The sequence below is a fragment of the Amblyraja radiata genome, chromosome 39 (genome assembly GCF_010909765.2).
Source record: "Amblyraja radiata isolate CabotCenter1 chromosome 39, sAmbRad1.1.pri, whole genome shotgun sequence".
Lineage (NCBI taxonomy): Eukaryota > Metazoa > Chordata > Chondrichthyes > Rajiformes > Rajidae > Amblyraja > Amblyraja radiata.
Window position 1 is genome coordinate 8,148,897 of NC_045994.1, and position 60,771 is coordinate 8,209,667.

At 48.4% G+C, this 60,771-nt stretch overlaps 2 protein-coding genes across 4 annotated transcripts; one reads left to right on the plus strand and one right to left on the minus strand.

The window, feature by feature from the left end:
• Window positions 1-3,189: 3,189 nt before the first annotated feature.
• On the minus strand, window positions 3,190-16,761 carry LOC116967314 (matrix metalloproteinase-21-like). The gene is made up of 7 exons (XM_033013815.1): window positions 16,618-16,761; window positions 14,118-14,781; window positions 13,190-13,329; window positions 12,114-12,255; window positions 9,813-10,070; window positions 8,089-8,261; window positions 3,190-3,486 (listed from the first exon to the last, which is right to left on the minus strand). The coding sequence occupies exons 1-7, from the start codon at window positions 16,759-16,761 to the stop codon at window positions 3,190-3,192; spliced, it is 1,818 nt and encodes a 605-aa protein (XP_032869706.1).
• Window positions 16,762-24,951: 8,190 nt separating this feature from the next.
• On the plus strand, window positions 24,952-58,579 carry ddhd2 (DDHD domain containing 2). Of its 3 annotated transcripts, none has more exons than XM_033013638.1 (17): window positions 24,952-25,510; window positions 30,814-31,138; window positions 31,894-32,104; window positions 33,666-33,856; window positions 37,078-37,167; window positions 38,401-38,611; window positions 38,730-38,871; window positions 42,058-42,266; window positions 43,411-43,517; window positions 44,943-45,035; window positions 48,249-48,344; window positions 50,576-50,743; window positions 51,184-51,339; window positions 53,428-53,530; window positions 55,236-55,400; window positions 57,196-57,394; window positions 57,936-58,579. In XM_033013638.1, the coding sequence occupies exons 2-17, from the start codon at window positions 30,842-30,844 to the stop codon at window positions 58,015-58,017; spliced, it is 2,520 nt and encodes an 839-aa protein (XP_032869529.1). In that variant the 5' UTR covers window positions 24,952-25,510; window positions 30,814-30,841; the 3' UTR covers window positions 58,018-58,579. The 3 variants fall into 3 exon arrangements, with proteins under 3 accessions (XP_032869529.1, XP_032869528.1, XP_032869530.1); XM_033013637.1 differs by having other exon boundaries at window positions 24,952-25,309; XM_033013639.1 differs by having other exon boundaries at window positions 24,952-25,257.
• Window positions 58,580-60,771: the final 2,192 nt, after the last annotated feature.

A 60,771-nucleotide genomic window follows, 5' to 3' on the forward strand; every position in this document is an offset into this window, starting at 1 on the left:
GAGGCTGTGCCCTCTGGTCCGAGACTCTCCCACGAGTGGAAACATCCTCTCCACATCCATTCTATCCAGGACTTTTGCTATTCGGTAAGTTTCAAAGAGGTGCCCCCTCATCCTTCCAAACTCCAGCGCGTACAGGCCCAGAGTTCTCACCTGCTGAGGACTGATGTGAGTTTTTGGAAAAGTTAGATCGATTCTGTTCATGTGTGGTACTTAATATTCTCCCAGGAAACTGGCTATAGCTTAACAGCAGGGATTATCCCAGGAGGATACTTTCCAATTTAGCAGCAAAGAGACTAAGGCTTCAAATCGGCATTAATTTAGGAATCCCCAGGCAGATTTAACAGCCTGAGCTGAATTTAGAATGTGGCAGATTGATTGATTCATAGTTTGAGTAAAGAAAATGGCTGACATTTCTCTGGCACCTTTAGCATCCCGTTCAGTCCAATTAACCTAACAACCCCGTGGGGGGTAAACGGAGCACCCGGAGGAAACCCAGGCAATCACAGGGAGAACTCATTAACAACACACACACACACACACAACACCGGAGGTCAGGATTCAACCTGGGTCACTGATGCTGTTTGTTATGCTTGCTGCTTGCCGCTGGCCAGATTTTCATCGCCCCTCTACTTCACCGTCCTTGTGCATGTGACAATAAACCCAACGTAACTTAAGGGCGGCACGGCGGTAGAGTTCCCGCCTTACATCGCTTGCAGCGCCGGAGACCCGGGTTCGATCCCGGCCACAGGTGCTGTCTGTACGGAGTTTGCACGCTCTCCCCGTGACCGCGTGGGTTTTCTCCGAGATATTCAGTTTCCTCCCGCACTCCACAAACGTACAGGTTTGTAAGTTAATTGGCTTGGTACAATAGGCTGTGGGCCGAGGAGCTTTTTCATTCAGGCTCGTGACCCAACTCACGGAATTACCCGAATTGTTAACATATTGTGTAAAAATATCATATAAATCATACGTGACACTCGTCAAGAACAAAACATGCACATTTTGTTTAAATACGAGAAAAACTTCCAATTATCCCAGTATTAATTGTCCAATCAATGCATGTTTGACATTGAGGTCGGACGCAAATTGACCAATTCCGCACTTTGTTTTATGGTCGCTAGGCAGCGAGGACCCTGGGATCATGCCTGCCTCCTCAATACATCAATAGCAATAACAAGGTTTCCAAGGAATAAAGGTAATGCTAACCTTGCTGGTAATTTTGTTTTTCAATTGATTTATCTCTATAGAGTTATGATGTGAACTGTTAAATAAAAATGATAAATAACAAATGCACAGCTAGGTTTAGGGTTAGGGTTAGGGTCAGGGTCAGGGTCAGGGTCAGGGTCAGGGTCAGGGTCGGTCGGGCTTGTCGGTAGGCCGATGGATGCTGTGGAGTATCGGTCGGGCTTGTCGGTAGGCCGATGGATGCTGTGGAGTATCGGTTGGGCTGTCAGTCCGCTGGTGGATGGCGAGAGTGGTCGGGCGGCCAGTGAGTGCTGCTAGGGGTCGGTCGGGTTGTCGGTAGGCCGTTGTTGCAACGAGCGTGCGGGCGGACTGATGGAGCCGGCGCTATGTACGTGCTGAAGGCGGGTGTGCAAGGCAGTGCTGCTCCCCACCACCATCACCACGATGATCCAGAAGGGCATGCTGGCCGAGGTCGACTAACTGAGCGGCCACACATACAGAGCCCGCTGCCCGTCCCAAAGCAGCTCCGGCACCAGCTCCAGCCATGGGCAGCTCTGGAAGGGGGGCGAGTTAGGAGTTAGGAATTTTCCTCTCAGTGGAAGATGCCTTAGCCTTCCCCCAGCCTGACACTGCCTCAGTCTGGCAGTTAGTGGGATTCAGTAAACGGGGGAACCCAGAAGGACTGCCCGCACCCATTAATTAGACTGGTTCAGGAGCTGGACCTCTGCGGCAGTCTCATTCAAAAAACACACACAATTATATTAATTATATTATTTTTATATAATATAATTATACATAATTATATATGATTACAGTCATATTCACAAGTCATATATATATATATAGATGGTATAATAATATATGGTTTAAATAGACTGCAATAGACTAAACTATGGAGAGAAGGCAGGTACAGGATACTGAGTTGGATGATCAGCCATGATCATATTGAATGGCGGTGCAGGCTCGAAGGGCCGAATGGCCTACTCCTGCACCTATTTTCTATGTTTCTATGTTCTATGTTTCTATGCAACACGGAAATAGACTCCCCATGGTATAATGTGGGCATTGGACACTAGATGGCGCTTACTTTTTCGATCTCACTTTCTAATTTTTTTAATTAATTGATGTGCAACCTTTGGCACTGACGAGTTATGACTTCCTTCTCAATTATATTTCATCTAAATCTGTGCAAAATTTCATGTAGTTCCGAGACGTGGTTCACGGAAGTTGATTTGAGACACATTGTTGATGCTCGGCCCACAGCCTATATGTGGAAATTGTCCCTAGTGTGTGTAGAATAGCATTAATGTGCGGGGATCGATGGTTGGTGTGGACTCATTAGACTGAAGGATCTGTTTCCGCGCTGTATCTCTAAACTAATGGTTCACACATTATATATATTTATTACTTGGACAGGGGCCACATGAGTGGCACGGGTGGGGGACAGTTTTGTGGAATTTGAAAAAATGTATAAACTGTATTGAACAATTTGTATAGCCTCCGAAAATGTCGGATTAATTTTTCGCACGGTTCATGTATTGTATATATTTATTACTTGAATAAAGTCTATTTTGAAATTTTAAAAAGTTATTTCTAAACTAAACTAAATGGTAAATACCGAGACAGCAATTGTGTGAGGCGGGGAAGAGGTGGGGGATGGGAACACATAGGTTTTTTCAAAGTCGTTTGGATTCCTCCCACATTCCGAAGACGTATGTAGACTAATTGGCTCAGTGCATGTGTAAATTGTCCCTAGTGTGTGTAGGATGGTGTTAATGTGTGGGAATCACTGGTCCGCTACAACTCAGTGGGCCGGTGGGCCTGTTTCCACGCTGTATCTCTAAACTAAACTAAACTAAACTAAACTAAACTAAACGAGATCAAGGCGGTCTCCTCCTCCCATCTCCTGACGCCGTCCGATGCAAGAATTAGATTTCCCTCCATCCCTCTCTCTTCATGCCTTCCCTCTCCAGCGCTCTCCCCGCGCAGGCTACGCTTCCGGCCTCACGTGTTGGTGGGCGGGCGGACGTTGCAGATGTCCACCCACTGCTCGCTGACCCTGCGTCTTGGCCACAACCCATTGTACGGCAGGCCGGGGCTGGCCCCTCGCTCACGCCGGCCCACCACCCTCCAGAAATAGAGCCCCTTGAAGAAGAAAACAGCCCTGTAGGTGTAGGAGTAGTACACAGCATCCAGGTTACCCAAGGGATGGTCTCCTGGGTCCAGCGGTGGGTAGACGTCTATGATCCTTTTAGGGAATCCAGCGACCCTCTGGTTAGTGTTGACATTAAACGCCGTGACCTGTTGGGACCAGAATGTAAAGGACGTTCGTTTAGGAAGGAGATGAGGAGAAATGTCTTTAGTCATGGGATGGTGATTCTGTGGAATTCTTTGCCATAGGCTGTGGAGGCCAAGTCAATGGATATTTTTAAGACAGGGATAGATAGATTCTTGATTAGTATGGGTGTCAGAGGTTATGGGGAGAAGGCAGCAGTATGGGGTTAGGAGAGAGAGATAGATCAGCGTAGACTTGATGGGCTGCATGGCCTCAGTCTACTATTCCTGATAACCTTATGACTTTATGAGATATGAGAACATTTATAATGGGTGACTTCAATCTACATATAGATTGGGTGAATCAAATTGGCAGGGGTGCTGAGGAAGAGGATTTTTTGGAATGTATGCGGGATAGTTATCTAAATCAACATGTAGAGGAACCAACGAGAGAGCAGGCTATTTTAGACTGGGTATTGAGTAATGAGGAAGGGTTAGTTAGCAGTCTTGTTGTACGTGCCCCCTTGGGCAAGAGTGACCATAATATGGTTGAGTTCTTCATTAGGATGGAGAGTGACATTGTTAATTCAGAAACAATGGTTCTGAACTTAAAGAAAGGTAACTTTGAGGGTATGAGACGTGAATTGGCCAAGATTGACTGGCAATTAATTCTAAAAGGGTTGACGGTGGATATGCAATGGAAGACATTTAAAGACTGCATGGATGAACTACAAAAATTGTTCATCCCAGTTTGGCAAAAGAATAAATCAGGGAAGGTAGTGCATCCGTGGATAACAAGGGAAATCAGGGATAGTATCAAAGCGAAGGATGATGCGTACAAATTAGCCAGAAAAAGCAGCATACCGGAGGACTGGGAGAAATTCAGAGACCAGCAGAGGAGGACAAAGGGCTTAATTAGGAAAGGAAAAATAGATTATGAAAGAAAACTGGCAGGGAACATAAAAACTGACTGCAAAAGTTTTATAGATATGTGAAAAGAAAGAGATTAGTTAAAACAAATGTAGGTCCCTTGCAGTCAGAAACGGGTGAGTTGATCATGGGGAACAAGGATATGGCGGACCAATTGAATAACTACTTTGGTTCCGTCTTCACTAAGGAAGACATAAATAATCTGCCGGAAATAGCAGGGGACCGCGGGTCAAAGGAGTTGGAGGAATTGAGTGAAATCCAGGTTAGCCGGGAAGTGGTGTTGGGTAAATTAAATGGATTAAAGGCCGATAAATCCCCAGGGCCAGATAGGCTGCATCCCAGAGTACTTAAGGAAGTAGCTCCAGAAATAGTGGATGCATTAGTAATAATCTTTCAAAACTCTTTAGATTCTGGAGTAGTTCCTGAGGATTGGCGGGTAGCAAACGTAACCCCACTTTTTAAGAAGGGAGGGAGAGAGAAAACGGGGAATTACAGACCAGTTAGTCTAACATCGGTAGTGGGGAAACTGCTAGAGTCAGTTATTAAAGATGGGATAGCAGCACATTTGGAAAGTGGTGAAATCATTGGACAAAGTCAGCATGGATTTACAAAAGGTAAATCATGTCTGACGAATCTTATAGAATTTTTCGAGGATGTAACTAGTAGCGTGGATAGGGGAGAACCAGTGGATGTGGTGTATCTGGACTTCCAGAAGGCTTTCGACAAGGTCCCACATAAGAGATTAGTTTACAAACTTAAAGCACACGGCATTGGGGGTTCAGTATTGATGTGGATAGAGAACTGGCTGGCAAACAGGAAGCAAAGAGTAGGAGTAAACGGGTCCTTTTCACAAGGGCAGGCAGTGACTAGTGGGGTACCGCAAGGCTCAGTGCTGGGACCCCAGCTATTTACAATATATATTAATGATCTGGATGAGGGAATTGAAGGCAATATCTCCAAGTTTGCGGATGACACTAAGCTGGGGGGCAGTGTTAGCTGTGAGGAGGATGCTAGGAGACTGCAAGGTGACTTGGATAGGCTGGGTGAGTGGGCAAATGTTTGGCAGATGCAGTATAATGTGGATAAATGTGAGGTTATCCATTTTGGTGGCAAAAACAGGAAAGCAGACTATTATCTAAATGGTGGCCGACTAGGAAAAGGGGAGATGCAGCGAGACCTGGGTGTCATGGTACACCAGTCATTGAAAGTGGGCATGCAGGTGCAGCAGGCAGTGAAGAAAGCGAATGGTATGTTAGCTTTCATAGCAAAAGGATTTGAGTATAGGAGCAGGGAGGTTCTACTGCAGTTGTACAGGGTCTTGGTGAGACCACACCTGGAGTATTGTGTACAGTTTTGGTCTCCAAATCTGAGGAAGGACATTATTGCCATAGAGGGAGTGCAGAGAAGGTTCACCAGACTGATTCCTGGGATGTCAGGACTGTCTTATGAAGAAAGACTGGATAGACTTGGTTTATACTCTCTAGAATTTAGGAGATTGAGAGGGGATCTTATAGAAACTTACAAAATTCTTAAGGGGTTGGACAGGCTAGATGCAGGAAGATTGCTCCCGATGTTGGGGAAGTCCAGGACCAGGGGTCACAGCTTAAGGATAAGGGGGAAATCCTTTAAAACCGAGAAGAGAAGAACTTTTTTCACACAGAGAGTGGTGAATCTCTGGAACTCTCTGCCACAGAGGGTAGTCGAGGCCAGTTCATTGGCTATATTTAAGAGGGAGTTAGATGTGGCCCTTGTGGCTAAGGGGATCAGAGGGTATGGAGAGAAGGCAGGTACGGGATACTGAGTTGGATGATTAGCCATGATCATATTGAATGGCGGTGCAGGCTCGAAGGGCCGAATGGCCTACTCCTGCACCTAATTTCTATGTTTCTATGTTTCTATTTGCCTTGAGGAAATGTTTAAACACAGATAGAGCTCCCGCCTCACAACGCCAGAGACCCGGGTTCGATCCTGACCTCGTGTGCTGTCTGTGCGGAGTTTGCATGTTTTCCCTATGACCGCATGGGTTTTCTCTGGGTGCTCCAGTTTCCTCCAACTTCCATTAGATGTGTGGGTTTGTAAGTTAATAGGTCTCTGTAAATTGCCCCTAGAGTGTGGGGAGTGGATGCGAAAGTGGAACAACGTGGAACTAGTGTGAACGGGTGATCACTGGTCGGCCTTTAATCTACTTCATATCTGCTCTTTCAGAAACATTAAATTTCTAAAATGTGCATTGAAAATTGTTTTTTGCTTCGTTTTTTTAGTTTAGTTTAGAGATGCAACGTGGAAATTTACTCGGCTTGAACTCGCTAGAATTTAGAAGATTATGGGGAGATCTTATAGAAACTTACAAAATTCTTAAGGGGTTGGACAGGCTAGATGCAGGAAGATTATTCCTGATGTTGGGGAAGTCCAGAACAAGGGGTCACAGTTTAAGGATAAGGGGGAAATCTTTTAGGACCGAGATGAGGAAAACATTTTTCACACAGAGAGTGGTGAATCTGTGGAATTCTCTGCCACAGAAGGTAGTTGAGGCCAGTTCATTGGCTATATTTAAGAGGGAGTTAGATGTGGCCTTTGTGGCTAAAGGGATCAGGGGGTATGGAGAGAAGGCAGGGACGGGATACTGAGTTGGATGATCAGCCATGATCATATTGAATGGCGGTGCAAGCTTGAAGGGCCGAATGGCCTACTCCTGCACCTATTTTCTATGTTTCTATCCCATGCGTTAGGAACAATTTACAATTTTCTATGTTTCTATGTCTTTCAGTCCACGCTGACCAGCGATCCCGTACATTCGCACTATCCCAAACATTAGGGACAATTTACAATTTTCAATTTTTTCCGAAGCCATTTAACCTACAAATCCTGGATTGGGTTTCGGGGTCGTAACATCACCCATTCCTTCTCTCCATAGACGCTGCCTGTCCCACTGAGTAACTCCAGCATTTTGTGTCTATCTTCGGTGTAAGCCAGCATCTGCAGTTCCTTCCTGCGCAAACTACAAAGCTGCACGTCTTTGGAGCGCGAGAGGGAACCGGAGCACCCGGAGAAAACCCACGTGGTCCCAGGGAGAACGTGCAAACTCCGTACAGGCAGCACCCGTGGTCAGGATGGAACCCAGGTCTCTGGCGCTGTAAGGCAGCAACTCTACTGCTGAGCCACTGTTCCTCTGTGATTGACTGACTAAATCTCAGCAGGCGAGACCTGCTTGGATCATATTACACATCATTAAGCTATGTTGCTTACTTTGAATGTCAGTGTTGGTTCTTGCATTTGTCACATGAACTGTGCACTAAATGGATCATCGTTAATGTACCTCTAGTAATTAACATACAAACCCAATGCTGGAGTACAAGTAGGTTCTGAAATGACAGCGGGCTGCAGGCGTTTAAAGGTATTCTTGATTAGTACGGGTGTCAGGAGTTATGGGGAGAAGGCAGGAGAATTGGGGTTAGAAGGGAGAGGTAGATCAGCCACGGTTGAATGGTGGAGTAGACTTGATGGGCCGAATGGCCTAATGCAGTTCCTATCACTTATGACCTTATGACCTCTTAAAGGAAATATGTGTAGTCAGCGGTTTCAGTGTGATTAGTTTGAATAAACCATCACTATTTGGTGAAGACCCATCCCTGCTGCAGGCCAGTGACTGCAGGGGGAGAGAGAGGCCTAGTCACGGGGAGGCAGAGGAACGATTCTCACCGTGCTGTCCTTGAAGAAGTAGACGCACTGGTCACGCCGGTCGAAGAAGGCCGCGTTAATCGGTCCGGTGATGCCGGGGAACCCGCTGGAGATGAGCTTGGGAAAGCTGACGCCGTGCGGGTCCTGTGTGTAGGCACGGTCGTTGATGTTGTCGTATCTCCAGTACTGGGTTCCTGCAGAACAGATGCTGGGAAATTCAAGACTCTGTGTGTGTGTGTGTGTGTGTGTGTGTGTGTGTGTGTGTGTGTGTGTGTGTGTGTGTGTGTGTGTGTGTGTCTAGTGCGTGTGTGTGTGTAGTGTGTGTGTGTGTCTAGTGTGTCTAGTGTATGTCTAGTGTGTGTGAGTGTGTCTAGTGTATGTGTGTGTCTAGTGTGTGTGTAGTGTGTATGTGTCTAGTGCATGTGTGTGTGTAGTGTGTGTGTGTGTGTGTGTAGTGTGTGTAGTGTGTGTGTGTGTGTGTGTGTGTGTGTGTGTGTGTGTGTGTGTGTGTGTGTGTGTGTGTGTGTGTGTGTGTTTGTGTCTAGTGTGTGTGTGTGTCTAGTGAGTGTGTCTAGTGTGTGTGTAGTGTGTGTGTGTCTAGTGCGTGTGTGTGTGTAGTGTGTGTGTGTGTGTGTGTCTAGTGTGTGTCTAGTGTGTGTGAGTGTGTCTAGTGTGTGTGTGTGTGTCTAGTGTGTGTGTGTGTGTTTGTGTTTGTGTCTAGTGTGTGTGTAGTGTGTATGTGTCTAGTGCGTGTGTGTGTGTAGTGTGTGTGTGTGTCTAGTGTGTCTAGTGTGTGTCTAGAGTGTGTCTAGTGTGTGTGAGTGTGTCTAGTGTATGTGTGTGTCTAGTGTGTGTGTAGTGTGTATGTGTCTAGTGCGTGTGTGTGTGTAGTGTGTGTGTGTATGTGTGTCTAGTGTGTCTAGTGTGTGTCTAGTGTGTGTGAGTGTGTCTAGTGTATGTGTGTGTCTAGTGTGTGTGTGTGTCTAGTGTGTGTGAGTGTGTCTTGTGTGTGTGTGTGTCAAGTATGTGTGTGTGAAGTATGTGTCTTGCGTGTGTGTCTCTGGTATTTGTGTGTGTCTAACATGTGTGTGTGTGTGTCCAGCATGTGTGTGTTGTTCCCCTGACCGCGTGGGTTTTCTCCGGGTGCTCTGGTTTCCTCCCACACTCCAAAGCCATACAGGGTTATAGATTAATTGGCTTTGGTAAAGATTGCAATTTGTCCCTTGTGTGTAGTGTTTGTGTTGGTGTATGGGATTTGAGGGTCGGCATGGACTCAGTGGGCCAAATGGCCTGTTTCCACACAGTATCTCTAAACTCTAAACTAAGCTATCTCGTTGTAAGATAGGCTATGGTAAAAATTGTAAATTGTCCCCAATGTGTAGGATAGTGCAAGTGTACGGGGAGATAACTGGTCGGCATTGAATTTGTAACTGAATCATCCTACTGCAACCAGGGAGCAGTTGAATTAATATCTACCTCATCAGAGACCCACGGACTAACTTTGATCTGACTTTACTGGCTTTACCCTGCACTAATCATTATTACCTTATCATGTACCTATACACTGCGAATGGCTCGATTGTAATCATGTATTGCAAGTTGGCTCGCAACAAAAGCTTTTCACTGTACCTCGGTACACGTGACAATAAACTAACTGGATAAACTGAATTTCCTGGTGATAGTGGCTTCAGGAAGTACCGTGGAATGTTTTCGGATATAAAAGGATGAATGGTTGCATCGGCTACCTTTGAAGAAGTAGGTGGCATCCTTCGACCAAGTGCAGACGTGCACAAAGGCGTCGATGCCCTGCCTGGGGATGCCGTGCCAGCCGGTGCAGACGGGCAGCGGGTCGCCGTGCCGCGTCCGGTTGTTGCGGTTCTCGTACATCCAGTACCAGCCGTCGCGGAAGAAGTAGGTGTTGAAGGCCAGGGTGAGCCTGCCGTCCGGTGCTCTGGCCCTGCGGACCCAGTCGAAGACAGCGTCGAACGGCCCCTCGCACACCCCTGGGGCAGAGACAGAGCATGCGGCTGAGAGACGGTCGAAAATCACGTGCGTGAAGCTATTCCGTTTATTGCCACGTGTCCCGAGATACTGTGAAAAGCTTTCTAGAGGCATGCATTGGGTAGAGCGTTGGGACCTACGCAACAGGGTGGAAACGTTCACTGCTGGGGGGCAGAGCGTTATGTTGAGAGGTGGAAAATTTAAAGGGGGTACATGGGGCATTTAATTACACAGTGGTGGGTGCCTGGAACATACTGACAGGGGTGGTGGTGGTGGTGGAAGCAGATGCAATAGTGGAGTCTAAGAGGCTTTTAGGTTTGCATATGGACATGCAGGGAATGGATAGATACGGATATGGATAAAGAGAGTTAGATAAAGCTCTAGGGGCTAGTGGAGTCAAGGGATATGGGGAGAAGGCAGACACGGGTTATTGATAGGGGACGATCAGCCATGATCACAATGAATGGCGGTGCTGGCTCGAAGGGCCGAATGGCCTCCTCCTGCACCTATTTTCTATGTTTCTATGGATCATGTGCAGGCAGAATAGATCACTTTAGTTACTTTACACACACAGCGCGGAAACAGGCCCTTCGGCCCATCGAGTCCGAGCCAAACAGCGATCACTCCATACACTAGCACTATCCTACACACTAGGGACAATTTTCAATTTTTGCCGAAGACAATTAACCTACAAACCTGCACGTCTTTGGGATGTGGGAGGAAAGTGGAGCACCCGGGGAAAACCCATGTGGTCACAGGGAGAACGTGCAAACTCCGTACAGACAGCATCCTTAGTCAGGATCTAACTTGGGTCTCTGGCGCAGTAAGGCAGCAGCTCTACTGTTGTGCCACTGAGCTGTGGTGCCCTATAGGAAAGGTTTCGAAGATTGTGGGTTAAACGCGGGCAAGTAGGCCCAGCATAGATGGGCACGTTGCTTGGCATGGCCCTTGGGTTAAAGGGCCTGTTTCCGTGCTGCTTGACCTCTGGCACTTTGACACAAACGCCTGGAGTAACTCAGCGGGTCAGGCAGCATCTGCGGAGATAACAAATAGGAAAAGGAAAGGAAAAGTTCCTATTCCTCCAGAGATGCTGCCTGACCCGCTGAGTTACTCCAGCCTCTTTTGTCTGTCTTCGGTTTAAACCAGCATCTGCAGTTCCTCCCTGCACTCTGTGGCACCTTGACATAGACTAGAGTTGTTCATGACTGCTGTTCACCATTCCTCCATCTGAAGGACATTCAGGGACTGAATAATTGTTTGGAACTGTGGCTCAGCGGTGGAACTGCTGCCTAATGCCCCTGTCCCACTTAGGAAACCTGAACGGAAACCTCTGGAGACTTTGCGCCCCACCCAAGGTTTCCGTGCGGTTCCCGGAGGTTGCAGGTGGTTGCCGGAGGTTGCAGGTAGTGGAAGCAGGTAGGGAGACTGACAAAAACCTCCGGGAACTGCACGGAAACCTTGGGCGGGGCGCAAATTCTCCAGAGGTTTCCGTTCAGGTTTCCTAAGTGGGACAGGGGCATTACAGCGCCAGAGACCCGGGTTCGATCCTGACGATGGGTGCTGTCCGTATGGAGTTTGTACGTTCTTCCCATGACCTGCGCGGGTTTTCTCCGCGATCTGCGTTTTCCTCCAGCACTCCAAAGACGTACATGTTTGTAGGTTAATTGGCTTGGCATAATTATAAATTGTCCCTAGTGTGTGTAAGGTAGCGTAGGCTAGCGGGGATCGCTTCTTCTTCTTGTGTATGGCGTGCACAGCCTAAAGTTGTAGGACAAGTTGTTCTATTTGATCTTATTTGATTGTGCACGCCGGGTTGATTGCATTCGTCGAAACAGGGCGGACCACGTGAAGGTTGCAATCTCCCACCCCCGGGGATCGCTGCTTGGCACGGACTTGGCCTGTGTCTGCACTGTATCTCCAAACTAAACTAAACTAAACTAGACTGCAGTTCACCACCTCCATCAGAAGGGCATTGAGAGACTGGGTCATTGTTTGGAAGCTGCCAACTTGTGCAGACGGTCCCATCGTCGGCGGAGGCTGCTCACCGTACAGCTGTTGGATGGCTGCCCTGTCAGCCATGTCCAGCTCCGTGCCCCTGCCCTCCACACTGTAGTTGGCCTGCATCACCGACCCCCTGCTGTACATGTGAGGCAGACCCAGGACATGGCCCACCTCGTGTACCGCCACCTGCAACAACACGCACCACCTTCGTTAGTTCTTCAGTCACAGGGTAGTTCATCAGTGGAACTCATTGCCACAGAGGGCTGTCTGTGGAGGCCAAGTCAGTGGATATTTTTAAGGCAGAAACAATCAAATTCTTGATTAGAACGAGTTATGGGGAGAAGGCAGAAAAATTAGATGAGGAGTCAGAGATCAGCCATGATTGAATTATTCAAAACATTCAAAACTCTCTGCAATTTCTTGTGGTCTACGAAAGACCTGTGATGCATCCTGATAATAGACACAAAATGCTGGAGTAACTCAGCGGGTCAGGCAGCATCTCTGGAGAAAAGGAATAGGTGACGTTTCAGGTCGGAGCCTGGGGAAGGGTTCCGACCTGAAGCGTCACCTATTCCTTTGGTCCGGAGATGCGGACTGACCCACTGAGGTACTCCAACATTTTGTGTCTATCGTTGGGATAAACCAGCACCTGCAGTTCCTTTTTTGATACATTTTCCATGAATTTGGTTGGTTGAACAGAAGTGGTGAAACTGGGGCCACAGTGAGTGGAAGGGGAGCAAGAAATGGCCCTCGAGTGCGATTATTGAATGATGATTGCAAACCACTGGACAGTTTTGATCTTGAACGCAAAATTCCCTCCAACACCATGCGACCCCCTCCTTTCTACCCCAGCCAATGAACTGGGACAGCACAGTGGCACAACGGTAGAGTCACCAGAGACCCAGGTTCGATCCTGACTACAGTCTGTACGGAGTTTTACCTTCTCCCTGTGACCGCGTGGGTTTTCTCCAGTTTCCTCCCACATTCCAATGACATGCAGGTTCTGTAAATTGTCCCTGGTGTGTAGAATAACACTAGTGTACGGGGTGATTGTTGGCCGGTGTGGACTCAGTGGGCTGAAGGGCCTGTACCACTAAAACTGAAGCTGCCTGCTGCTTACCCGCAGTAGGTTGATTCCCTGGTTGCTGTTGACGGCTGTGAAGTGTTCATCATCATCGAAGTGGATGACTCCATTTTGCCATGAGTGCGCCACCTCCTGGCCAGCCCCGTCAAACACCTGCGAACAGCCTAAATGGCGGCCTGGCAGAAATAGAACACTATTTAAACTTAATCTGCTCAACATTTCTCTCTCTATCTCTCTCCCCCTCTCCAATATTTCCACATTGTCTGTTTGCGGTTTGGGGTCTTACTTTGGGGTGGGGAAAACTTCAAATATAATTAATGGCTAAAATCTCCCATTCAAGGAAGAACAAGGGGTAAGCCATTTAGAACGGGGATGAGGAAACACTTTTTCTCACAGAGAGTGGTGAGTCTGTGGAATTCTCTGCCTCAGAGGGCGGTGGAGGCAGGTTCTCTGGATGCTTTCAAGAGAGAGCTAGATAGGGCTCTTAAAAATAGCGGAGTCAGGGGATATGGGGAGAAGGCAGGAACGGGGTACTGATTGGGGATGATCAGCCATGATCACATTGAATGGCGGTGCTGGCTCGAAGGGCCAAATGGCCTACTCCTGCACCTATTGTCTATTGTCGATTGTCTATTGTCTAAACAAAGGCATAGCTGTGGAGCTGCTGCCTTGTTCCTGTACTAATCAAGAATCTATCTATCTCTGCCTTAAAAGTATACACAGACTTGGCCTCCACTGCCTTCTGTGCAAGGAATTTCACAGATTCACCACCCTCTGACTAAAGAAATGTCTCCTCATCTCCTTCCTAAAAGAACATCCCTTAAATCAAAAATCTATCTATCTGCCTTAAAAAATATCCACTGAACTGGCCATTCAGCCCTTCAAGGCCCACCTCAACCCATTTACATAAATCCTACACAATCCCATTTCCTTTGGGGCATTGGGAAGCAGTGGAGGCCATTACCTGTTCCAAATCCTAGTGTGATGTCCACCACCGAGGCCGTGGACCTCAGATCCTCCTCGAAGTCTATGGGCGTGACCTCGCTCCAGAGTCTGAAGGCCAACCTGATGGCCGCTCTCTGCTCGCCCGCTGCCATCTGGGAGCTGTAGCCCTCGCTCAGCAAGCGCCACTTCAGCCGACGCTTCCCGAAGGCCAGGCCGGAGACTCTGCCGTCGGCCAACTCCATCCTCCTCCCCCTGGACCTCTGGCCGCGGAAGTAGCGGTGGAGAAACCGTTTCCTGCGGACAGGGACGCTCCCCGTCGCGTTGGCGTCTCTCTCGGGGGTCTGGCTGGTGCCGGCGGTGGCGTAAGGAGACACGGGGACATTGGGCTGGGTCTTCTGATCCGGTACTCCACATCTTGGCACATTCATGGCCTCTCTGGTGGCTGCATCCACCACACCAGTGACTGGCAGACCATAGATTTCCTGGAACATCCTCAAGGCCTGTGTAAACCCTGGGATCTCGGTACTTTGGTCTGGCGGCCCGTCCATCTGGTGCGAGTCCTCAATGTCCTCTCCTACAGCGCTCATCAGGTCAGGAGGAGCTGGGTCTTCATCAGCCACCTCTTCGCGTGAAGAGTCCTCCCAATCAACAGGTTTCATCCATCCATACCTGGCAAGGAATCTCTAGTTGGGGCAGACGGGAGGGTGTTAGTCAATGATCATAGTTTTTTTTTTTTGTTTTTTTTTTTAATCAAATATATTTATTCAAATATTAAAATAATATTGACAATACAATAAAACAAAACACCACCATAATACAAGACGAACAAATATGCTAAGCAACTGCTAAACAATTATATTACAATCCTTGTCAAGGATACATTCAACCCCCCTCGGTGCCCAGCAGTCCCGGAACTCCCTCAGGGTGCCCGTAGACAGGGCGTATTCCCTTTCCATCCGCACCCGGGCACGGACGTATCCCCGGAAAAGGGGCAGGCAGCCGGCTCGGGTAGAGCCCTCCAATGTCTGGTGCCTTGACTCACGGATGGCCAGCTTGGCCAGGCCCAGGAGCAACCCAACCAGGACATCTTCAGCCCTACCTCAATGATCATAGTGACTGGTTTCAGTTTAAGTAACAGAAAATGCTGGAAAAACTCAGCAAGGTGGCAGTATCGGCTGCAAGAGAAGCAACAAAACGGTGCTGAAAATCGGTCTGAAGAACGGATCCAACCTGAAACATTACCAATTATCAGTCTGAAGAAGCGTCCCAACCCGAAACGTTGCCTATCCACGTCCTCCACAAATCCTGCCTGATCTGTTGAGTTTGGAGCCAAAGGGCCTATACTTTCTGTGCTATATCTCAAAACTAAACTGAAATACTAAGCGATACCTGTTAATATTGTCCATTGCAAACAACCTGAAAACTGTTGGACCAAAATGGAAAAGCCACACAGAGTTGGTGTTCGAATAACAGGCGATTTATTGAAACTGGTGCACACCAGGAGACCAGTCAAAGCTGATACGCTGCTTGCAACTTTGATAGAGTTTTTTATATTCTTAGATGACAAGATTACACGGAAACTTGATTAACAGTGAAACGAGGTCTAGATTATGGAATGGAGTTTACAGAAAGACTTAATTAGGTAACAAACAGAATAAAATACTTATCCACAAGTCTAACTTCATTGACAGTAGATCCAATTTTCTGTTGCAATAATGGGTGTGCAGTGTAACATAATCGATGAAGTTCCAGAAACTTGGGTGTCATCACTCCATGTCTCTACATTCAGGCTTAGTCTGCGGTTCTCTGTCACCACATTAGCGCAATCCACAACCCGATTTATTAGCCCTCATTACTCTTTCCCCTGCAGCAAAATTGGCACGGTGGCACAGTGGTGGTGTAGCTGCCTCACAGCGCCAGAGACCCAGGTTCGAGACTGTCTACGTGTGCTTGTCTGTGCGGAGTTTGTACGCTCTTCCCGTGAAGTGCGTTGGTTTTCTCCGGGATCTCTGGTTTCCTCCCACGCATACGCAAACATACAGCTTCGTAGGCTAACTGGTTTGGTATGATTGTAAATTGTCCCTAGTGTGTGTAGGGTAGTGTAAGTGTGCGGGGATCACTCATCTACGCGGACATGGTGGGCCAAAGGACTTGTTTCTGCGCTGTATCTCTAAACTAAATAGACAATAGACAATAGACAATAGGTGCAAGAGTAGGCCATTTGGCACTTTGAGCCAGCACCGCCATTCAATGTGATCATGGCTGATCATCCCCAATCAGTACCCCGTTCCTGCGTTCTCCCCATATCCCCTGACTCCGCTATTTTTTAAGAGCCCTATCTAGCTCTCTCTTGAAAACATCCAGAGTAAACTGAAACTAACCAGCAAAGTTAAAAACTCATACCCGTATTATTACTCTGGCTGTAACATGCACTCATGATCGCCAGAGACAGATTTGGATTAATCCCGGGTTAGTTGTGTTCTGCTTTAGCCCAGCACGGTTTTACACAAGTCCATTACCTGTGCAGAACTCTCCCCAGCAACGGAATTTGCCTCATGTGTCACCTTTACATCGGAACGGTCCCTGGAATGAAAGACTCTCTCTGAGCCGGCCGAGTTACACAACATCCAAGCGATGATCAGGGAGACAATAAGGCAGGTCATGTCTACCCTGAGAAACCAGGGAGGAATTCAGTGAGATGTCTGTGTTCATGAGCCTTTATATTGAAGCTCTCTCTCTCTTGACTCCACCCCCTTGAGTATTCAGGTGAACAGAATATTTTTCAGGTAGGCGATCCTTGCAATGAAAGGACACAGAGGCACATTATGCCTGGTCGGCACGCTTAAGTCATTAGTTTCCTTAAGTTATTCTTTCCGGCTCCAAGACTTGAATCAGGAAATCTCATTAACATCAGAATGCTTGTGTGGCTGAGGAAGAACTGCTTTTCTATTTAACCTTTCCTGTTCCTTTCAGGATGTTCTAAAGCATAAATGAACTGTTAGTATTAAAAGGTAAGAAATGTAGTACTTCATAGGACAACCACCAGGTAATTTACAGATACTTTGATTAGTACAGGTGTCAGGGGTTATGGGGAGAAGGCAGGAGAATTGAATTAGGAGGGAGAGATGATGAATGGTGGAGTAGACTTGGTGGGCCGACTGGCCTAATTCTTCTCCTATCACTTATACAGTGTGGAAACAGCCCCTTCGGCACAGCGAATCCGAACTGGCCAGCGATCACCCCGTACACTACCACTATCCTACACACTAGGGATAATCTACAACTTTTTACCAAAGCCAAATAACCTACAAGCTGGTACATCTTTGGTGTGTGGGAGGAAACCGGAGCAGATCACGGGAGGAACGTACAAACTCCACACAGACAGCACCCGCGGTCAGGATCGAACCCGGGTCCCTGGCACTATGGCAGCAACACTACCGCTGTGCCACCCCATGTTCTTTCCTCCCTTTTGTCCTCAGAGTATTGAATGATATCAGGGTACTTTTAGTCTCTTCCCATCATGACGTCAAATGCAAAAGACTCTCTCTGAGCCGGCTGAGTTACATCTGAGATCCACATCTTTGGCACTTTCCTACTTCCCCCAGGGAATGAATAATTCTCTCAATTCTTATTTTCTTATTTATATTTCCATAATAAACTCTAACTGCCTATTTCTAATTTTTTTCCCAGCTTGCTAACATAATCTGTTTTCTCCCTCTTTACTCTTTTAGTAATCGTTTACGGCTTTCTGAACTGAATTGAATTTAAATCCTCCGACCTCTGTATTAGGATTGATCTTACTTCCTCGGTTCATTAATCCACACTTGTGCAGCATTTGACTCATTCACGGGATACTGAAGTTGTACATCCCATTATTCACCCAGAGCACAAGTGCCCAAAGGCCTTGCAAGCATCAGCTTGCACTGATTATAAGATGTGCAACGTGTCCAACGCAAGTCATGATGCAGTTCTGGAGGACTTTGGTCAGGCCACATTGTGTGCAGTTCTGGCCGCCCCATTACCAGAAGGATGTGGAGGTTTAGCGAAAGGGTGCAGAGGGTGGTTTGCCAGAATGAAGCCCGGATAAGTGGGTATTAGCTCCAGGGAGAGTTTGGCCAGACTTGGATTGGTTTCTCTGGAACGTTTGAGGTTACGGGGAGATAGATGTGTATAAAATTATGAGAAGTATTGATAGGGTAGACAGTCAAAATCTTTTTCCTCGGGATGGAAAATATCAAATACTAGCTTTAAGGTGAGAGGGGCAAAGTGTAAAAGATATGTGTGGGGCAAGATATTTTTACACAGAGGGTGCGTAGTGCCTGGAACTTGACAGTGGTTGAAACAGATACGTTAGTGGTAGAGCATTTAAAAGACTTTGGGATAGCTATATAGGGGTCGATCAGCCATGATCACAATGAATGGCGGTGCTGGCTCGAAGGGCCGAATGGCCTCCTCCTGCACCTAATTTCTATGTATATGGATATACAGGGAATGGAAGGATGAGAGGAATAGATCGCGTTGTTGCACAGAGTCCCTTGCCCAGAGCAGGGGAATCGAGAAGCTGAGAACATAGGTTTAAGGTGAGGAGGGAAAAGTTTAATAGAAACCTGAGAGATAACTTTTTTCACACAAAAGGTGGTGGGTGTGGAACGAGCTACCGGAGGAGGTAGTTGAGGATGGTACTATTGCAATGTTGAAGAAACATTTAGACAGGTACATGGATAAGACAGATTTGGAGGGATAAGGGCCAGAGCAGGCAGGTGGGACTAGTGTAGATGGGATATGTTGGTCGGTGTGGGCAAGTTGGGTCGAAGGGCCCGTTTCCACTTTGCATGAATCTATGACTCTCTCTATGACTTTAAGGATATGGCTTATGTGTAGGTCGATCCACGATGGTTTTGGCATCATGTTCAGCACAGCCATTGTGGGCCAAAGGGCCTGTTCTTGTGCTGTACTGTTCTATGTTCAATGATCTAAAACTTGGTCATAAGATGCATTCCTTCTTGCCAAGTTTCTCCCTGCAAGAGCAGAGCAAATTAAAATTAAGTTGTACAACTCTAAAAAATGTGGTTCTTTGAAACGAAAACAAACATCCTCTTGAAAGCAACTCAAGTCTACCGAGGCTATGAATGTTCACAGCTCACCAGTTGCAATGAATTATGTTGTGTGGGTTTTTGGCATGTCGCAGGCTCCTGTTTCTCTGTGAGATTGCTAGTCGAGGCCGCTGGACCATCACTGAAAGAGTCTCTCAGTTCACATTGAATTACTGATTACTAGACCTCGATTATCACCACTCAGGTTAGCAAGCGGGTCATGTAGCAGCCTTGGGAAGCTGCCATGTGTACTCCTTGCTATCTAACTCTATGGACGTTTCCGTTGCAAGCTGCCCAATAGCTACCGTTTAAATTCACTTGCAATTCACTGAAATTCACTTGCGATTCACTTGTAATTCAGGGGAAAAAAGTACTTGTTGCTTAGTTTAGTTTAGAGATACAGCACGGAAACAAGATCTTCAGCCCACTGAGTCCGCAAAGACCAGCAACTCCCGGACACCAACACTATCCCACACACACTAGGGACAATTTACATTTACACCAAGCCAATTAACCTACTAGCCTGTACGTCTTTGGAGTGTGGGAGGAAACCGACGATTTTGTGGAAAATCCACACAGGTCATGGGGACGTGCAAACATGCAAACTCCACACAGACAGCACCCATAGTCAAGATCGAGCCCACGCTGTAAGCAGTAGCTCTACCTCTGCGCCACCACGCCTCCCTTGTTACTTTAACTCATTGCTTTCTCATTTCTCCCCTCCTCTTCCCTCTACCAACCTCTCTGGGAGGAAAGGGTAATCATCAGGAAATAAGGACGATATTCTGACCATGAAAGAGGTCATGTGTGCACAAGGCCATGAGAGATCAGGCAGGTTTGGGTTTTATTCCTTGGAGCAGAGGAGGCTGAGGGGCGATCAGTCAAGAGTACATTATTGTCATCTGTCCTAGCACTTGCTGCAGCAAAACAGAAAATGGAAAGATAGTGTTCTGTAAACAATATAATAAACGAGAAAAAAGTATATATATATATATACTGAACTTTTTCTATATAAGCGTGTGCGTGCGTGTATGTGTGTATATATATATATGTATATGTGTGTGTGTATATATATAGATATATATATACTGAACTGTATATATATATCAAAATTACTAAAAGTCTGATCTTGACCACTTCCTGTTGTTCTGTATATTGATTTTAGAAAAAACACTGCCACTTACGGCTGTGATTTTTGGCCATCTTACTCAGAGTCCCCCTCCGCTGTGCAGGGCAAGATGATTTTTCCCATCGATGAAAAATAAAAGAGTTATTAGTGTTTAAAAATTTTTGAGATTCTCTCTCCTGAAGGCCACATCCCTTCCGGAGGGACTATAAAACCGGAAGTGTTGAGTACCTCAGTCAGTCTCTGCAAGATGGGGAGTTAGAGGGTCACGTCTCTCAGTCTGAGCTGTGAATAACACTGAACACATGTCTACTGAACTGTGAGTGGTTTTACTGACCTGTCAGTGCTCTTAATGTGGTTTGAAAATATAGTTTGGAAATGCTAAAGCTGTGCTGCCTTTGGTTTGGAAATGCTAAAGCTGTGTTGCCTTTGGTGTGGAAATGCTAAGGCTGTGTTGCCTTTGGTTTGGAAATGCTAAAGCTGTGTTGTCTTTGGTTTGGAAATGATAACGCTGTGTTGTCTTTGGTTTGGAAATGCTAAAGCTGTGTTGTCTTTGGTTTGGAAATGCTAAAGCTGTGTTGCCTTTGGTTTGGAAATGCTAAAGCTGTGTTGCCTTTGGTTTGGAAATGCTAAAGCTGTGTTGCCTTTGGTGTGGAAATGCTAAGGCTGTGTTGCCTTTGGTTTGGAAATGATAAAGCTGTGTTGCCTTTGGTTTGTAAATGCTAAAGCTGCCTTGCCTAATTAAAGTTACCTTGCCTAATTAAAGTTGCCTTGCCTAATTAAAGTTGCCTTGCCTTCTATATTATTAAAAGTCTAATCTTGACCACTTCCTGTTTGCACATTATATTGATTTTAGAATAAACGCTACCACGTACGGCTGTGTTTTTTGCCATCTTACTCAGAGTACCCCTCCGCTCATCAGGTCCCGAGGATTTTTCCCATTGATGAAAAATAAAAGCGTTATTAGTGTTAATTTTTTTTTGAGATTCTCTCTCCTGTCAATCACGCCATGAAGGCCATGCCCCTTCTGGTGGGAGGGACTATAAAACCCAGAAGTTTGGGCGTGGCTCAGTCTCTGCAAGATGGAGGAGGTGGAGGTCACAACCCGCAGTCTTTAATGGCCTTGCACCCTGCTTGAAATGGTATGAAACTGCACTTGAATTTGGTGGCCTTGCACCCTGCTTGAAATGGAATTTCAAGGAATAGCCGTGAGTGCCATAGAATGCTGGAGACCAGTCCCTTCAGCCCACAACACCCATACTAGCGCTCCAGAAAGCACCCTCTTCCTTTCCCCCCCCCCCCCCCCCACTGGCCATCAATATTGGAATTGGTGGAGAGGTGGAATATTGCATTGGGGGACTAGCTCCCCCGTGTGATGCTGGGACCCAATGGGTCCCACTTAGTCTAGTATATATATATATATATATATATATATCATCGGTAGACATAGAATGCTGGAGTAACTCAACGGGACAGGCTGCATGTCTGGAGAGAAAGAATGGGCGACGTTTCGGATTGAGACCGTTCTTCATATAAATATGTGCATACATATATATAAAAATATGTGTATATATATATGTGTGTATGTATATATATATATGTGTGTGTATATATGTATTTATTTGTGTATTTATATATATATATATATATATATATATATATATATATATATATATATATACGTGTGTGTGTATATATATACGTATATATATGTGTGTGTATGTATATGTTTATATATATACATATATGTGTGTGTGTGTGTGTATATATACATATACATACACATACATACACACAGTGCACCATTGTCAAGTCAACTTTATTTGTCACATACATATACAAAATGTGCAGTGAAATGAAAGTGGCAATGCCTGCGGGATTGTGCAAAACAACAGAACAAAGGAACAACAGAACCAGTATTTACATTTTTTTTAAAGACACAACAGTAAATTAGTCCCTGGTGAGATCAGAGTTTACAGTCCTGACGGCCTGTGGGAAGAAACTCTGTCTCATCCTCTCTGTTTTCGCAGCGCGACAGCGGAGGCGCTTGCCTGACCATAGCAGCTGCAACAGTCCGTTGCTGCGGTGGTAGGAGTCCTTCATGATCTTGCTGGCTCTGGATCTGCACCTCCTGAATTTCCTCAGCTGCCTGAAGTGGTAAAGGCGCTGCCTTGCCTTTCTGACCAGTGCGGCCCACAATGTCCATACTAGCCCTCTGGAAACCAGTCCCTTCAGCCCACAACACCCATACTAGCGCTCCAGAAAGCACCCTCTTCCCCCCTCTTCTTCCCCACCCCCCCCCCCCCCCCCCCCCCCCCCCCCCCCCCCCCCCCCCCACTGGCCATCAATATTGGAATTGGTGGAGAGGTGGAATATTGCATTGGGGGACTAGCTCCCCCGTGTGATGCTGGGACCCAATGGGTCCCACTTAGTCTAGTATATCATCGGTAGACATAGAATGCTGGAGTAACTCAACGGGACAGGCTGCATCTCTGGAGAGAAAGAATGGGCGACGTTTCGGGTCGAGACCGTTCTTCATATAAATATGTGCATACATATATATAAAAATATGTGTATATATATATGTGTGTATATATATGTATATATATATATATGTGTGTATATATGTATTTATTTGTGTATTTATATATATATATATATATATATACGTGTGTGTGTGTGTGTATATATATACGTATATATATGTGTGTGTGTATGTAGATGTTTATATATATACATATATGTGTGTGTGTGTGTGTGTGTATATATACAGACACATATATACATACACATACATACACACAGTGCACCATTGTCAAGTCAACTTTATTTGTCACATACATATACAAAATGTGCAGTGAAATGAAAGTGGCAATGCCTGCGGGATTGTGCAAAACAACAGAACAACAGAACAAAGGAACAACAGAACCAGTATTTACATTTTTTTTAAAGACACAACAGTAAATTAGTCCCTAGGTACACAAAATTGCTGGGGAAACTCAGCGGGTGCAGCAGCATCTATGGAGCGAAGGAAATAGGCGACGTTTCGGGCCGAAACCCTTCTTCAGACCAGTAAATTAGTCCCTGGTGAGATCAGAGTTTACATTCCTGACGGCCTGTGGGAAGAAACTCTGTCTCATCCTCTCTGTTTTTGCAGCGTGACAGCGGAGGCGCTTGCCTGACCATAGCAGCTGCAACAGTCCGTTGCTAGGGTGGTAGGAGTCCTTCATGAACTTGCTGGCTCTGGATCTGCACCTCCTATAGTTCCTGCAGAGCGGTGAGTGTAGTTCCCATAGTGCGTTCGGCCGAACGCACTACTCTCTGCAGAGCCTTCCTGTCCTGGGCAGAACTGTTCCCAAACCAGATCGAGATGTTACCGGACAGGGTGCTTTCCACAGCCCCAGAGTAGGACTGAAGGATCCTCAGAGAGACTCTGAATTTCCTCAGCTGCCTGAAGTGGTAAAGGCGCTGCCTTGCCTTTCTGACCAGTGCGGCAGTGTGTGTTGTCCATGTCAGATCCTCCGTGATATGGACTCCCAGGTATTAAAAGCTGCTCACCCTATCCACAGTATCCCCATTTATCCCCAGGGGTGTGTACGTCCTCGGTTTTTGGATTGGATTGGATTCAATTTATTGTCATTGCACTTTTCAGTGCAACAAAATGGTTTAGCCTGCAGTCATAACATAGAATAAATAACAAACACTCAACACAGTTTAAAGTCCCAAAGTCATTGTCTCTTCCCTCCTTGCTCTCCCTCTGCATTGAGGCAATCCAAGCCTCCGATGTTGTGACCCCGCCGGGTGATGGTGTGCAAGTTCCGCAGCTGAATCCGAGCTCCGCAAACAGGCCGGTTCAAACTCCGCGGCCCGGGGCGGTCGAAGCTGCCGAAGCTGCCGCCCTCCAGTCCAGCGGACGCAGCTGTAGTTGCGGGAGCTCCGGAAAAACAGGTCACCACCTGTGACCTGCGAGCTCCCGATGATGTCGTCCACTGGCCCGCGGCCGAGTTGTGTGCCTTTCTAAAGTTCACAACCAGCTCCTTAGTTTTAGTGATATTCAAGAGGAGTCTGTTGTCCTGACACCAGAGTGCCAGATCAGCCACCTCCTCCCGGTGCCTTCTCATCACTATTGGAGATCAGGCCCACCACCACACTGCCATCAGCAAACTTGATGATGGAGTTGTAGCTGAAACTGGCCACACAGTCATGTGTGTACAGGGAGTACAGTAGGGGACTGCGGAGGCAACCCTGGGGGTGGTGGGGGGGGATCCTGCGTTAAGGGTGAGGGGGTTGGATGTATGTCTCCCCATCTTGACCACCTGGGGCCAGGACCCAGGGGAGTGTTCAGTCCCAGTTCCAGCAGCTTCTCGGCAAGTCTAGTGGGCACTATGGTGTTGAAAGCTGAACTGAAATCAATGAATAGCATTTTCTAGATTTGGGGGGGGGGGGGGGGGGGATCTCAACAGTGAGGTTTAAATCCATAACTTTTGAAGGCTGTCGTCACTGCACTGGCATTATTTTCCCCACCGTGCCAACAAACCCTTTCACAAGAGTCGCCGTTGAGAACGAGCAGGCAAAATCCGCGTTTCTCCTCCCATTCCCTAATTCAGAAAAACTCGGTAGGGGGCAGACTAGGACCAAAAGTGCCACTCCCGGTTTACAGCCTTTAACACCACAAACCAAGTGGGAAATATTCGCAGCGAGTGCAATGTTCCGGATTAGACAGATAACACAAAGGGCTGCGTTGGGCAATTCTCGTTCCACCAGCTGACGACGACGCCGCCGCCGCCGCCTTGTTGACGTTGTATTGGTCTTTGGGAGGTTGGGAAGGAATGCTGGCAGTGGCGGAGAATCGTAAAGCAAAGGGGGAAACAAAAGCAACGAGAAACGGTGGAAACTGAGTGGCGAGGAGGAGGAGAAGGAGAGACGCATGAAATCGCCTGGTGTGTGTGTGTGTGGTCGATGAGGGTTGCAGGCCTCATCTGCAGATTGCAGGCAGGTTAATTTCAGTGCGCGCGCCCGGCTTTGGAACGCTGACCTGGGGATTTGTATCAATTTAAACTGTCGCCACGTTCCATTTCGGAAGTAACATTTTGAACCGCGTCGCAACCGGGGGGGGGGGGGAACAGACTCATTAATGGTCACAGTTACTGCAACCGGGACCGGCCCTCAATCATTCTCTGGCTGCCGTTTCATGTGAGTGATCACGTTACAGGGCTTTTCAGATGCGCTGGTGGAGACATGAAGGAACCCACTCCCCGGCGGATACCCCAGTGCGCAGGGCGTCCTGCGCTGTTTAAAGCGCTGATGTAGTCGGTAAACAGAGGCCCAGTTTTTTGTATTCACAATTGCATTGGATTCAGTGTTATTGATCCTCTGGGGGAGAGGGTCGGCGACTTTGTTCTTGATCGCCGCATTCGACATCGACGACCCTTGCTCATCTCTGTGTCTCAGTCCCCCGACTCTCAGTCTGAAGAAGGGCCTCGACCTGAAACGTCACCCATTCCTTCTTTCCGGAGATGCTGCCTGTCCCGCTGAGTTACTCCAGCATTTTGTGCCTATCATCAACGAAACATCCATGTCGTAATCGTTTCCTCGTTACAGTTCGTGCCGAAGTTCATTGGGTTCAAAGTAGTTACTGGATTTCCAAAGTTATAAGTGAGATGAGTTAGTTCAAAGTCTTTTATTGATTGAAAAGTGTCTGAGGTCATCCTAAAGTCGGTATTTTCACAGCTATATGTCATCTCACTTATATGTAAGACTGCGTCATCGTACTATTTCGCTGAACACTCTCTTGGTATCAGCTAATGTGCATGTGGAATGGTAGGGAGTTTGCAACACCGAATGCCCTTTGACCCGTTACGTGGTGAGTTACCCAACCCTTCCAGCACATGATCATTATCCCTGCCAGTGCATGTCCAGTCGAGTGACACAGCGTGGAAACAGGCCCTTCGGCCCAACTGGCCTATGCCAACCAAGATGCCCCATCAACACTAGTCCCACCTGCCTGCTTTTGCCCCATATCATTCTAAACCTTTCCTATCCATTTACCTGTCCAAGAAGGAACTGCAGATGCTGGAAAATCGAAGGTAGACAAAAGTGCTGGAGAAACTCAGCGGGTGCAGCAGCATCTATGGAATGAAGGAAATAGGCAACGTTTCGGGCCGAAACCCTTCTTCAGACTGATGCAGGGTGGGGGTGGGGGGGGAGAAAGGAAAAGGAGGAGCTAGAGGGAGAGCTTCATTTACCTGTCCAAATGCATTATAAACATTGTTATAGTACCTTCCTCAACTACTTCCTCCGGCAGCTCGTTCCATACACCCGCCACCCTCTGTGTGAAAAGGTTGCCCCTCAGGTTCCTATTAAATATTTCCCCTCTCATCTTAAACCCATGTCGTCTGGTTCTCGATCCTCCTACTTTGGGTACAAGACTGTGCATCTCCCCAGTCTATTCCCCTCATAATCGTATGCACCTCTTTCAGATCACCCCTCATCCTCCAGTGCTCCAAGGAAGAGTAACGTTTAAAGGAGATATGAGGGGAAGTTTTTTTTAATACAGTGGTGAGTGACTGGAAAGCACTGCAAGGGGTGGTGGTTGAGACTGATATGATAGTGACATTTAAGATGAGGATATGGATATACGGAGAATGGAAAATAAGGGAGGACTATGTATTATGTACGGGCTGATAAGAGTTAGGTTTGGCATCCTATTCGGCACAGGCATTGTGTGGTGTTTGCATGTTCTCCCTGTGACCGTGTGGGTTTTCTCCGGGTGATCTGATTTCATAGAAACATAAAAAATAGGTGCAGGAGTTGGTCATTCGGTCCTTTTAGTCAGCACCGCCATTCAATATGACCATCCAAAATCAGTACTCCGTTCCTGCTTTCTCCCCATATCCCTTGACTCCGTTAGTCCGAAGAGCTAAATCTAACTCTCTCTTGAAAACATCCAGTGAATTGGCCTCCACTGCCTTCTGTGATTCACAACACAGATTCCCAACTCTCTGGGTGAAAAAGTTTTACCTCATCTCAGTCCTAAATGGCATTCCTTTTTTGTAAACTGTGACTCCTGTTTCCTCCCACACTCCAAATAAGTGCGGGTTTGCAGGTTAATTGGCTTCTGTGAATTTGACCTAGTGTGTTGGATGCACAAAACTGGGATAACAGAGAACTATTGTACGGGTGATTCTGTTCAAGCCCGTTGTACGAAGAGCTGAACAGCCCTGAACACTTGTCCAGGCCAATGGCCAGTAACCCTCAACAATACACTTTCAGGCAATTCTTGACCACCTCTGCATTGACAAAAAAGATGCCTGAGTTTTGTGTCTTTTTTGTTTGTTTTGGATTTGTATAACATCTTTTAGTTCGATCTATTTGCAGCCAGTGCAATGCATCTGAAATGTAGGGGTTGTGGAAATAATAGCTACTAAAATACACACAGGAAGCCCCCACAAACATCACCGCCACCTCTCCTTTCCCACAACTTAAAAGGTGCCTGAATTGCAAATTCCGCTTCTGCTAACGAGTTACCAACCCAAGATGTCAACTCTGTCTTTCTCTTCACCGAGTATTACAACATTTTCTCCTTTTAATACCAAAAATTACTTTTATTCAGATTCATCCACTAACCTTCACCAACCCAACATATTAAAAACCTCCCAAGACAACAAAAAGCAGAAGTTAGGATTTGAAGTAAAAATTGTTTGCCCACACTGGTGTCTACAGGAAGCTCTTAAGCCCAACTCCACCCTCTGTCATGCACAGATAGTTTCAATTGAAGACAGACGCAAAACGCTGGAGTAACTCGGCGGGACAGGCAGCATCTCTGGAGAAAAGGAATAGGTGACGTTTCGGGTCGAGACCCTTCTTCAGACTGGGAGTCAGAGAGATATAGATGGTGATATCGAGTGATATAGAACTAATGAATGAAAGATATCGCCAAAAGCAACAATGATCAAGGGAGGTTGGAGCCCACAATGGTCCATTGTTGGCTATGGGGTGATAACGAGTTATACAGCGAGTGAAACTCAACAGGGGACAGTGAAGCTAGAATGACCACTTAGATGGGGGAGGGACGGAGAGAGAGAGAAGGGGAAAGCAAGGGTTACTTGAAATTGGAGAAATCAAGATTCATAGCGCTGGGTTGTAAGCTGCCCAAGTGGAATATGATGTTGGTTTGGGTTTGTTCCCTTGCGAGTGCTGAGAAAGTCAAGGAGGTCTGGGGGGCAGAAAACTGATTGCACTGAACATTTGGAGTACAATAGCAGTCTGGTGGCGTGCAGCGAATGCCGTTGTGAAAATGAGCCCTTGTTGAAAGAAGTATTGTGTGACATTGTATTCAGCTGTGCAGACAAACAAAATGTTCTGGATTCACAGAGCTGCCTGATAAATCGTGCTCTATTTATTTTGTCCTCCCGTAACTCGAGTACCAAGGCTGCCCTTTCTTCAGTGTAGACTTTTACAAGTAGCCAATTCATGCACAGCAAACTCCCACAGACAGCATGGTGATAACAGGGTCAGGCAGCATCCCTGAAGAACATGGAGAGGCAACGTTTAGAGTCCGCACCCATCATCAGACTCGGATGTGACATCTTTGCATGCTCTCCGGAGATGCTGCCTGAGTTACTCCAACACTTTGTGTCTTTTGTTTGTTTTGGATTTGTATAACATCTGTTCCCGATGTTGGGGGGAGTCCAGAACCAGGGGCCACAGTTTAACAATAAGGAGTAAGCCATTTAGAACCGAGACGAGGAAACACTTTTTCTCACAGAGATTTGTGAGTCTGTGTAATACTCAGCCTCAGAGGATGGTGGAGGCAGGTTCTCTGGATGCTTTCAAGAGAGAGCTAGATAGGGCTCTTATAAAAATAAAAAATTAAAAAAAAGTAGCGGAGTCAGGGTATATGGGGAGAAGGCAGGAACGAGGTACTGATTGGGGATGATCAGCCGAATGGCCTACTCCTGCACCTATTGTCTATTGTCTATCTTTGAGATCGAGCCATTTGCAGCCAGTGCAATGCATCTGAAATGTAGGGGTTGTGCAAATAACGGCTGCTAAAATACACACAGGAAGCCCCACAAACAGCAGTGAGCTGATGGTTTATTTGCTATTGAGTGGGGAAATAAATATTGGCCAGGATTTGAGTTGATTCACCTGGGAGTGTAGATGGGCCAATGTTTTGATCCATAAACCTCTGACCTTGTTGGTACTGCTCTGGGAAACCATGTTCGATGTTCGTGCTGAGGCCTCCTGAACGGTTCTTAGTTAAGGTGTAAGAATTTAGTTCGGAGATTCGACGTGGAAACAGGCCCTTTGGCCCACTGAGTCTCCACCAACCAGATATCACCCATGCACGAGTACTATCTTCCACACTAGGGGTGACGTACAGAAGCCAACTATAAACCCACGTGCCTTTGGAATGTGGGAGGGAGCCAGAGCACCCAGAGGAAACCCATGCGGTCACAGGGAGAACGTGCAAACTCCGTGCAGACTCTACCGTTCCTCCCCCAACCCAAAGACGCATGGGTTTGTAGGCTAATGGCCCCAGTGCGTTGTCTCTAGTGAGTAGGCTAGAACTAGCTCACTGGGATCGCTGGTCTGTGTGGACTCAGTGGGCTGAAGGACCTGGTTCCACACTGTATCTTTACCCTAAACTAAAAGCCCTGTCCCACTGTACGAGTACATTCCAAGAGCTCTCCCGAGTTAAAAAAAAAATATTCAAACTCGTGGTAAGCACGTAGAATGTACGTAGCGGGTACGTCGGAGCTCGGGGATGTCTCTTAGCGGCTCGTAACGCTAACGGCAGGTACTCTGGAAACGCGGTAAGCTCGGGAAGACTCGTGAAGATTTTTCAACATGTTGAAAAATGTCCACGAGAGCCCCGAGTACCGACGAGCGGCCATTACGGTAAATCTCCGAGTTCGATTTAAGGGCAAACTCGGGAGAACTCTTAAATGAACTCGTACAGGTGGGACAGGGCTATGAATAATAAATGTCAACATTTCAAGACCTATGAAGACATGTGAGTTTGTAGGGTAATTTGCCTCTACATTTCCCCAAGTGTGTAGGAGTGGATAATAATTTAGCTTGCTTTTGCTTAGAGATATAGCGTGGTAACAGGCCCTTCGGCCCATCGGATCCAGGCCAACCAGCAATCCCAGTATCCTAGCCCTATCCTACTCACATTAGGGACAATTTACAATTCCACCAAACGAATTAGCCTGCAAACCTGTACCGTACGTCTTTGGAGTGTGGGAGGAAACCCACGCTGGTCGCGGGGAGAACGTACAAATCTTGAACAGAGACGCACCTGTAGTCGGGATCGAACCCAGGTCTCTGGCACTGTAAGGTGACGACTCTACAGCTGCACCACCGTGTGGCCCATGGGAATATGAAATAACGGGTGATCGATGGACTCGGTGTGCCTGAATCCTTGCTGTATCTTTCAAGTGATGTTTGAGCTGCCACTAAACTCCGTGTGTGTGTGTGTGTTTCTCCAGGGCCGTGTAGCTTGCCCCGTTTGGAGAGATGGCCTGCCCGCCCTCCCGGGTCCCTCCCACGGAGTTTGGGCAGCAGCATCAGGCCGGAGCTGTGGATGGTGAAGTGCCGGCAGGTTGGTCGCTGCTGACGACGGATGGCCTGGTGCCGTCTCCGGTGTCCTCGCCGCTCGGCTGCCCGGAGCCCGTGGGGGGGGAGGTGAGACCACCGCCCGACACCACCAGCCTCTCCGTGCCGTGGGGTGAGGCCGAGCAGCGGACACGCGGCACGGGCAAACTTCACCCCGACGCACCGAGCGGCAATCCCAACGCTGCTCCCTCCCGCCAGGTGAGTGATGTCTTGTCCCGACGGTGAACCAGCTAGGATATCTCCTTCAATGGGGCGAAGGGTTTTACATGGAAACCCATCCTCCCAAATAAACTGTAGACACAAGGAACTGCAGATAGACAATAGACAACATGTGCAGGAGCAGGCCATTCGGTCCTTCGAGCCAGCACCGCCATTCAATGTGATCATGGCTGATCATCCCCAATCAGTACCCCGTTCCTGCCTTCTCCCCATATCCCCTGACTCCGCTATTTTTAAGAGCCCTATCTAGCTCTCTCTTGAAAGCATCCATAGAACTGGCCTCCACTGCCCTCTGAGGCAGAGAATTCCACAGACTCACCAATCTCTAAATAAGCCGTTCTAAATGGCTTACACCTTATTCTTAAACTGTGGCCCCTGGTTCTGGACTCCCCCAACATCAGGAACATGTTTCCTGCCTCTAGCGTGTCCAAGCCCTGATGCTGATTTACAGAGTGCTGGGGTAACTCAGCAGGTCAAGCTACATCTCTGGAGAGCATGGATGGATGGATGAGTTTACAGGTTGGGACCCTACTGAAGGAACTCAGCAGGTCAGGCTACATCTGGAGTTTCAAGGCGTGTGAAACTCCGTACATACAACACCCATGGTCAGGATCGAACCCAGAACTCTGCCGCTGCGAGGCAGCAACTCTACCACTGAGCTACTGTATGTGAGCGTGTGCGACTGTCTCCGGACTCTGCTGGAATGACCCTTTTGCTTTGCTGTAATCTTTCAGGAAGTCCCGGGATCACTGGACCGATGGGAGGGGCAGCCCGAGGACATGACAGCATCCAGTCGGGGAGAGGGAGCCTACGTGGGTCCTGGCCTCAGCCCCTATGAGCCAGTGCTATCTCACTGGTTCTACTGCAAGATGGAAGACTCCAAGCCTCTATGGACTCCCTTCAGTAAACTGGACTCTCTCGTGCTAGAGGAGAAGCATTGTTCTGGTAGGTACCTGGCTTTGGACTTGAGATGTACAGGATGGAAACATGTCCTTCGGCCCACCGAGTCCATATTGACCAGCGATCCCCGTACACTAGCACTATCCCAAGCGCTAGGAGCAATTTACAATTTTATCTCGGCCAATCTTTGGAGTGTGGGCGGAAACCGGAGCACCCGGAGAAAACCCACGTGGTCACAGGGAGAACGTCCAAACTCGATACAGACAGCACCCGTAGTCAGGATCGAACCATAATGTCCCTGTCCCACTTAGGAAACCTGAACGTAAACCTCTGGAGACTTTGCGCCCCACCCAAGGTTTCCGTGCGGTTCCCGGAGGTTTTTGTCAGTCTCCCGACCTGCTTCCACTACCTGCAACCTCCGGCAACCACCTGCAACCTCCGGGAACTGCACGTAAACCTTGGGTGGGGCGCAAAGTCTCCAGAGGTTTCCGTTCAGGTTTCCTAAGTGGGACAGGGGCAACCTCTACCGCGGCATCACCCTTTATCCACAATCCCTGGCTCAGGAACCCAGTGCCCTTCAACACTAGGTGGAACCATAGAAGTCTGCATCATCCCCACTCCACCCAGCGGCCCAGTGGCGCACCTGGTAGTGCCAGGGACCCGGCTTCGATCCTGATCTCCAGCGCTGAACATGTGGAGTTTGCACGTTCTTCCCTGTAACCGTGTGGGTTTCCGGCATTGCACTGGTTCTCCTTCCCCATCCCACAGACTTGCGGGATTAGTTGGCCGCTGTAAACTGCCCCTCATGTAGGCAAGTGGTACAATCCAGGAAAGTGCTGGAGCAACTCAGCGGGTCAGGCAGTGTCTCTGGAAGACCGGGACACAAGACCTTTTGGGTCTGAAACATCACTTCTCCATGTTCACCAGAGATGTTGCTGCCTGATCCGATGAGTTACTTCAGCACTGTTAAAAACCCTGTCCCATGGTACGAGTTCATTCCAAGAGCTCTCCCGAGATTAAAAAAAAAATCAAACTCGTGGTAAGCACGGAGAATGAACGTAGCAGGTACGTCGGAGCTCGGGGACGTCTCTTAGTGGCTCGTAACGCTAACGGCAGGTACTCGGGAAGACTCGTGTTGAAAAATATCCACGAGAGCCCCGAGTACCGACGAGTGGCCATTACCGTAAATCTCCGAGTTCAAATCAGGGCAAACTCGGGAGGGCTCTTGGAATGAACTCGTACCGTGGGACAGGGCTAATAGTCTGTTATTGTAAACCAGCATCTGTTTCCTGGTTTCTCCTGATGGTATCTAGAAGCAGCAAGTGGGAATGTCGGAAGTGTAGGATTAGTTTTAAACGGGTAGTTAATGGGCAGCATAGTCTCGGTGGGTCGAAGGGCCTGTTTCCATGCTGTATGATTCCGCCTTTGAGAGCTGGCACACTGTGGGATAGAACTAGTGTGCGGGGTGGACTCGATGGGTCGAAGGGCATTTTTCCCTGCTGTATCTCTAAACTAAACTAAATTAAATGGATCAGGATGGAAAGGACATAAAAAATAAACGGGGTATGGTTCTTCTAAGGAAGATCTTTCCTTTTTTTCCCCACAGCGTCGGAGTTGGAGGAGGTGGTGGTGGCGACGGATGGCGGGCGTTACGACGTGTCACTGGTTCGGCGCTCGCGGCACGCCGTGTACTGGCAGGAGGCCCCCAGCGAAGTCCGCCGCTGCACCTGGTTCTATAAGAGCGACAAGGACAGCAGGTTTAACCCCTACACTGAGGAGTGCGGCCAGCAGATCGAGGTACACTAGCCAACATCTGTCCCATCTCGCCTCCCATCTCCACGGTGGCGCAGCGGTAGAGTTGCTGCCTTGCAGCTCGTGGAAGCGCTGGAGACCCGGGTTCGATCCCGACCACGGGTGCCGCCTGTACGGAGTTTGTACGTTCTCCCCATGAATGCGTGCGTTTTCTCAGGGATTTTCGGATTCCTCCCACACTCCAAAGACGTACAGGTCTATAGGTAAATTGGCTTGGTATAAGTGTAAATTGTCCATAGTGTTAATGAGCAGGAAAGTGTTAATGTGCGGGGATGGCTGGCTGGTGTGGACTCAGCCTGTTTCTGCACTGTATCTCTAAACTAAATCTTGCCCAGCCAGTGTTGGAGCCCTGTGTCACTGGCTGTCTGCCCCCATTCTAGTCCTGCCTTCACCTCTCTCCCGCAGCTCCTTGCACTGGCGAGAACACCTCACAGACACTCCTCTGGCATGTTATAGAGTCGGACAGCGTGGACACGGGCCCTTCAGCTCAACTCTTATCCTGGCCTTGAAATATGGATTTCAAGAGTGTTTGATCTCCATGTGTAGCAACAACTGAACGATGAAATTCTAGCGTGCATCCCACCATGACAACTAGGATACTCAAACTTAGCTGATCCCATGAATAAATCTGGAACTTTAATATCAGTATGAGAGTCATATGGCACGGAAATAAACCCTTCGGCCCAACTTCCCCATGCTGACCAAGATGCTGTTCCTTCCCACCTGCCCGCGTTTGGCTAATATCCTGCTAAACCTTTCCTATCCACATTGGTGCCACATCACCAGGAAAAACACAAGGAAAGCCCAAGGCACACAAAAATGCTGGAGAAACTCAGCGGGTGCAGCAGCATCTATGGAGCGAAGGAAATAGGCAACTGAATAGACAATTTCAGACTGAAGAAGGGTTTCGGCCCGAAACGTTGCCTATTTCCTTCGCTCCATAGATGCTGCTGCACCCGCTGAGTTTCTCCAGCATTTTTGTGTACCTTCGATTTTCCAGCGTCTGCAGTTCCTTCTTGAACACTGGTTCACCAGTGTCATTCAGGGTAAGAAATTGACTTCCCTGCCCTAGTCCGAAACCTCACCTATCCACGTTCCCCAGAGATGACTTTAGTTAATTGTCACGTGTACCGAGGTACAGAGAAGAGCTTTTGTTGCGTGCTAACCAGTCAGCGGAAAGACGATACATGATTACAACCGAGTCATCCACAGTGCGCAGATACATGATAACGTGAATGACATTTGTGCAGGATGTAGCTCAGTAAAGTCTGATCCAAGATAGAGGGTCTCCGATGAGGTAGATGTAGGTAGATACTGTGGGTATCTAGCAGATAGGTAGCTGCTGCCTGACCTGCTGAGTTACTCCAACACTTTGTGTCCCTTTCTAACAAACTCCAAACCTGCAAGCAGCATTTATAACCTAAATAGAGTCATAGTGATATAGTGTGGAAACGGGCCCAACCTGCCCACACTGGCCAAAATGATCCAGCTACACTTGTCCCACTTGCCTGCGCTTGGTCCATATCCCTCCAAACTTATCCTATCAATGTACCTGCTAACTGTTTCTTAAATGCTGGGATAGTCCCAGCTTCAACTACCTCCTCCGACAGCTTGTTCCATACACCCACCATCCTTTGTGTAAAAATGTTACCCCTCAGATTCCTTTTAAATCTTTTCCCCTTCACCTTGAACCTATGTCCTCTGGTCCTCGATTCCCCTACTCTGGGCAGCAGGAGTATGAAGGGACCGGAAGTGGCGGCGCTGGTGAACGGCTGCAGCTCGCCTACAGTCCGTTTGTCTTTACTTTTTTATGTTGTTTTTTTTCGTTTTGTCTAGTTAAGTTTTTGGTTTTTAGGTTGTGTTTATGTGGGGGGTTGGAACGGGGCTTGCTGTCTCTCCCTTTGGGGGAATGAGACTTTTTTGTCGTATCCCCCTTCTCTGCCTCCGTCTGTGCTGAGGCCTAATGGCGGAGCTGGCGACCTCGAGACTCCGGAGGCAGAGCCAGTCAGGACTCACCCTGGGCTCGCTCCCATGAGGGCGGCCTGGCTCGGGGCTGGAACGGCGCTCCCGTGAGGGGCTGTGATGCTCCCGTGAGGGCGGTCTGGCGAGGGGCTGAGACTCTCCCTTGAGGGGCTGTGGTGCTCCCGTCGGAGTGGCCCAGCCCGAGGTGGAATGGCACTCACGTGAGGGCGATCCGGCTCAGGGCTGGAACGGTGCTCCGGTGGCTGGGACGGCGTTCTGGCGGCGGTGACCTGAGTCCGGGGTTCAGCCGCGGGCCAGCGGCTGCGACCGCTGGACTGGAGTGCGGCAGCTTCGACCACCCCGGTCCGCGGTGTTTGAGCCGGCCCGTTTGCGGGGTTCGGTGAGCCGCGGGACTGTTTGTGCCATCGCCCGGTGGGGAATCGCCTCAGCATAGATGGAGAAGAGGAGGGAAGAGATTGCAGCCCTAAGATTTTTGCCTCCACCACAGTGAGGAGGTGCTTGGAAGATACACTGTGGTGGATGTTAATTTGTGTTTAGTGTTGTTTATTATTGTATGATGTATGTATGACTGCAGGCACGAAATTTGGTTCAGATCGTAAGGTCTGAATGACAATAAAGGGATTCAATTCAATTCAATTCAAGAGTAAGAAAATGAAATGGAAAATAAAATGAAATGAAATGACCCTCTGTTCAGGAATAAATTGGTGATGGACAGTGACTATTGGACAAGCCAGTAATAGACAATAGACAATAGTAGTAGGAGTAGCAGGAATAATAATAGCAGGAGTAGGCCATTCGTCCCTTCGAGCCAGCACCGCCATTTAATGTGATCATGGCTGATCATCCATAATCAGTACCCTGTTCCTGTGTTCTCCCCATAATCCCCTGATTTTTAAGAGCCCTATCTAGCTCTCTCTTGAAAGTATCCATAGAACCTGCCTCCACCGCCCTCTGAGGCAGAGAATTCCACAGACTCCTCACTCTCTGTGAGAAAAAGTGTTTCTTCGTCTCCGTTCTAAATGGCTTACTCCTTATTCTTAAACTGTGGCCCCTGGTTCTGGACTCCCCCAACATCGGGAACATGTTTCCTGCCTCTAGCGTGTCCAAACCCTTAATAATCTTATATGTTTCAATAACGTCTGCAGTCTGTAAATAATTTAAAGTGCTGTTTGACGATAAGGTTCCTCGGTCCCAGCCTGATGGAAATTCTTGACTCTCCACAGAATTCGTTCAAGGAGGCGGTGCTAACGAACGAATGGAACCGGAGGGTGGAGTTCTCCACGGGAGAAGTCATTATCCTGCACAACCCAAAGGTGACCGACCGACCGCAGCGGCCGTGGGCCCTCACGTAGCGTTGAGGCAAAGCCGGGATTTTCAAGTGACATTCGAGTGCCTTGTGCTGTGGCTACGCTCGGATTAGGACGCCTTGCTGACCCACTAATTGAAACATTGGAAGGAGGCCTCTAAGTACAGAGTTGTTAGTAGTTGCTGAGGCGCTGGTCAGGCCGTATCTGGAATATTGCAAACAATTTTGGGCACCATTTCTGAGGAAGGATGTGCTGGCTGTGGAGAGGGTCCAGAGGAGGTTTACAAGAATGATCCCAGGAATGAGTAGGTTAACAAATGATGTGGAGTTTGGGCCTGTACTCGCTGGAGTTTAGAAGAATGAGGGGGGAGGGGGGGGGGCCTCATTGAAACATACAGAACAGCGAAAGGGCTGGATAGGGTGGATGTGGAGAGGATGTTTCCACCAATGGGAGAGTCTAGGACTAGAGGTCATAGCCTCAGAATTGAAGGACGTTATTTTAGGAAGGAGATGAGGAGAAATATCATTAGTCAGAGGGTGGTGAATCTGGATTATTTTCCCACAGAAGGCTGTGGAGGACATGCCAGTGGATATATTTAAGCAGAGGTAGATAAATTCTTGGTTAGTATTGGTGTCAGAGGTTGTGGGGAGAAGGCAGGAGAATGGGGTTGAGAGGGAGAGTTAGATCAGCGATGATTGAGTAGCGGAGTAGACTTGATGGGCCGGTTGGCCTAATTCTACTCCTATCATTTAGACAATAGGTGCAGGAGTAGGCCATTCGGCCCTTCGAGCCAGCGCCGCCATTCAGTGTGATCATGGCTGATCATCCCCAATCAGTGCCCCGTTCCTGCCTTCTCCCCATATCCCTGACTCAGCTATCTTTAAGAGCCCTATCTAGCTCTCTCTTGACAGTTTCCAGAGAACCGGCCTCCGTCGCCCTCTGAGGCAGAGAATTCCACAGACTCACAACTCTCTGTGTGAAACTTATCAGCTTATGCCCCTTCATGGAGTCTTAAAACAAGAAAACAAGTCCTTAAGACCAGGGATAACTCCTCGAAGTAAACCCTTTTATTTTAAATATTAGAAGGCTCTCGCAGCTGCGCCACTGTGCCGCCCTTGTGGGGCACATGTATTATTTGTTGTTGTGGTAACTTGTGTTTTGCTTTTCTCCCCCCTCCCCCATCTCCCCCTCCCCCCTCTCCCCCTCCCTCTCTCTCGATCTCTGGCCCCACCGCCTCAGCTCATGATGCATTTCCAACCCTCTGGCTTGCTGGACGAGTGGGGCTCGGCCTCGGCGGAGCAGAGCAAGCCCTGGGCGGTGAAGAGGGGCACGGAGCAGACGTACGGGGACATCTACGCCGGTGAACCGGTGAAGGTGGATCACTTGGTCTTCATGGTGCACGGAATCGGACCGGCGTGTGACATTCGATTCCGTAGCATCATTCAATGCGGTGAGTCTTGTCCTTAGACACAACATGCTCAAAGGACACCTTTGCCTTCTGCCCACCTGGGCTGCAGGTTGCCGATTTTTTTTTTTTTTTTAAAAGCCCATTCTCCCCTTCTCCGCAGTGAATGATTTTCGGAACGCTTCCCTCAACCTGCTGCAAACGCACTTCAAGAAGGCACAGGATGAACAGAAGGTTGGTCGCGTGGAGTTTCTGCCAGTCAATTGGTACTGCACTTTGCATGGAGAGGCAACCGGGGTGGATGAGTGAGTGTCTACATTTCCGATACACTAAATAATGTGTGTCTGCACGCTGTATGCATCCATTGCTTGCGGCCTTGTACCCTGTACGTCCTGTATTTGTGCTTGTTCACTCGCGCGGGTGTGTGAGTTAGTTAGTTAGTTAATGTATTGTCAGCTGTACCAAGGTACAGTGAAAAGCTCGTGTGCGTGAAGACACAGGAAATAGAACGCTATTTTATATTGATTTGGATGGAAACATAGAAAATAGGTGCTTCGAGCCATTCAATACGATCATGGCTGATCATCCAAAATCAGTACCCCGTTTCTGCTTTTACCCCATATCTCCTGATTCCATTCGCCCTAAGAGCTAAATCCAACTCTCTCCTGAAAACATGCAGTGAATTGGCCTCCACTGCCTTCTGTGGCAGAGAATTCCACAAATTCACAACACTCTGGGTGAAAACATTTTACCTCAACTCAGTCCTAAATGGCCTACCCTTTATTCTTAAACTGTGATCCCTGGTTCTGGACTCCCCAACATTGGGAACATTTTTCCTGCATATAGCCTGTCCAATCCAAGAAATGTATATGTTTCTATAAGATCCCCTCTCATCCTCCTAAATTCCAGTGAATACAAGCTCAGCTGACCCATTCTTTCATCATATGCCAGTCCTGTCATCCCGGGAATTAACCTTGTGTACTTACGCTGCACTCCCTCAATAGCAATAATGTCCTTCCTCAAATTAGGAGACCAAAATTGCACACAATACTCCAGGTGCGGTCTTACCAGGGCCCTGTACAACTGCAGTAGGACCTCCTTGCTCCCATACTCAAATCCTCTCGCAATGAAGGTCAACACGTCATTAGCTCGCAATGAAGGGCTAACATGAAGGAGGCTTGTGTTGAATATAACCACAGCATGGAGTGTTTGGGCCGAATGGCTTGAATGAATGTGGAGAGGATGTTTCTACATGGAAGAGTCTAGGACCAGAGGGCACAGCCTTTGCCAGCACTGGGCCTGTACTCACTAGAGTTTGAAGAAGGAGGGGGGACCTCATTGAAACATACAGAATAATGAAAGGCTTGGATAGAGTGTATGTGGAGAGGATGTTTCCACTAGTGGGAGTGTCTAGGACTAGAGGTCACATCCTCAGAAATAAAGGACGGTCTTTTCGGAAAGAGATGAGGAGGAATTTCTTTAGTCAGGATGGTGAATCTGTGGAATTCATTCATTGCCACAGAAGGCTGTGATGGCCAAGTTAATGGGTATTTTTAAGTAGAGATTGACAGGTTCTTGATTGGTAAGAGGGTTGAAGGTTATGGGGAGAAGGCGGATGAATGGGATTGAGAGAGAAAGATAGATCAGCCGTGATTGAGTGGCAGAGTAGACACGATGGGCCGAATGGCTTAATTCTGCTCCTATGACTTATGAACATATCCCATACTATATACACTGTATAACCCTGTGTCTGTGTGTACAGGTTGATGAAAATACCCCAATATAAGTGAGAAATAGTTCTGCGTCTTAATCATTTGAAAATAATTTAAATTAAGTTAGAAACTGCGTGCGTGTACGTGGGAATTGCATGCAGGTGAATATTTGCTGCATGTTTGTGCATGCTTCCAGGTAACCTGTTGTCTGCATCAGGTACATTCTGCATGCATTGTTGTGCTCTCAGAGTTCCAGTTCTATCGTGCTCGGGTACGGAGCGGGTGGCTGGACACATGCGTGTCCACGCCTCCTCTCAGTGGTGGTTGTAGATCTGCCAACGTTAGCTTATTCTGCACAGGTTGAGAGGCAGAGACTCTCTCACCCCCCCCTCACCCATCCCACCCCATCAACCCAAGCCACCCACTTGGAGAAGGTGTATGGGGGGGGGGGGGAGTAGAGCCAGTGGGACTCTACCCTAACCAAACCTCGTCAGTTAGCATAGAAATGCACAATATTCTTCATTGCCTTGACTCGGTGGCAGAAGGGAGGGTGGAACCCTGACTGGGTTGTGGGGAACCAGAGATTACGGTCCGTTTTGTTTTTCAATTTCGAGATGCAGCGCGGAAACCGTCCTTCGTCCCACTGAGTCCGCGCCGACCAGCGATCCCCGCTCACTAACACTATCCTCTACACACTGGGGGCAATTTTACATTTTCACCAAACCAATTAACCTGCAAACCAGTAGGTCTTTGGAGTGTGGGAGGAAACCAAAGATCTCGGAGAAAACCCACGTAGGTCACGGGGAGAACGAACAAACTCCGTATAAGACAAGCACCCGTAGCCAGGATCGAACCCGGGTCTCTGGCGCTGTAAGGCAGTAGCTCTAACACTGTGCCACTGTGCCATCTGCAGAACAAAAAAACGGATCAGGCCATTTAGGGTTAAGAGGGAAATGTCTTCACTCACACAGGGCAGTGAATCCTTGGAGTTCTATATTCAAGAGGGCTGTGGAGATTCTAGCCCCGAGTACATTTGCATTGAAACAAATAAGATTATTAAGGGTTTGGGCACGCTAGAGGCAGGAAACATGTTCCCGATGTTGGGGGAGTCCAGAACCAGGGGCCACAGAATAAGGGGTAAGCCATTTAGAACGGAGATGAGGAAAAAGGTTTTCACACAGAGGGTTGTGAGTCTGTGGAATTCTCTGCCTCGGAAGGCAGTGGAGGACAATTCTTTGGATGCTTTCAAGAGAGAGTTCGATAGGGCTCTTAAAGATAGTGGAGTCGGGGGATATGGGGAGAAGGCAGGAACAGGGGTACTGATTGTGGATGATCAGCCATGATCACATTGAATGGCGGTGCTGGCTCGAAGGGCCGAATGGCCTACTCCTGCATCTATTGTCTATTGTTGGGTAGGTTGAGGCAACAGTGGGGGGGTTAACATAGAATATTACAGCACAAGAACAGGCCCTTCGGCCCACATCATCTGTGCTGAACATATCACCATGACCAGCTCTTATCTACCCACATATTATCCAGATCCCTCAATCCTCCGCAGATCCATTTGCTTATGCAATAGTATATTAAATGCACTATTATATCTGCTACAACCACCACCCTCAGCAGTGTTTTCCAGGCACTCGTAATCCTCGGTGTGATAAATAATAAAATCCTTGCTCAGATCTGTGGCCCACAACTGCTCACAATGCCCCCAATTAATATGCTGGTGCCATTGTCCCTGGTCCCGCCCTGACTCCCTCTCTCGCTTCCTCCCACCAGGGACATCCGGAGGATCACGCTGCCGAGCATCGGACGCCTGCGGCACTTCACCAACGAGACCCTGCTCGACCTCTTCTTCTACAACAGCCCCACCTACTGCCAGACCATCGTGGACACGGTCGCCAGTGAGATGAACCACCTCCTCGCCCTCTTCCAGCAACGCAATCCCCACTTCAGCGGAGGCGTGTCGGTGACGGGCCACAGTCTTGGTAAAGTAGCAATGTTGGTCAGCCCAGAGGGCATTGGGTATAGAGCAATCCTCGACCCCAAACGTCAGGACCCATTGATGTTACTCCAGCATGCAGGGTCTATTTACAGCACAGGAACTGGCCCTTCTGCCCACAATGTCTGTGCTGAACATGATACCAACACATTATCTGTCTGCACATAAGCCATATCCCTCCACTCCCTGCATATCCATGTGCTTATCCAAAAGTCTCTTAAATCCCGCTATCATATCTGCCTCGTTCATCACCGCCGGCAGCGTGTTCAACACACTCGCCACACGGTATCTTTACAAAAACTTGCCCCGTAAGTCGCCTTTAAACGTTGATTTCTCGACTTTCAAATAACTCCTGCTTTCCTTCCTCCACCCTATTTGTCCTACTAGTTCCACTGTTTGCATCCCTATATCCCTGTCATTAGCACATCTTCCCCCCCCCCCCCCCCCCCAGCCAACAAATGGGCCATTGTGGACTCCACCCTTCCTGAGGTCATCTGTTACCGGCCCTGTGTTGTCCTGGTCTTCTCTATCGTTCAGTCGGAAGAAGGTTTCCAACCCGAAACGGCACCTATTCCTTTTCTCCATTGATGCCGCCTGACCCGCTGAGTTACTCCAGCATTTTGTGTCTGTCTTCCTTCCTATAAACATTGGCCGTCCCACCTTCAAGCTATGTCCTCTAGTATTTGTTTTTTGTTACGATAGACAATAGGTGCAGGAGTAGGCCATTCGGCCCGTCGGGCCAGCACCACCATTCAATGTGATCAGGTGCAGAGTTTGCATGTTCTTCCTGTGACCTGCGCTGGGGAGAAGGCAGGAGAACGGGGTTGATAGGGAAAAATAGATCGGCCATAATTGAATGGTGGAGTAGACCTGATGGGCGGAATTGCCTAATTCTGCTCCCATGCCTTATCTAATGACTGCTCCAGTTTCCTCCCACATCCCAAAGACGTGCGGGTTTGTAGGTTAAATTGCCTCTGTAGATTGTCCCGAGTGTGTAGGAGTGGATGGGAAACTGGGATAATGTAGAATTAGCGTGAACAGATGATCGAAGGTCTCGTGGACTTTGTTGGCCGAAGGGCTTGTTTCCGTGCTGTCTCTAAACGAAACTAAATGTGTGTTCTTCTCCTCAGGTTCCTTGATTCTCTTCGACATACTGACAAACCAGGTAGATCCCAGCTCCAAAGAACCAGCACCAAGGCAATCACTTCCAAATGGGAATTGCCATTCCCGCACTAAGGTACTTCCTGGTATTCCAAGGATAGAAGCATAGAAAATAGGTGCAGGAGTAGGCCATTCGGCCCTTTGAGCCAGCAACACCATTCAATATGATCATGGCTGATCATCCAACTCAGTACCCCGCTTCTGCTTTCTTCCCATATCCCTTGATTCTGTTAGCCCTAGGCTATCTCTAACTCTCTCTTGAAAACATCCAGTGAATTGGCCTCCACTGCCCTCTGTGGTAGAGAATCCCACAGATTCACAACTCTGGCTGAAAATGTGTTTTTCCTCATTTGTAAATGCCCTCCCCCTTATTCTTAAAATGAATTATTTATGTCAGTATTTTGGGAACTGGGATGAGATTTAATTTCCCAAGGATGAGGTTTAAATTCCCAAGAGCACAGTGTGCGGACAATAAATGGGTTGGATTGGGAATGGGATGACCAATCTCCAGTCAAAGTCTTTATTTTAAGTTTACTTTTACTTTTAGAGATACTTGTCCAATATTTTTGATGACACAAAGAACTGCAGATACTGGTTTACAAAAAAAGGACAGAGAGTGCTGGAGTAACTCAGCTGGTCAGGCAGCATCTCTGGAGAACATGGATAGGCAAAGTTTCAGGAGCGACAGTCTAGATCTCTGTGTCCCAGACTCGAGTTGCACGTAGCATCATAGAAACATAGAAAATAGGTGCAGGAGTAGGCCATTCAGCCCTTCGAGCCTGCACCGCCATTCAATATGATCATGGCTGATCATCCAACTCAGTATCCCGTACCTGCCTTCTCTCCATACCCGCTGATCCCTTTAGCCACAAGGGCCACATCTAACTACCTCTTAAATATAGCCATTGGACTGGCCTCAACTACCTTCTGTGGCAGAGAGTTCCAGAGATTCACCACTCTGTGTGAAAAATGTTTTTCTCATCGCGGTCCTAAAGGATTTCCCCCTTATCCTTAAGCTGTGACCCCTTGCCCTGGACTTCCCCAACATCGGGAACAATCTTCCTGCATCTAGCCTGTCCAACCCCTTAAGAATTTTGTAAGTTTCTATAAGATCAATCTCCTAAATTCTATCAGTATATACAGCAAGCCATGTGGAACATGCATGCCATGTAGTCGCAAGAGCAGGCCCTTCAGCCCACAATGTCTTTGCCGAACATGACGCCAAGGCTATCTCTGATCCAGCAGTTCACCCATTTCACCACGTACCCTCTCTGCACGTACCCCGCCCATAAACCTCTGGGAATTGAGTGTGAATGAGATGGCTCCACAGCTGGAGCTGATGCTGCCCCCAGCTCCTTGGTCCTAGAGGAATCTCCAAGTCCCCAACACTAAGTTGCAGCCGGCCCGTATCTTTGGTCCGCGTTCGGGGTGGAGGTTGTTTGCCAAGAGCTTGCCCGCAGCTGAAGTTTTTTGTTTCTCTCTTTCCCGTTGAACGCCACAGAACGTGAGAAGCTTGGAAGAAGCTCTGAAAACGCACGGGTTATCCGAGTTCCACAGCGTCCTGGAAAGGGAGAGGTTGGATTTCGACTCGCTGGTAAGATCTGTCTGAAAATCTGAGGAAAGACATTCTTGCCATAGAGGGAGTACATAGAAGATTCACCAGACTGATTCCTGGGATGTCAGGACTTACATATGAAGAAAGACTGGATAGACTGGGTTTGTACTCGCTAGAATTTAGAAGATTGAGGGGGGATCTTATAGAAACGTACAAAATTCTTAAGGGGTTAGACAGGCTAGATGCAGGAAGATTGTTCCCGATGTTGGGGAAGTCCAGAACAAGGGGTCACAGTTTAAGGATAAGGGGGAAATCTTTTAGGACCGAGATGAGGAAAACATTTTTCACACAGAGAGTGATGAATCTGTGGAATTCTCTGCCACAGAAGGTAGTTGAGGCCAGTTCATTGGCTATATTTAAGAGGGAGTTAGATGTGGCTCTTGTGGCTAAAGGGATCAGGGGGTATGGAGAGAAGGCAGGTACAGGATACTGAGTTGGATGGTCAGCCATGATCATATTGAATGGCGGTGCAGGCTCGAAGGGCCGAATGGCCTACTCCTGCACCTATTTTCTATGTTTCTATGATGCTGCTGCCTGTCCCACTGAGTTATTCCAGCACTTTGTGTCTATATTCAATCAATAAATCAGCACTTTGACCTTGTTTTTCCCCTTTATATTTAAATAATAATCCCACCAGCTGGTGTAGACACAAGAAACTGCATGATGCTGGTTTGCATTTCACAAAAGACACAGAGTTGGAGTAACTCAGCGGGTCTGGGGTCATCTCCGGAGAAGGTGGACAAAAGTGCTGGAGAAACTCAGCGGGAGCAGCAGCATCTATGGAGCGAAGGAAATAGGCAACGTTTCGTCCCGAAACGTTGCCTATTTCCTTCGCTCCATAGATGCTGCTGCACCCGCTGAGTTTCACCAGCACTTTTGTCTACCTTCGATTTTCCAGCATCTGCAGTTCCTTCTTAAACACAAGCATCTCCGGAGAACATGGATAGGTGATGTTTCGGGTGGGGAACCTTCTTCAGACTGCTTGAAGTAAGGTGGGGGGAGGAAAGCTAGAAGAGAGATGGAGGCGGGCCAAAGCCAGTGATAGGCAGGGGCGGCACGGTGGCGCAGCGGTAGAGTTGCTGCCTCACAGCGCCAGTGACTCGGGGTCGATCCTTACTACAGGTGCTGTCTGTACGGAGTTTGCACGTTCTCCCCGTGACCTGCCTGGGTTTTCTCCACGATCTCCAGTTTCCTCCCACACTCCAAAGATGTACAGGTTTGAAGGTTAATCGGGGAAGATTGTAAATTGTCCCTCGTGTGTAGGGATTAGTGGTTCAGTGACCGACACGGCTGCTGAAAGCGCTGCCGACAAACTCCCGTGAGGCACACAGTTTACAGCACGCTTTTGATGAAATCTTCACTGATTTGGAGACTAAATCGGTAAATGCAACAACAGACCATCCGTCTTTAGTACGCCAAAGATTTAACCCCACCTGATCATTAGCCAGAAGTTTAAGAAGTGGAAACAACTTCATATGACGTCAGGCGAAACAAAAAATCATCGCTGAAGGGCGATGTATTTTATCCACCTCTCACTTGCCAGGAAAAGACACAAAGTGCTGCGTTAAGAGATGCCCCCTGACCTACGGAGTTACTCCGGCACTTTGTGTCTATCTTCGTTGTATACCAGCATCTGCAGTTCCTTTCTATCCACTCGGGTATTAGTTTAGCATCATTTAGTCAAGTCAAGAGTTTATTGACATGTGTCCCAGATAGGACATTGAAATTCTTGCTTGTTGCAGCAAAAACAGACTATTTTAGGCATAAATACAGATCACATCAGTGTGACTTTATACCATAGAATATATATATATATATATATATATACACACACAACTAAACAGATAAAGTGCAATAGGCTGTTATAGTTCATAGTTTGTTTGAAGTTGTGTTTAATAGCCTGATGACTGTGGGGAAGCAGCTATTCCTGAACCTGGATGTTGCAGCTTTCAGGCTCCTGTACCTTCTACCTGATCGCAGCAGAGAGATTAATTTGTGGCCAGGATGGTGTGGGTCCTTGATGATGCTGGCAGCCTTTTTGAGGCAGCGACTGCGATAGATCCCCTCGATGGTAGGGTGGTCAGAGCCGATGATGGACTGGGCAGTGTTTATAACTTTTTGCAGCCTTTTCCGTTCCTGGACGTTCAGGTTGCCGAACCAAGCCACGATGCAACCGGTCAGCATGCTCTACTGTGCACCTGTAGAAGTTTGAGAGAGTCCTCCTTGACATACCGGCTCTCTGTAATCTTCTCTGGAAGTAGAGGCGCTGATGTGCTTTCTTTATGATTGCATCAGTGTTCTGGGACCAGGAGAGATCTTCGGAAATATGCACGCCCAGGAATTTGAAGTCTAGAGATTCAGCGCGGAAACTGGGCGTTCAGGCCACCGAGTCCGCGCAGACCAGCGATCCCTGTACGCTAGCACTATCCTACACACTAGCGGAAATTTACAATTTAAACCGATCCAATTAACCTCCAAACCTGTACGTCTTTGGAGTGTGGGAGAAAACTAGAGATCCCGGAGAAAACCCACGCAGGTTTCGGGTACAGACAAGCACCCGTAGTCAGGTTGGAACCCGGGTCTCCGGCGCTGTAAGGCGGCAACTCTACCGCTGAGCCACCGTGACGCCCCAGATGGAGACAGGAGGGACTGCAGATGCTGGAATCCTGAACAAAACCTGGAGTAACTCAGCAGGCCAGGCAGCATCTACGGACGGATTCTTTGGCGTAAACCAGCATCTGCAGTTCCTTTCTGTTAAATTAACCTTGTAAACCTACGCTGCACTCCCTCAATAGCAAGAATGTCCTTCCTCAAATTAGGGGACCAAAACTGCACACAATACTCCAGGTGTGGTCTCACTAGGGCTCTGTACAACTGCAGAAGGACCTCTTTGCTCCTATATTCGATTCCTCTTGTTATAAAGGCCAACATGCCATTCGCTGCCTACTGTACCTGCATGCTTACTTTCATAGACTGATGTACAAGGACCTCCAGATCCCGTTGTACTTCCCCTTTTCCCAACTTGACGCCATTTATAGTAATCTGCCCTCCTGTTTTTCCTACCAAAGTGGATAACCTCACATTTATCCGCATTAAACTTTATCTGCCATGCATCTGCCCACTCCCCCAGCCTGTCCAAGTCACCCTGTATTCTCATAGCAATATGTAAAACAAATGTTTTCCCCTTGCCAGGTGTTGTGTTCCGATGCTGATCTGAAGGAATTGGGGATTCCTCTGGGACCAAGGAAGAAAATCCTTAGTTTGGCAAAGAAGTTGGCCCCTGGCCAGGTAAGCCATGCTGGTCGATGACTCGGTGGCAGTGTGCCGTGCTGAATCTCTGTGTAAAGTGTGGTTGGCAGGAATGTTTCATGTACATGAGGTGCTTGATAGTCCAAGATGCACAATGTAAGCACTGAGCCAACCAGCGGGAGATGCCAGAGGAGGTAGTTGAGGCAGATACAGTAATAACATTCAAAATACATTGTGACAGGTACATGGATGGGAATGGCTTAGAGGGACATGGATCAATTGTGAGCAAATGGGACTAACTTGGATGAGGAATCTTGGTGAGCATGGACAAGTTGGGCCACTGGGATTATTTTTGTGCTGTGCTCCTCTCCCCTGTAAATTGGTTAACTTTCCAAAATGGGAAAATAGAAAGATTTTGGACGGAAGTATTCAGCGTCATCTCCAAAACACTGAAAATCCCATTAGTCAGACCCAAAATTGATAATACTGGGAATATCAGAGGCATGTAGCAATCTAACGGTCTCTCAACGACTCTTTCTCAATTACGGTCTAATATCAGCAAAAAAAACTATACTTAAATTCTGGAAAAAGACTGCAGTCCCTCCAGTGAAGATGTGGATTACAGAAATGACGGCTACACTACATCTAGAGTGAATTAGGCTTGTCTTGAATGATAAACTGGACCAATTTTTAAAAATATGGGCTCCTTTTATTGAATTTCTTGTGCAACACAATGGTTGAACACAAATTGGAAACTGATCATAGGCTGGGTGAGCGGACGCATGGGTGGGTCGATGGATAAATCTCCTCTCTCTTCTTTCTTTCTTTTCTCTCTCCCTTCTCCTCCTCCTCTTTTCAATTTAATGTTCTGTTTGGAAAATGTTAAAATCAAAGTTGTAACATTGTCAGGTTTTTTGTACAATTGCTTCCGATAAAATAAATATATGTTTTTTAATTTTCCAAAAGGGGGTGATGTTTGAGTTGACGCAAGTTTTAGAGTGATGTGGGCCAAACCCAGGCATATGGGACTAGTGTAAATGGGGCATGATGGTCAGCGTGGTCGAGGCCGTTCCACACTGTATGACTCCACCTCACAATACAATACAATACAATTCAATTTATTGTCATTTGGACTCCTTGAGGTCCAAACGAAATGCCGTTTCTGCAGCCATACATTACAAACAAATAGACCCAAGACACAACATAATTTACATAAACATCCATCACATTGCTGTGATGGAAGGCCAAAAAAACTTCTCTCTCCACTGCACTCTCCCCCCCGATGTCAGAGTCAAAGTCAAAGTCAAAGCCCCCGGCGGGCGATGGCGATTGTCCCGTGGCCATTAAAGCCACGCCGGGTGATGCAAGGTCGCACACCGGGTCTTGGTGTTAGAGCCCCCGGCGTGCGCTCGCAGAGACCCGCCGCCATTCCAAGCCGCGCGGGGCGGTGGTGTAAAGCCCCGCTCCAGGTGCTCTTCAACCCCGCAACTCGGGCGGGAGAAGTCGCCGCTGCGGAAGCCCCGAAAAGCGGTCTCCTTCCAGGGACCCGCGGGCTCCCGGTGCCGCCGTCCGCCAGACCCACAGTTGCAGCCACCGAATCTCCGGGGGTCGGGTCGCAGCAGCGTCCACCACAGCTCCACCCGCTCTGGACTCGGCTAGCCCCGTGGCGGTGAGGTGAGTAGTCGGCACCACAGCCCCCGCCCGGTCTTCCTGTTGGAGGCCGCTCCTCGTTGCAACCCCAACGACAACGGAGACCCGACAAAGAAAAGGTCGGGTCTCCCGTGCAGGGAGAGATTTAAGTTACCCCCAACCCCCCCACACCACCCCCACCCCCCCACACACATACCCCAACAAAAAATAACAAAAACTACATAAAAACATAGACATAAAATAATAAAAACGCAGACGGACTGCAGAGGCCGCTGCTGACGAGAGTCGCGCCGCCTACCGGCTTCAAACTTCTGTCACCCAAATCTTATCCGTGTCGCATGTGTGTGGGTTTCCTCTAGTGCCCTTCGTTGCTATTTGTGGGATTCTCTGCCACAGTAGGCAGTGGAGGCCAATTCACTGGAAGGCTTCAAGAGAGAGTTAGATATAGCTCTTGGGGCTAACGGAATATGGGGAGAAAGCAGGAACGGGGTATTGATTTTGGATGATCAGCCATGATCATATTGAATGGCGGTGCTGGCACGAGAGGCCTAGTGGCCTACTCCAGCAGCTATTTCCTCTCTCTCTGTTTCTAGTCTGTGTATGTGTCTTGTCTTTGGCAGGAACGCCGGGAGGAGGAGCAGATGGGCGAGCCGGTGGTGAGGGCCATCCCAGGGAGAGCCAGCATGCCCCGGCAGGAAGGGGGCGCTGGCGAGCAGTCGCGGAGCCCCCTGACCACCAGAGGCCTGGCTCCCCTCAACGACAAGCCAGTGGATATCGGCATCGGGCAGGTGAGCTGCGGCAGGCCGGGAGCCAACATCTCGAGCCGATGTCCACCAGTCCTTGCTTGGTCTTGTTTATAGCGGACAATAAGCAGCTATGCTGGTCAGTAAACCCAACGCACGGATTTAGAAGCAAAAGAACTGCAGGTGCTGCTGTACAAAAAAAGTACAGAGTGCTGGAGTAACTCAGCGGGCCAGGCAGCATCTCTGGAGAAATGGATGGCTGACGTTTCGGGTCTGGACCCCTCTTCAGACAGTACCTCAATCAAACTGAAGTTTTAAACTAAACTAAATTAAAATTCAGCCCGTCGTTTATGCTCGGAGCTCCACCAGACCAAGTCACTTGATCCAGTCACAGACCTTCTCCGTAAACTTCCAAACTTATCTTCACCATTTATTTATTCATTCTTTTTCTTTTAATCCCCCCTCGCCCCCCTCCCCTTCTAAAGGTCATGGTAAATTATCCACATCTCCGCTTCGAGCCCGAGATCTTCTTTGCCTTTGGTTCTCCCATCGGAATGTTCCTGACGGTCCGGGGCCTGAAGAGGATTGATCCCAACTACAAGTTCCCGACGTGCCGGAGATTCTTCAACATCTACCACCCCGTAGGTATCTGCTCCACCATCGCGGCCAGAACGATAGAGAGTAGCGGAATCACCGATATTGGATATAACGGCAGATATAACACAGAAACATAGAAAATAGTTGCAGGAGTAGGCCATTCGGCCCTTCGAGCCAGCATCGCCATTCAATATGATCATGGCTGATCATCCAAAATCAGTACCCCGGTTCCTGCTTTTTTCCCACATATCCCTTGATTCCGTTAGCCCTACGTGGGAATGTGTCTAAACTGCGGGTAGACAAAAGTGCTGGAGAAACTCAGCAGAAGTGAAGGAAATTGGCAACGTTTCGGGCAGAAACCCTCCTTCAGACCTGTCTAAACTGCGACCAGGTTTACCACGGGGATAAACAGCAGACGCTGGGTCACAAAAGAAAACACATTGGGTTGATGAGAGGACGTTTTGGTTCCTCATTCTCTTTCACACGCAGGCCTGGATAGAGTGGATGTGGACAGGATGTGGAGTTGCCACTAGTGGGAGAGACGAGGACCAGAATTCAGAGCCTCAGAATAAAAGGACGTACCTTCAGGAATGAGATGAGGAGGAATTTCCTTAGTCAGAGGGTGGTGAATCTGTGGGATTCCTTGCCACAGAAGGACGTGGAGGGCAAGTCAGTGGATATTCTTAAGGCAGAGATTGATAGATTCTTGACTAGTACGGGTGTCGGGGGTTATGGGGAGAAGGCAGGAGAATGGGGTTGAGAGGGAGAGATAGATCAGCCATGATTGAATGGTGGAGTAGACTTGTTGTGCCGAATGGTCTAATTCTGCTCCTATCACTTGTGAACTTACGAACAAAGGAATATATAAAAATATATATAAACACTATTGAACTGGGTAGAAAATGATTGAGCAATCTGGTGCTGGCTTCCCTTATTGGATAAGTGGTGGTACGATGGCAGCCCCAATAGAGCTGCTGCCTCAGTGTCAGAAACCTAGGTTCAATCCTGGCCTCGGGTGCTAGTGGTGTGGAGTCTGCACGCTCTCTTTGTGACCGTGTAAGATCCCTTCTAAATGCCCCAGTTTCCTCCCACATCGCAAAGCCATGCAGCTGGATAGGTTATAGAAAGATGCAATACAATGCAGGTCAGTTTAGTAAAACAGTGTGGAAACGGGGCCCACCGAGTCCACATTGACCAACAATCACCCTGTACACTAGTTCTATCCTACTCTTTGGAGGCAATTTACAGAAGCCAATGAACCTAAAAACCTCAACATCGTGTGAGGAAACCAGAGCACCTGGAGAAAACCCACATGGTCCCTGGGAGAATGGGCAAACTCTGACCAGACAGCACCCGTAGTCAGGATCGAACCCGGGTCTCTGGCGCTGTGAGGCTGCAACTCTACCACACGCTGCACCACTGTGCTGGTTTACATACATTAGCTGTTGTCGTTGTCCCTCCTATGTGGGTGAATGATTAGAATTGCAGTCGATGGGGAGAATAGGTGGGATTAATGTGAGTCGGTACTTGATGGGCTGGTGGTGACTTGGTGCACCAGAGGTCCTGTTTCTGTGTGGCATGAATCCGACTCCTAAACCAACTTGGCTCATCAGAGGCTTCCTCTGGCATGATGTGTCTCCTGATCGCAACAAAGCTTTTCACTGTACCTCGGTACACGTGCCAATAAACTAAACTGAACAAAACAGGATTCGTCCCTTCCTGAACGTGCAGGCTTTGCAAATGAAATTGGCCCAAGGAAGGTGCAGCAGCGGTAGAGTTGCTACCTTACACCTCCAGTGACCCAGGTTCGATCCTGACTACAGGGTGCTGTCTGTGTGGAGTTGGTACGCTCTCCCCGTGATTTTCTCCGAAATCTCCAGTTTCCTCCCACACTCCAAAGACGTACAGGTTTGTATGTTAATTGGCTTGGTATGAATGTAAATTGTCCCTAGTGTGTGTAGGATAGTGTTCATGTGTGGGGATCGCTGGTCGGCGCGGACTCGGTGGGCCGAAGGGCATATTTCTGCACTGTATCTCTAAAGTAAACTTTTTTTTTTTAAAGGTTCGAGTTTCTCTGGTGGTGAATTCCTCCTTTATTTTTATTTTTTTTGTGTGTCCCTTGTCCTCCACAGTTTGACCCGGTGGCTTACAGACTTGAACCTATGATCGTCCCAGAGGTGGAACTGGAGCCCATGTTGATCCCCCATCACAAGGGCAGGAAGAGGATGCACCTGGGTAAGGCACCTGTCCAAGATCACACCCAAACACCACTCCTCTCGATCAAGCCAAAGTTCCACCATGTTTCCCAATGACCACATAATAAAATTCATATGTCATAGGAGCAGAATTAGACCATTCGGCCAATCGAGTCTACTCCGCCATTCAATCATGGCTGATCTACCCCTCCCTCTCAACCTCATTCTCCTGCCTTCTCCCTGTAACCCAATCAAGAATCCATCAATCTCCGCCTTAACTACATCCATTGACTTGGCCCCTACAGCCGTCTGTGGCAATGGATTCCAATGACTGGCTACTGACCACATAAAGTTAATTGGTAATAGGAGCAGAATTAGGCCATTCGGCCCACAGACTCTGCTCCGCCATTCTATCATGGCTGATAGAATCTTTCCAGCAACCCCATTCTCCTGGAGCCTTTGACATCCTTACTAATCCATAATGTCAATCTTCCCTTTAAAAATGCCCAATTACTTGGCTTCCGCAGCCCTCTGTGGCAGTGAATTCCACAGATTCACCACCCTCTGACTAAAGAAATACCTCCTCGTTTCCTTTTCATTTCCATCCCATCGCCTCTGGTCCTAGACTCCCATTAGTGGAAACATCCTCTCCACTTCCACTCTATCCAGGCCTTTCACTATTCAGCATCTCTGGGGAACATGGATAAGGTGATGTTTCGGGTCAGGATTCTTTAGACTGCATGGATGGGCAACTATTTGAGTCTGGACCCTTCTTAAGACTACCAAACGGATCCCCCACACGAAACGTCACCAATCCAGGTTCTCCAGAGATGCTGCTTGACCCGCTGAGTTACTCCAGCACTCTGTGTCCTTTTTTGTAAAGCAGCATCTGCAGTTCTTTTGTTTCTAACTCCTTTTGTTGGGTTTACTGAGCCAGCAGTCCTTGACAGTCTGTAAACGAGACCAAACAAGGACATTGGTGGACATCGACCATTGCTGCCATTTGTAGCTTGCGTCTGCTCGAGGTGTCCGCTCTCGTCTCACGACTCTACAGGTTGCCGAGGCTCACCTGCCCGATGCCGATTTTGTGAGCAAATTTGGGCCCCATATCTGAGGAAGGATGTGCTGGCTCTGGAGAGGGTCCAGAGGGGATTTACAAGAATGATCCCAGGAATGAGTTGGTTAACATATGATGAGCGTTTGTCGGCACTGGGCCTGTACTCGCTGGAGTTTAGAAGAATGAGGGGGGACGGCCCTCATTGAAACACACAGAATAGTGAAAGGCTTGGATTGAGTGGATGTGGAGAGGATGTTTCCACTTGTGGGAGAGTCGAGGACTAGAGGTCACAGCCTCAGAATTAAAGGACGGTTTTTTTTAGAAGGAGATGAGGCGAAATTTCCTTTAGTCAGAGGGTGGTGAATCTGGAATTCTTTGCCACAGAACGCTGTGGAGGCCAAGTCGGTGGATATTTTTACGGCAGAGATAGATAGATTCTTGATTAGTACAAGTATCTGAGGGTATGGGGTTAGGAGGGTGAGATAGATCAGCCACATTGAATTGTACTCCTGTCACTTATGACATCGACTGGCTTGAGTTGTGTCTTTCTTTGGACTGGTCATAAATGTAGTGATTGGGATAGCAGCCTGGAGGGGCTGAATGGCATCCCCCGCTGCTGGGACTTGTACGTTGGGCTTGGTTTATGTTTTCGTCGTGCTTTCCACATGGTCTCTTTGCTTGCCGACAGAACTGAAGGACAGCTTGACGCGGATGGGCTCGGACCTGAAGAACGGCCTGTTCTGCTCGCTCCGCAACGCCTGGCTCTCCTTCACCCGGGTCCAGCTGCCCGTGGCCCAACTGCTGCCTGACCCGCCCGCAGCCGCCAGCCAGGCGGCGCCCAGAGAGAGCGCAGGTGGGGCCTACTGCCAGCGGCGTCCGCCAGCCACAACTCCAGCTCACCCACCCTGCCCCAAACACCGCCCGCACGCCACAACTCCAGCTCACCCACCCTGCCCCAAACACCGCCCGCATGCCACAACCCCAGCTCACCCACCCTGCCCCAAACACCGCCCGCATGCCACAACCCCAGCTCACCCACCCTGCCCCAAACACCGCCCGCACGCCACAACCCCAGCTCACCCACCCTGCCCCAAACACCGCCCGCTCGCCACAACCCCAGCTCACCCACCCTGCCCCAAACACCGCCCGCACGCCACAACCCCAGCTCACCCACCCTGCCCTAAACACCGCCCGCACGCCACAACTCCAGCTCACCCACCCTGCCCCAAACATCGCCTGCCAGCCACAACCCCAGCTCACCCACCCTGCCCCAAACACCGCCCGCACGCCACAACCCCAGCTCACCCACCCTGCCCCAAACACCGCCCGCCAGCCACAACCCCAGCTCACCCACCCTGCCCCAAACACCGCCCGCTCGCCACAACCCCAGCTCACCCACCCTGCCCCAAACACCGCCCGCACGCCACAACCCCAGCTCACCCACCCTGCCCCAAACACCGCCCGCTCGCTCGCTCCCAGGAATCATCCGGACACTCCGCCCATTATCCATGCGGAAGATGTAGATCCAAGGAACTTCAAGTGCGGGTTTACACAAACTGTGACACTTAAGTGCTGGAGTAACTCAGCGGCTCAGACAGCATCTCTAGAGAACATCGATAGGCGATAGAAGTGTCCCGACCTGAAACGTCACTTATCCACATTCTCCTGAGATGCTGCCTAACCCGCTGAGTTCCTCCAGCACTTTGTGTTCCGTTGTGTAAACCAGCACCTGCAGTTCCTTGTAGAGTCTAACAATGTGGAAACAGGCCCTTTGGTCCAACTTGCCCAACATCCCATTCACATCTCACCTGCCTGTGTTTGGCCCATATCCCTCTCACCCTGTCATATCCACGTACCTGTCCAAGTATACCACGTACCATCATGGCATGGTACGTCACTTGCACTCCAGCTCATTGTTCCCTTTTCTATTGGGATCCTGAAACAATAATAAGGGAGGAAGGGGGTGATAGGGTTCACCTTTAGAAGTTCATATAGGTGCAGAATTAAGCCATTTGGCCCATCAGGTCTCTGCCATTCCAATCCTGGCTGATTTTTTTCCTCTCAATCCAATACCCAATGGCATGGCCTCCATAATAGTCTGTGGCAATGAATTCCACAGATTCACCATCCTCCGGCTATAGAAATCCCACCTCATCTCCATTCTACACGTACGTCCTATTATCGTGAGGCTGTGCCCTCTGGTCCTAGACTCTCCCATAATGGAAACATTCACCCTAAATAGGCCTTTCATTATTAAGTAAGTTTCAATGTGTTCCCCCCCCTCCCCAATCAGACGTTCCTCTAAACTAAATTAAACTTTGTGTTTAGTTCACAATTCTAGCTTTGGCTGTTCCTGCACCTCTATTATGTGCAGTCCTTGACTGAACATCCATTGCTGTCTACAACCCCACTGTGTCACTCCACCACTGTCCCCCCCTCCCCCCCCCCAGCTGTTGCTCTAGATCGCTGGTTGCAGTTTCCCCATGCGACCCCCAGCGACGCAGGCCAGCATGTGGGGGCTGCTCTGCACCTCCGTCGCCCCTCAGCACCCCCGCTGACACTCCCTTCCCAGTCCCTTGCAGCCCAACGGCACTGGCGCGACCCGGAGCCCCGTCGCATTTCTCACTCGCCCTGTCGTCGTTCTTCAGCTCGGTCGGAGACGGACGGAGGCAGCTCCGTGCAGCAGCACGGCGGGGAGGAAGAGGAGGGGGAGCAGGAGGAGGAGAAGAGGGAGGTCAAGATCGGGATGCTGAACGGCGGGCACCGCATTGACTACGTGCTGCAGGAGAAGCCCATCGAGAGCTTCAACGAATACCTCTTTGCTCTCCAGAGCCACCTCTGCTACTGGTGAGGGGGGGGCGGGATGGAGGGTGATGTCTCCAGTTGGGAGCGTGTGGGTTCACGAGGAGTGGAGGCAGCCTTGGTCATGAAGTCTTGGGCCAGTGTTAAAGTAGCAGTTGTGTGAAAGACTCGCTGTAGGGCTGGGAGTTCAATGTTAAGTCCAGCAATGCAGCAAGTGAAAAAAGGGACAAGAGAGACAGTAACTCAGTGGGTTGAGCGGCAACCGGGAGAACATGGATAGGTGACGTTTTGGGTCAGGATCCTTCTTTAGACTGATTATAAGGGGCAAAGGGATGGAGAAAGCTAGAAGAGAGGAAGGGAATGATAAAATGTGATAACAGGTGGATACGGGCAAAGGGGCCATTTGATAGATAGATGGTTGGACAAAGGCCAGAGATGAAAGGAATATCTATAACTGAGCAGAACATGTGGTTTGCGTTGACCTTCAGTTTCTTGTGGATTTTATTTTGATCGTTTGTCCAACAATTGGGCTTGTTTTATTTCCTACCCTCCCAGTTTTTAAGGCTCTGTGGTTTTTAACCCGTAGGGAATCGGAAGACACGGCCTTGCTAATTCTGAAGGAGATTTATCAGACTCTCGGTGTCAGCCTTGAACAGGCACCGCACTAACCGGCACCAGCACCGGGACCAGCACCAGCACCAGCACCAGCGGAGACTGGAGTCTCCAGCACGTCCGACACCACGCCTGCTCCGTTCCCCACTTGAACTTTGTTTCCCTACTTGTGAAGTCAAGCTGCCAACCCGGAGGGTGTGGGGGGTGACCAGCGCTTCCTTGACCTTCCCCGCCGCAAAGGGTTGGTCGGCAAATGCGTCGGAACACTTGCCTGACTGAAGTACGGATTTCGAGGCAACCGTGCAGAACTCTTGCAACCAGCAGATGCAGGGAGTGGAACCTCTCCAAGGACTGCACTGGGGGATAGATGGAGGGAGGGGGGGTGGGATGCACAGTTGTTTGCAACTCACACACAACTATAATCAGCCTTGGCATCCAACTAACGGGATTAACTTTGGTTGGTGATGGGGACTGCAGCATCAGTAAGGGTGTATTTTGCAATGGAATTTGGCACGTGATCTGTAACCATGGACCAGTCGGTATTGACTAATCTATTTGTCGTTTCTAGTTTGGATTCTAAATGCACTTTTAAACTGAGTATGGATTTAAGATTGGAAATATTTGTATTTATTTGAATCACCACTTTCTATCTGAGCCACAACATACAGAGCTTGACAAAACTGCTTTGTTATCTGAGATTTTTTTTAGCTCCCATTTTTTATAATTGTCCTTATCACCTGAAAGGAAATGGTGAGGGGGGATGGGGATGTGAGCTAGGAGTGATTGTGAATGGATCAGTTGTACGTTCATCCACGCACCAGCAATAAACTAACACAACTGTAATGTCCAAGCAGAGGGTGTCCTGTCAATGCTGGAGGCTGGAGCTGAGATTGTTCCTCACCATGTCTGCTGTTGTTTTGGACACCAACGTTAGAACTCGACCAACAGCCCCGTGAAGTTGGTAAAGCATCCCCCTACCATCCTCTCACTCACCCCTCTCTTCCCTTCCCGCCCACTCTGTTGAGATGTCAAACAGAATAGTCCAGAGAATAGTTCAAAGAAAACCTTTTTCACCCAGAGAGTTGTGAATCTGTGGAATTCTCTGCCACAGAAGGCAGTGGTGGCCAATTCAATGGATGTTTTCAAGAGAGATTTAGATTTAGTTCTTGGGGCTAAAGGAATCAAGGGATATGGGTGGGAAAAGCAGGAACGGGATACTGATTTTAGATGATCAGCCATGATCATATTGAATGGCGGTGCTGGCTCGAAGGGCCGAATGGCCTACTGCACCTTTTTTTTTCCTGTTTCTAGGAAGGTGGTCACCGAAGGAACTGCAGATGCTGGTTTACAAACAAGACACAAAGTGCTGGAGTAACTCAACCCTTCCGGCATCATCTCTAGGGAACATTGATAGATGTTTTTTTATTTTTGAGTAGTGACCCTTCATCAGGCTTCCTCAGTCTCTAAACCATCACCTATCCATGTTCCACAGAGATGTTCCCTGACCATTTAGTTACTCCAGCACTTTGTGTCTTTTGCTGTCCAGTAAATTCTTCCCAGTCACCAAAACTAATTAATTTGGTTTGTGAGTTGCATGCTGTCTGGAAATTGACATTTCCAAAGAATTTCCAGGTCAGTCTCACAAGAGTGTAAAAAGCCATTTTAAACGTAATTCAGTCACATTATAGAATCTCCAGTCGAGTCACATTTATTTATATAGCACATTTAAAAAAACAACTCTCGTTGGCCAAAGTGCTTTACATTTGTTATAAGAATAGTATAAACAAACAAACTACATACATATATACATATAGCCCTCGCTCAGTGGACGTCAGGAAATGCTTGGGAGTATAGATAAGATTTTAGTCTTGACTTAAAGGAGTCGATGGAGGGGGCAGTTCTGATGGGAAGGGGGATGCTGTTCCAGTCTAGGAGCTATAATCGCAAAGGCGTGGTCGCTCCTGAGCTTATGCCTAGACCGTGGGATATTCAGCAGCCTCAAGTCGGCCGATCTGAGAGGCCTGGAGGTGGAATGGTGGGTGAGAAGACTTTTAATGTAGGAGGGGGCAAGCCCATTGAGGGCTTTGTAAACATGGAGGAGGGTCTTGAAATGTATACGGGGCCGCACAGGGAGCCAGTGGAGAGAGGCCAGGATCGGGGTGATGTGGCCCCTTTTTCGGGTGCCTGTCAGGAGTCTCATTGCGGCGTTTTGGACCAGTTGCAGGCGGGACAGGGAAGATTGGCTCATGCCAGTGTAAAGAGAGTTGCAGTAATCTAGGCGGGAGGAGATAAATGTAGAGCCTCTGTTTTCCCCATCATTCTGACTCTTACCTGGACTAACGTTTCTCTGGCGTAGTGGAGGTGAATTTAACTGAGATCTCCAGAGCTTTCCCTTTCCACACTTGAACGATAATACCACCAATTCTCAGCCATTAGGTGCTGCTGCAGTTAACACATCGAACCTGTGGTCCAGGTGCAGTTCGAGATCCAGTCCTTGCAAATTACTTTTCGAGAGCTGGAATCTGTGGGTTAGTCGTGGTGCTTTGGTATCTGTTGCACTGAGCCCGTTCTTTCCAACATGCCCCAGCTACGCTAATCCCACCTGCCCGTGTTTGGTCCACATCCCTCCAAACGTGACCTATCCGTGTACCTGTCTAACTGCTTCTTAAATGTTGGGATAGTCCTAGCCTCAACCACCTCTTCTGGCAGCTTGTTCCATACACCCACCCAGTGAAAATATTCCCACTCAGATTCCTATTACATCTTTTTCCCTTCATCTTAAACCTATGTCCTCTGGTCCTTGATTCCCC

Bases quoted from the DNA above. Each gene is read 5' to 3' on its own strand.
- LOC116967314 (XM_033013815.1), bottom strand. From the start codon at position 16,761: ATGACCTGCCTTATTGTCTCCCTGATCATCGCTTGGATGTTGTGTAAC. The intron at 10,071-12,113 runs GTGAGCAGCCTC...TCTCTGCCCCAG, and splicing joins AGCCATCCAACAGCTGTACG to GGGTGTGCGAGGGGCCGTTC. The intron at 8,262-9,812 runs GTAGCCGATGCA...TCTGTTCTGCAG, and splicing joins TGCCACCTACTTCTTCAAAG to GAACCCAGTACTGGAGATAC.
- ddhd2 (XM_033013638.1), top strand. From the start codon at position 30,842: ATGGCCTGCCCGCCCTCCCGGGTCCCTCCCACGGAGTTTGGGCAGCAG. The intron at 48,345-50,575 runs GTAAGCCATGCT...TGTCTTTGGCAG, and splicing joins AGAAGTTGGCCCCTGGCCAG to GAACGCCGGGAGGAGGAGCA. The intron at 51,340-53,427 runs GTAGGTATCTGC...TGTCCTCCACAG, and splicing joins TCTTCAACATCTACCACCCC to TTTGACCCGGTGGCTTACAG.